Source organism: Culicoides brevitarsis, chromosome 2 (assembly GCF_036172545.1).
Source record: "Culicoides brevitarsis isolate CSIRO-B50_1 chromosome 2, AGI_CSIRO_Cbre_v1, whole genome shotgun sequence".
Lineage (NCBI taxonomy): Eukaryota > Metazoa > Arthropoda > Insecta > Diptera > Ceratopogonidae > Culicoides > Culicoides brevitarsis.
The window spans coordinates 1,155,290-1,227,378 of NC_087086.1; the positions used below are offsets into that span (position 1 = coordinate 1,155,290).

Genomic DNA, 72,089 nt, shown 5'->3' on the forward strand with positions numbered 1-72,089 from the left:
TTTGAATTAAATGTTTTACAATAATAAATGTACAAAATAAATTTCATTTTATAAATAAAAATGTCCGTTCGTTCCCTTTTTTCGTTGTTTTCTCTTATTTTTTTTTCGTTTCGTCGATGCCAACTTACTGAGTAACTTACGGACAAGACAACAAAATATTTGTAAGATAAAGAGGTTTAAGGTGCATTTTTTAAACGATAACCGCTTTCAGAATGAATTACTGCCCATTGATACAGACACACACACAGGGAGTTCGGTGAGACATAAATAAAAAGCCATTAAATGCTCCTCGGTATATCTCAATTAAGAATTCAGGTCTTGATTACATCGTTGTTGGCGATGGCGACGACAAACATAAAAGATGCGTTTTCGATAAATTAAATGATTCGAATAAATAAATAAAAAAAAAAGTTGTAATAAAAATCAGAGGAACGGCAAAAAAGGAAGGGAAAATTAATGTGAAGTTGTTTCGATAATCATTTGAACATTAACGCAATTGCTGTGATAATAGCCGCCTTCGTTCTTTCGTTTCCTTTCAGATTTATTTGCTTGGAGAAATTAATAAATTACGCTGAAAAAAATTAGTTTTTTCGGTCGAACGAGAGAGATGTTCATATTTCATCTCGTTTCCCGAACAAATGAACTAATCGCGCGCTGTCTATCTACTACTGTCTACTGCAAACAACAACTAGATTAATCATCGAGCATTGTCTAATATTTTATATTGTTTTGTTGGACAGCAACTCGTTAAATTATGGAGGCATCGCGCATGGAGATAAATCTCTCGAATGTTGCTACGAATTTCATTTCAAATTTAACTTGTGATGGATTATTTGGCGGATATTCGTTGCTGCGGTACCTTCTGACATGGCATTTACAGGATTTATTTTCATGTGAAATGTGAGTCTAATTGCACGAAGCAAAAGAACAAAAGTTTTTGTGACGAGATTTTGCTAATGAACGTTGAAAATGATGAATTTTTTACGTAGATGGCGCTTTATAAAAAGTTTTTTTACTGAAATTTACATTTTTTGACAATAGATGGCGCTTTATAAAAAGTTTTTTTTAACTGAAATTTACATTTTTAGACAATAGATGGCGCTTTATATAAAATTTTGTACATATTTTTTCTGAAAAATACCTTTAAAGACGTAACAATAAACAAATTTCTTCAGTTAAAAGAAGCAAAAGAATCTTAGAAGAAATTTGTTTTTTTTAAGTCTTAAAAAGTATTTTTTAGTACAAAGACTTAAAATAAAGCGCCATCTAACGTCAAAAATTCATCATTTTCAACGTTCATTTTCAAAATCTCGTCACAAAAACTTTTATTCTTTTGCTTCATGATTGACTCATAATTGTTTTATATAACGAACGTGCATTTTTATAACAAACAACACGTTTTGTGCTGAGTCACTTCTTTTTTATATTAAAAAATTTGTCAAATGATGCCTTTTTAACGCATTTTTTTCGTTCATCAAGCCATTATTGATACTTAAAAATGCATTTTTGCATGTATTTAGATAATTTTCGTGCAGATTGTTTCATAACAACTTTTAAGAACGTCAGTTAGTAACTTACCTTCGCATCATGAAGGCTATAACTTTTTGTTTTGCTCTTCTAACAATTGGAAATTCTGTCAAAAGTCATCAAAATATTGAAATTGAAAAATTAGGAAAATTAGTGCATCACATAAACGACCTTCAAATAAGATTTTCACGAAAAAGCCTCGATCCAAATAACGTAATAGACTCTATTGCTGATGCTTCTCAACAAATTTTCAATGCAATTAAATTTTCGTCGTTCGAAGATGGAGTTTTAGATGTTTCCAAAAATTTGGAGATCCTTTCCGACATTTTTGAAGAATCAAACATCATTTTAGATTTCTCCAAAATTCATTATTTCGTGACAATAGAAGAAGATGAAATTCCCGTGGATCCTGAGCAACCATTAAAAAACCTAATTTCACAAGATTGGTTTGATCTTTTTGAAAAAACGTTGAATAATGGCGTCAAATCTCTCATGCTTCAATTGATGCTTGATGCATTCCTTAACTCGATTGATGAAAATGTGCATCGCGTTGAAAAACATGAACCTTGTATGAAAACTGTGCAAATTTTCCTTCGCAAAATCCAAGATCCATGGAGAAATTTCCAATATAAAGTCGGAAAAGTACTTGAAACTAATCCTTTGGTGTCATATCTCTTGTTCGTTGAAGAGATGATCACTTATGTTTTAGATCGTATTGAGAAAAATTTTGAAGAAGAGTTTGAAGAATGCTCTGAATATGGCACAAAAATGAAAATGTGCTTTATGAACGCTTTGGAAACAGCAATTAACAATTCATATGAAGAAGCAAGAACCAATTTGAACCTCAGAAGTTGGGCATCCATCATTCAAAATGAAGAAAACGACAGCAGTGAAGAAGATTTTTGAGTTTTTTAAAAAAATTAACTTTTGAACTTGAAATCTCTCTAAAAAAAAATAAAAATTTATAAATATTTTAATCAAAAAAAAATTCTTACCATTTTCATTATTTCAGGAATTTCCATTCAAAACTCATCAGCATCAGAAACAAAAACATTATCTGGCAAATTTCCCTGTTCCCGTGCAGAAAATGTTGCAAAACTACAACAAACAAACAAGCATCTGTTAAAAAAATATCATCACAATGTAATCTATCTTCATAAAGTGCCAAGTTGTGTCACGTACCTCCTTCATACATGCGAGCAAATGTCGTTGCTTTGCTGCGACGACGGCGAACGATGCGGATTAAATGGATGAGAGAAAATCTCTTGAGGTCAAAATAGATAACTCATAATGATGATGCGAAAAGATGTTGCTCGTTGTTTGTTGGTTTCACACAAATCACGTCTTCATTTCTTCTCCTCTGCCTTTTTGTGTGTGACAGTGCAGCGACATGCAAGAGAATGACTTCTATTGTTGCTCGCTTGCAATCAGTTACGTAGCTTCTGTTTCTCGCTCTCTCTCTGTGTTTTTTTATGATAAATTAACTACTGTGGTATATTAGATAAGTTGACAGCTTTGGAAAATTTATTACACCATGATTTATTGCCTGCTTGCTTCGTTGTCGTTGTCTGTCTGCCATGCCATGCCATGAGATAGATCTTTTGCATCAATTACATGCGATTCTTTTATTATTATTTTGATGTGCGTTGCACCGCCGCCGCCGCATGCCAATTCAAATCACAGAACGGAGATAGCAGATCTACAACATGCCAATGAAAATAATAATAATAATAATCGTAAAACACTAAGTGACTGTTTGGCAAGTTGATTTGACATTAAATTATTGTCCCGTTCCGTTTCTGTGTGCGCGCCAAATGAATGATCGCTCTTTTACCCTCAATATTCAATAATAATAACCGAACGTTAATTCTCTAATAATAATGCACTTCAATATATTATCTTTGAGACATATTTAAATGATTTTCGGTTTGCCACACAGACAACATTGGAACACAATTCATAAAATAATGAGACTTTAATTCCGTTAGGAAATGAATTATTTGACTTTAATGAGGCTGCTGACCCTTTTCAGTGCGGCGCAGTGACAATCCGGGCGCCAGAAATTAATTGCACTTTCATTTATTGAAATTTGGGAAATTTATATAATGCGATCGTTTAAACGAGATGAGCTTAGGTGCGCAATTAATGAAGTGATTATTATAATAATAACGATAATTTGAAGCAATAACCGACCAAACACTCACACATAATAGGGCATTTGTTGTGTGATAATAATCATTTTCCCATTTTGATTAAAATTATTGTTGTTGGTGTTTATAATAATAATTATACAGAAACAAAAACGGCAAATTAAACAATAAATGCAATGCGAAACAAGTGTCATAAATTTGTCTAAAGTGCTTCGTATTTGTCTAATAATCGTAATAATAAATGTTCGAATTGTGTTTTCCGTTCAGGTGAGGCGCAATTTTCCGGGCTTTTTGTTTGATTGTCAATTATTTTTCCGTTTCGGATGCGCTTTGTGCGTTTTATAAAAAGTTCTGTTGCTAATTTCTGGCAGAGAAACAGTTGGCGTGTGTTGATCCAAATTGGATTTTCGGAAGTCTGAGTTTTGCTTTTGAGTTTAATGAACGACTTTTGACAATTAATTTGAGGTATTATTGATGGTTGGAAGTTGAAAATTAACAATATTTTTTAGATTTTAAGATATCAAAATGATTTAAAATTGTAAAAAATTCTTAATTTAAAAAAAATAAAAATAATCTTTCAGTTTTTCAATTTTTTATCTTCTTAATTATCAATTTTTTTTTTAATTTTTTTTAATTTTTTTTTAAATTTTTTTTAAATTTTTTTTAATTTTTTTTTTTTTAAATTTTTTTTTATTTTTTTTTTTTTTTAATTTATTTTTTATTTTTTTATTTTTTTTTTTATATTGTAGTTTCATTCAAATTTTGAAACCAACGGATGTTTGGCGAAACTTTACGTTTTTGAGCATATGTTTCATAGAGAAAAATGTTAGTTTTGACGTCTTAAAGGTTATGCGCGAATAAAAAAAATCAAAAAAAATTTTCACTCAAATCCTCTATTTTTTTTTTAATTTTTTTTTAATAATTTTTTTTAATAATTTTTTTTATTAATTTTTTTTATTATTTTTTGACTTTTGTTTTCAGGTAAGATCATGTAACTTTCTCACGAGCCATCGAACTACTTGAACTTCTCCATTAACCTTCTCCCTTGCTATAAAAGGATCTCCAAAAGCCGTACAAATGTGTCATCTTGCCATGATTGATTGATCGATGTAAATGCACATTTTATGTAAATTACCCGGTTTTGCTGTCATTTCTGCAGAAAAAAGCCAATCACGCAATATAATGAAGTAGTAAGTGATTGCATTTTATTTATTTATTATTTTTATTTTATTCGTTCGTCTTTTTTTTTGTTCGTTTTTCGTATGTAGGTATGTTTGGTTGAAATTTATGCGCGGTGCGGCTCTCATCATGATGACGATAATGTGCTGGAAATAACTCAAATTGATGAATAGTCGATTGACAGATGCCAATTTAAAAATGTAAATGTGTCGTTTTGTGTTTTGCATTCTTTCAAATTATTTTTCTCGTCGGTTTTTCGCTTGCGAGGATGAATGACAAAATATTTGACGAGAAGACGTCATTCGATGTGCATGCCATATTCGGAACAATGTAAATTAATGAAATGGCGAAACGTTTCAACGCAACTGACCAACAAACAGCGACAACATCGACAAGCAGCGACCATGATAGTCTGTGCACACTCACTTTAAAAATAAATAAAAAATAAAATAAAACAAGAATGAAACATAAATTACTACTGACATATGTTAAATTTAATTATCATAAATTAAATTAACTATGTAAGAAATAATTTTACAAAATTTATCTCTTGTTTTGCTATTTATTTGCACAAATTGAATAGAACAGTTGTTGCGTTGTTGTCTCGTACACAACTCTTGGCAACTCGACATTCGTTCGTTCACTGCAGTGCCATTTTTGACCAAATCAACATACTCTCGTAACACTCTTCGACATACATTCCGCAGTCGTTTGCAGTGTCTCGCATTCTCTCTATCTCATTTGTTGCAACAACAACAACCATCTAAGTTTTCAACTTATAGTAAAAATAGATAAAAACAAGCAGATACGCTCGCTTTACTTCTGAGCATGTAATAGGGGTCTTAAATTATATTTTAAAGTTTTGCAAAAATGATAAATTTTTAATATTATTTCTTCAAAAATATGAAAAAAAAAATTTTTAAGAAATAATTCACTTAATTTTTTATTTTTAAAACCTCTTTCAGAATTTCTTAACATGTACCTAAATTTATAAAAATTGCTCTTTTTTTAATTTCATTTATTTTAACATTTTTTTTTTTTTTTTACACAACAAAAATTGCTCTAAATTAAAATTTATCAGTTAAGTTAGAAAAAATTAATTCTATGAAAAAAATATTAAATTAAATTAAAAACTTTTAATTTTTAACTTTTTTAAATAAATTTTGACGAATTTTTTTAAAAATGTTTTGAATTTTTTTTTTTTAATTTATCAAAAAAATGTTTCGAACTTCAAAAATTTGAAATTTTTTTTTTTAAAATTTTTTTTTTTTTAACATTTTCCGCATCTTCAAGATAAATTTATACTTTTAGTGCAATTTTTACATGAAAAATGATTAAAAAGAGGTCTAAAAATCAAAATTTCGTAAAAAAATTTTTTTTTGATAATTTTAAATGAAAAATTCTAAAAAATATACTTTTAAGACCCCTAACATACAAGTAAATTATGCAAGCAAATTTTTTACTTTCGCTTTTTTTGTGTGTGAGAGAGTCAATGTGTTATGTTGTTTAATTTTTGCCTCGAATGATGAATTTTTATGACATTACAGAACGTACATCGCATCTCATTAATCATTTGGCGGTAATTTTTCAACAAGTCATGTCATTCATTAAATTTGCAATAAATAACCGTCAGTTGGTAATGTTCTTTCTCCTGCGTCGTTCAGCTGCTGTACCAACTAAAATATTTTTTGAACTATTTTTATAGATATTTTCAAGCAATTTTTTAGCTCAAAAAAGCCGCAAGTCGATAAATCGATCAAAATCCGATGTCACGGGTGAAACGGAAGCCGCATGTCAATTGTCTCCCGAAAAATTTTCGTATTTTTAAATTCCATCTTAGTTCTCTTCCGACGAGATGAAAACGACGCAAATTTATTATCATTTAATTGAGAAATGCGTGTGTTGTCCTTTTGTTAACAAGTCGAAGAATTTCGGGCCACAAAATTGGGTATTTTATGTAAATTTTTGCGGTTTCTCTTCAAGTTGGATGATGGCAGTATCAATCACGTCTTCTTTTGCAATGAAATGACGTTTGAATTGATTTTTCTTTAAATAAAATATTTTTTGCGGAATAAAATGGAGAAGAAAAGAGAAACAAACTCGACGAGAATAAAGGAATTTTTTTTCATAACAATTCAAGAGTCTTTGCATATTTATGTGAGATGACTGACAAGATATTGATGGATTGTTGACAATTTTTTTGTTTGTTTCAGTAGCTGCCTTTAAATCAGGGCATTTTGATCGTCTTATCGCATCACATCCCCTCATATAATATTCAAAAACGTCAATTATCGACCTTTTTAACTTTGATTTGTTTGCTTGATTGTCTGTCGTCGAGCAGAAATGCAAATTAGTTCGTTGTTTCGAGTGGATGACGGCGATGGGAGACTTCTGATTCATCTTGCAACCACGCAAAATGGCTTTTTTCGAACAAAAATCGATCAAATTTACGATTTTTCCTGCTTTTTGGAATATTTTTAGGCCTCACCTGCTACAATTCATCATAATTTGCTTGAACGCAAACATCGTTGTCGAAAAAAAAAACAAAATTAATTGTAATAGCGGGCCATAAAGTGACTTTTATGACACAATTCCACTCGAAAGATGGTAAAAAATATACTTTTTATGATATTTAGACAAGACTCTTTGCCGTAAGCTCATTGTAAGCCTCCAACAGCAATAAAGTAATCAAGTAAAGTGCTATAAAATACAATCATATAACATTTTACGACACAGTTCCTAATGCTTTGTGCTAAATTAACGAAATTTTATTATTTTTATATTTTATTTTTCGTTATCTTCCATTCAGAATCGAGTCTTTTATTAATTTATGATTTTATTGGTCTACGAATTTAGGTTTTTGCCGCCCCGCTAAAGTTTTCACACGCCAATCGTTTGTTGTTCTCGACACATCAAAGCGAGAATCAACGCAAAAACAGACATTCCGAGCGTTTCGATGTCGTAACGTCTTGTATCGATGCGAGTTTCGACGACAGGCGGGAAATATTGAGCAAACATTTGCCAAAACGCCAATGAAAGTGCGAAAGGAGATTCATTTGTTGCTCCTACATATGCCAAAGAGCAAGCATTTCCGAGTACAACAATATCCAAGATCCGTTCCGTGCGATAATTGAGACTTGTGTCAGCAAATTGTCGTCCCAAGCCGTAAACCAAGGGAGCGAATCCCGACAAAAGATGCGAATAGAGATAAAAGTCGTCTTCCCCGATGATTTTACAGAAATGTGCATTCAGGAATGGCAGAACGAAGCTCTTTGTCGTTAGTCGAAACCATTCATAAGCATTTAGGAGACGCGGATACATCGGAAGAGACATGTGAGTTTTGATCAAAGCTCCAAACATTCCATGCCCTAACAATCCGCAAGCTGTTGCGAAGACAAAAGGTTCATTTTTCATCGAGATATAAGTTATGGCCTTTGCGGATGTGCCTGCCAAGAAAAGATGCGCAATCGCTGATGGGGTGTTGATATGTTGATAAACTTGAATTGTCAAGTCGAGCGGAAAAGATTCCTCCTCAGCCATTGTCTCTTCGTAAAAAGGGCAGGAAATGAACTCTTCTCACTAAAAAAAAAAAGAAAAAATAGATAAATCGATGAATTGACACCTTTTTAGAGCAAAATTTATTTATTTATTAGCCTACTATGTTTGTTTGGACCGGAAACGTAAAAGCATCCCTAATCCTCTTTCATTTTTTTTTCTTCATTCATTCACTTGTCTCGTCGTTCTTCACACACAATAAAACTTCATTCAAAAAAATAAACAAAATTGGTCCAATAAAGTTCGGTTTCACAAAGCAACAAAAAAAATGTAACGCCTGAGATAAGTTTTCGGGCAAAATTTTAGATCTCTGTTGCGCTCTGAGCCGCTTTATGATGTTTGTTTGTGCATTTCTGATGAAAACATGATTTATTTATGCATTTTTGTGTGCTCTTGCCGAATCATCATCATCCACATTTTTCACATGCTCATATGAAAGCAATAAAAATTTGTCAGGCAAAGCGACGTTTGTCGTCGTTTCTTGTGATTTTTATGAATTATGCGTCGTGTTCAAAAAAAAAAAAAATATTACCGACACAGAAATCTTTTTTAATGAATTTATATTTATTATTTACAAGCAAAGTGTTTTAGGTCTGTGTCAAATTTTGTCGTTAATTTTTTTTTCTTCATTTTAGATGAAAACAAATAAAATTTATTGCCGAACGAGTGTGTGGTTTCGTCGGAGCGAGAGGAATTTGTGACATGACAGATAAATAGACAAAAAGGAAAATACAAATCTGAACTTGTGACATCGAAACTAATTATCGAAATGAGATTCAAAAGACACGCAGAGCAGAAAACTTGTCTAAAAGAGTTGCTGAGAGATCAAATTTTGAATTTTGACTTATGAAGTTAAAAATTTTCAATTAACTTTTTTTTAGACACTTTCTGTAATTTTTGATCAATTTCAAGCTTCAAATCATCAAATGGACTTTCAAAATAAAAATTACGTATTTTTTACGTATTTTTTATTTTTCAATGTTCAAGCTTCAGAACCTTCAAAAAGACTTCCAAAGACACTTTCTGTAATTTTTGATCGATTTGAACCATCAAATGGGCTCTCAAAATGAAAATTACGTATTTTTTACGTATTTTTTATTTTTCAATGTTCAAGCTTCAGAACCTTCAAAAAGACTTCCAAAGACACTTTTTGTAATTTTTGATCAATTTCAAGCTTAAAAATCGTATTTTCTATTTTTCGATGTTCAAGCTTCAGAACCTTCAAAAAGACTTCCAAAGACACTTTCTGTAATTTTTGATCAATTTCAAGCTTAAAAATCATCTGAACCATCTTATGTCTATAAAAAATTCTTGCCGTTTGCTCGAATTGCCTTTCCATCGAATTATCTCCTCTCCGTGAACAAAAACTTGCCTTCGGGTTAAACTGTTTTGATGAAAACCAGATGTTAACTATGACAAAGCACCCGCTAATTGACACTTTACTTAGAAAAACAATAAATTTTTTAACAACACACACGCTGAGACATGTTTTTTTCCGAACTGAAAATATTAAAAACAGACACGTTTGAAGTGTTTTTCGTTGTAATTCAGATTCAAATGTCTCCAAATGCACCGACACAGAAGCAGCTTATGACAAATGAATGCACTTTAGCAAAAAAAAAAAAAAAAGGATTAGCGCCATTCATGTTATCGACAATTTGTTGCCGTCGTCGGAAAGAGATATCTAAATTGTTAAATAAATAAAAATTGGCGTCGTCATCAAAAAGTGCTTCGGCAATGCGGTAGGTTTTTTAATCTACAGGCGGATGTTATTAAGACAACAAACGAGGATTGTTTGTTAAATAATTTCATCAAAAAACAAATTCTTAGACACGACAGTCGACGTCGAGAACCGCACTTGAACAAAAAATCCACAAATTAGGAGCTAATTTTTGGGTGTTTTTTCAAGTGTTTGTTCGGGTCTTGTTTGATTTTGCGATTATCGGACAAGATTACAAGATACTTGACGTGAAGAAAGGGACTTCCTGTGTTACTGACCAACAATTTTGCTCGAGTGCTGCGATAATTGGATCAAGATTTGTTATTTTCATGCTTTTTGATTAGCATCTCTTTCGCTTCAGTTGTAAAATGTTCCATATTTTTGGTTTTTTCTAAAATTAAGAAAAAAAAATTATTTTTTTTTAAATTATTTTTTTTTATATTTTTTATATTATTTTTTTTATTCTTATGTAATTTTTTTATATTTTATTTTTTTTTTGTATATTTTTTTAAATTTTTCGTAGCAAAAATCGAATTTTCTCATTAATTCAAGATATTTTTCTTTGATTATTTTGATCAGGCAAGTAAAACGACGAGCCTTAACACACAAAATTAACGATAACGACTTCTTTTTATGTGATTCAGAAGCAATTTATTGAATGTCTCTTGACCATATTATTATTACGATAAAAAAACGAATGGAAATAAAAAGAAACACTGCTTGTGACACGATTTCTTTCACATTTTCAACCATTTTAGTATTATTACCTTATTGATATTCCACTTTTATGATATTTACCGTGAGCCGTTTCCATTCGTTTCTCCTTCCAAACATTTTATTTTATTGTTAATAATATTGTCATGATCATATGATATGATTATTTTTATTGCCTTCGACTTTTCTTCAACTCACCGATAGTAATTTACCGTTCGGACATGCAACTTGTCTATCGGCACTGCTTAAAATGCAAAAATAGTAAAATCCCTTAATCCCCTTACTCAAAATCCTCTCATAATAATAATTATTGTCGCCACTTCGGTCCCTTTTTCTTCCTTCGTGCTGCAAAAAAAAACATAAATAGTAAATAATGAATTTTAAAGCTTCTTATGAAAAAGTTTTAATGATCTTCTACTGAATTCAGCAAAAAATGATGATTTATGATTGTTTACCGTCGTTTAAATGAAAAATAATTCTAATCGCAAACAAATACTTTTCAAAACGGAGTTCGTGCTAACAATAATCCCGGGATTACGATTATCTTAGGAGGGATTTGTCGGGACACCAAAAGCCTTTTTTTTTAGTACTTTGAAAGAATTGTCGGATTTTGAGACGGGAATTAATGAGAATTTCAATCGCCCCGAGGGATAAACGCAAATCCTTTTAAAGTATCGACCGACATGTCACAGGTAGCGAAGAAACTGTCAAGATTTTGAATGGAAGATGAGATTTTCAGTAAAAAAAAAACTTTAAAGAACTTACGGAGAAGTGTTGAATGCAGAAACATTTTTTTGTGAATGTGATGAAAACGTCTTCAGGGATCTGTTTTTTAACAATTTCTTCCAAAATGAGTTTTCATTAGCAATTTTATCATCCGAAAAGTACAAATTTTTATTTATTTATTTTTTTCTTGAAAATCCTGAATCAAAAGTTAGCTTTTACATCCTTGAAATCCAAGTTTACCTCTGAATTGCCTGAAAATAGAAAAAATCATAAAAAAATCATCTCAATTGTTCAAAATGAATAAAAAATCTTGTTCAAGAATCTTTTAATTTTTAAAAATCTGAAAAAAATTATCGAAAGTTGTCATTATATTTTTTTAATTTTTCAAACAAAAAAAAATATTAAAAAATAAAAAAAAATAGAAAAAATTTTTTTTTTGAAGTTTTCAACTTCTTAAACAATTTTTATATTAAAAAAAAATAAATAAAAAAAATTGTCTTAAAATATTTTTTTCATAAAAAAAATCACTTTTTTATGAATTTAAGCAAAATTTGAGTCAAAAACCTTCAGGGAGATGACAATTCGGAATCTTTTGAGTGATTTTTCAAAGATACCGACGAAAATTTATTTACAAGTAGCTCATTGTCTCATCTTAAAAAAGACTCGTAAACAAATTCTTGACCGCACAACAAACATTTTTTTATGAAATTTCCCTTTTTTTCAATTCCGACGATTCAATTCCCTCTTCCATAAATTCCGCATTTCACACTTATTTATTAATTGTGTTATTATTGTTGTTGTAATTTTTATGACTTTTTTGCAACACATTTCGTACCTTCGTAAAAAAAAAGTAACAAAAAAGGGCAATAAATATTGTTGTTAAAAAAATAATATTTTTTACTTGAGCCAATAAATTTCCGGCAAGTAACAAAAAAAAGTGCATCTCTCTCTCTCCGTAAAAAATAAAAGTTATACCGCCTTTATTGCACTCATATTTCGGAATTATTTATTGCATTTTTTCTCCTTGCATGTCCCTTGCGCGTTGCAAAAGTGCATTGTTGTTGTTTGTCCATCCAAAGCGAGCGAACAGTGAGTCTCATTACATTCGGAATTGTTCTCGGGCTTTTTTTGTCGGGTTGCAAGAATAGGACTTATTATTGCATTGGGTGACAAACAGCATGTTGTTGCTCGTTCGTTTGTTGGTGCAGGTCATAAAGTAAATTACACATCTCGGGCAAAGGCACCCCTTGTGCACGAAAAATTTTGTAAAATATTTATTAGTTTCTGTCGTACTTTAAAATTAATTTTCCTCTCCTCGAGAGTTCTGTGTGTCACAAAAAGTGCATGTTGTCCCCTTGAGAGATATTTTGCCTTTTTAATAAATAGAGACACATGAGGAGAGAACCCATAAAGTAATGGTCCGTGGTTGTACAAGAAGAATGAGACCATAAATAATAAAGACAATGCACATGCTGAGCTCGAAAAGGAGAAAAAAGTCATAAAAGACGGTAATAAATGATGTTAAAGACACGAACACAAAAGGAGATGTTTAAGGATATTATCGTTTTATGTGCGTGAGGAGACCAAAGGAGGATATTTTGGCAGAAAAATGACGCATCATAAAACAATCAAAGGAACTTCGGAACAGTAGGACGCACAACGAAGACAAAACTTTCAATTCGAAGCGGTTTCTTTGACACAAATTTGCCAAAGTTGCTCAATTTCTCCGAATTTTTCGATTTTAGAAATTTTGATGGATTTCCATTCGCAAAGGGATTGAAACAGAGATAAAAAAAAAATATACAAAAACTGATAATAAAAGAAGTTTTTAACTTCAAAAATAGATCTTTTATATTCGTCAAAATAAAAAAATAGAAAAAAAGTGAACTAAAAAGAAATAAACAAGAGCCTTGAGGTAACAAAGTTAAAAAATTTTTGAGAACAAAAACTTGAATAAAAAGGATTTATTTCAGAATTAATATCAAAACTGACGTAGACTGAAATAAATCCTTTATATTTAAGTTTTTGTTCTCAAATATTATAAATAAACCCACAAGGCTCTTGTTTATTCCTTTTTAGTTCGCTTTTTTTTACTATTTTGTATTTTGACGAATATAAAAGTTCTATTTTTGAAGTTGAAAACTTCTTTTATAATCAGGTTTTTTTAATATATTTTTTTAATATATTTTTTTAAATAACTTTTTTTTTTAAATAATTTTTTTTTAATAATTTTTTTATATTTTTTTTATTTTTTTTTTTTATATTTTTTTAATTTTTTTTTTAATATTTTTTTTTAATATATTTTTTAATAATTTTTTTATTATTTTTTTTATATATTTTTTTAATTATATTTTTTTTATCTCTTTTTCAATCCCTTTGCGGAGTGAAATCCATCAAAATCGAAAATCGATAACCGCACGTCGAGACATTCGCTCGCACGTACATCAATAAGTCAATTAGTTTGACATTGAGTAATAAATACAAATCTGATCCCTTTTCAACACACAAAAATTTCTACCCTTGTAACTCGGAATGAATGAATCGCTCGTTCTGATGGAAAAAGTTTGCCCGAGCAAATCTCGCTTTTGTTGCTTTTCAACGCCGTTGGAGCTGCAAAGCTCTGTAACTAATGAAATAACACACAAAACACAACTAACAAGGAGAATAAAGAGACCCCTGTCAAGACAAATCACAATAAATAATACGCACAAAACAATCTGGACTCGAACGAAAAAAAAGGAGATGAAGCAGAAGAAGACATTAATTTGTCAAACAAAAAAAAAGTTGTAAATTTTTTTTTTCTTCAAATTTCATCCTAGATCGCATCAATTGTGTCGATTGTCAGGTAATGATTTATTTTTAATAAATAAAGTTTGCTTTCTACCTGAAACGGTTCGTACGAGAAATACTTGAAAAGCAATCTCATTACTCAATTTTCAATTATTTGTTCGATTTTTAGGGAGAAAAATTGCACTGTGTCACCTTCAGAATGGAACATCATTAATCTTCTTGTTTTTCTGCCGTTTGTTGCTCGCTCGCCCGTAATGCGGAATGTCATGTACGGTTTAATAATGGTTTTTCGATAGAAAATGACTTCAAGCAACAAGCCGAGTGCATGCAGGGGACCTTCAAAAGATGTTTTCTCTTAAAAAATGACATATTTTGTTAAATAAATCACTCATTTAACAATGTAAAGATCACATTTGGAAGTGTAAAAACAAAATATCATCATTATTTTTCATCTCATCATCAACGCTTCCATGCAATTCAATGCAACCCAATGCAAGCAGTCTCATTAATTTTTTTTTTCTTTTTCAGATGCTGCACGAAAAGAGGGAGGGAATCCAATAAATCAACGTCTACCGAAGAAAACTCGAGAAATAATTTTAAAAATTAATTCCTCTCGAGTAACTTTTTTCGCGCGATCAAGATCGAAGTAGTGAAAAAATGTAAATTCATCTCGACATTCAAGCTTGAGAGCAGTAACGTGACACCTCATTTCTGTCATGTTTGGTCGTGTCATCGACGATGCACAAGCGAAATTTATGAATAATTATTGCGGTATGACATTGCATTTCAGCCGGTCGATCGACGACGAGAAGTGACTCTTCAATCAAGCAAAAGTGTCAAAAGAAATACTTGAAAAGAATGGAAGATGACTCAAAAAAAAAGTGAAAATGATTAATGGATTTTGACAATTCTTCTGTGAACGTAGCGAATGTAAGAAGAATCGACGTAATGAATCAAAAATTAGGTTGCAGATGATAGAAAAGGTCATCAATTATGTGTCGAGAAATGATGGTAGTAAATAGAAAAAGGTTTTTTCGACGATGATGATTGCTTTTTTTCCTTTGATTTTACGAGAAATCATCAATTTTTGCCTTTTGCGCACAATTTTTCAACTTTTCTGGGTTTGATTTGAACGTTAAAAGAGTACAAAGTTAATTGTTTGTGCAAATTTGATCGGATTTTTTCTTGAAAAAAGTTTTAAATAATATTTTTTCGTCAAAAATTATCATTAATTTCAATTTTTTCTTTTGAATTTTATTTAAAGAAGCATTTTTAAATTTTAAAATTAAATAAAAAATCTTTAAAAAAAAATTTTAAATGAAATTTTCATAAATGATTTTTTTTTTTTCAACAAATAAATTGAAATTTTCCTTAATTAAAAAAATGTTTTAAAAAGTTTTGATTTTTTTTTTTTTGAAATTTGAAAATTTTTTATTATTTTTTTTAAATTTCGAAAAAAAAATTGAAAGCTATTTTTAAACATATTTTTTTTTTAATTTTTTGAATGACGGAAATATTTAATTTATTTGATGAAATTCATTTCTTTTTCTTAAAATTAACTTTTAAATGTATTAAAATTGATTTTTTTCTCTTTTTGACTTCTTATGAATTTTTTAGAAAAAAAATTTCCATTTTAGACATGAAAACTTTTCAAAAATCCGTAATTTAACATCAAACCATCGCACAATAGGCAAAAACTGCAAGACAAATTGTATATTGACGAGTAATGGTCACCATGAAATTGCTTTTAAATTGTTGGATTTCCGTTTCTTCTCCATTACTCGAACACTGAATGACTTTTTGGAAGATAAAAATATTCTTTGTCATTTTTTTTGTGCAATGTCATGGCGTAACATGGTACACAACAAAACTTACCTTTTTTTTTGAGTATTTAATAAGTTTTTCCTTTGTTATTAGTTTGTTGATGTTACGAAGATTAATGAGATGTGTCAAAGGGGATTATGGCGGCGTTTTTTTGTACTTCATGATGATGATTTCGCTTTGATCTCTCCAAAAACTGCAATTTCTGAGAATGATTCGTCCAAAAAAGTCAAACTCTCTTCTATCATCCGCGTTAATTGATCTCTTCAAACAACTTGAAACATTCCAGCTACTTGTCTTTCTCTCTCTCTTGGCAGTCTCGACTGTAGGTAAGAAAAAAATCATCATCATTATCTTCAAACAATAAAAATATATCATAAAACAAACACTCGTCGTTTTTTTTAAGTTCTTCAAATAATATTATTTAATCATTTACAGCCGACGACGACGACGATCGACGGACCACAAGTAGAGTGTTTGTTAAAATAATACATATTAAAGTTGTCATGTCGGTTGACGTCGAGTAAAAAAAACAACTCAGATAAAAAAAAAAAGAAAGAATGAAAGAAATAAAAAAAACGAACGAGGGTACATAAACCGTAAAAAAATAATAATAATGTTGTTGTCGGAACCGTCAACTAAATGTCTTGTTTTGTATTTAGTAGAGACTTTAACAGACTTCTTCTTCTTCGCCTTCTTAGTAGAAACCGCTCGTTTTCTTGTGTAAAATTAATAAATAAATAAATAAATATTAAGAGAGGAAAAGAAAAAAAAAGAAAGAAAGGAAAGGTAGAGATATTTTTATTTATTTTTAACAACTCGACGTTAAAATTCTATCATAATAATAAAAATAAATAAAAATGCTTTAGAAAACCCAAAAATAAAGTTTAGAAAGAATAGAATGAATGGATGAGAAATTAACGAGATGATGACAAGAAACAAGTGTTCGTTTGTTTGGGTCAAAATCACGATCATCATTCGAAATTTATCACTTTGCTTTTCTTATCTTTATGTGTTTGCTCATCATCAAATCAAGAACATGAATCAGAAGGCTTTGTTTAACATGCAACTAATTTTTATGTGAATTACTTACCTACAACGATGTTCCTCCATCTTCGATTTTTTTAAATTTTTTATAAAAATTTTCTTAAAAATCTTTAATTTTTTTTTAAATTGAAAATTTTTGAAATAAATCTTCAAATAAGGGTGCTCCAAATTTTTTTCTATGTTTTTGTTCCATTACCCATTTTAAAAGTCAAAATGGGGCAAAATAAAAAAAAATAAAATTTTATCGAAATTTACCGTTTTTTGGTTTTTGTGCATATTTTTTAAAGAAATTTTTATTTTTTTTTAATTTTTTCAATTTTCAATAATTTTTGTACTAAAAAACGAAATTTAACATGAATTTTCTTCTGTAAAAAATAAAAAAAAAATATATTTTTCTAATTTTTTTTTATGAAATTTTTTAACTTGAAATACACTGAGATCAATTTTAAATTATTAACTATCAATGTAAATACCATAAAAATAATTAAAATATTCATTAATAACCAAAAATTGTTTAAATTTTGTATGAAAAAAGTATTTTAAAACTTTTTTTTTATTTTGCCCCATTTTGAAAAAAATCTTTTGGGACAAAAACATCGGAAAAAATTTTTTACTCGAAATTGTTGCAAAAAATCTTCTAAAAACTTTTTGAATTTGTTGTTCTTGAAATGTTTTCGTTCACAAGACTTTCAAAAAAGCATCCACGATGACGACTCAAAATCTTTTTTGACAGTCTGACAACATTTTTAAAGTAGAAAAGTTGTTATTTTTTTCACTCGTTCTCTAAAGCACACATTTTTTTCTTGTTTTTCTTTCATCATCGCCTTTTTTATTTTAATAATTTATTTACTTTTGTGATGTGTCAAGTCGAGTGTGTTGAATTTTTTTTCCTCACTCTGGGACTAAATAAATAAACGCTCTCGTCGTCGACGACGACGCTCAACAGAGACAGCTCAAGTGCCATTTTTCGGAGACGATTATGTCAAGAGGATCACCCAATTTGTTCACTTGGCAGCAACGAAACGAAATCTGTAAGGATTTGAGATAAAATATTTAATGAAAGACGAAAAAAAAGAAGAAGAAGCACAGATGTGATGTGTCTTAATAAAAACTCACCGCATACCGTCATGACAGTGCACTGTCAAAAAAAGAAAATGTGTGTTAAAAAGATCAAAAGAAAAGTCAATTAATTTAGCGTAAATATTTCATCTCATTTTTCCTTTGTAGTAGTACTCGTCGACTCGCTTCCAGTTATTATTTTTCGTAGAGTAGTAGCGAAGGCAAGATGATACGATAATTCGATGCACATTATAATGCGATGATGATGATGATGATGTTTTAAATATTATTTTTCGGAACGGAACACATGCGCGCGGCACATAATAACATGATTTATTGAGGCATGAAATTGTAAAAGATGCGGATGAAAGCAAGTTTTAGTTTTAATTTTATGCCGTTTACCACGTTACTTTCTTTCATCGCGTTTCAGCGTGTCACTCAGGTAAATTTTCAAAATTAAATTAGTTGTGGCTTCATACTTTTTCATGGATATCCGGCAACGAAATACGGAAATGATCTTGCAATTTTTACAAAAATCATGAGAATTTTCCCGTTTTTTTTCTTTTCAGAACAAAAGTATGAGTCATCCATCAAAACAAAAAGTGTGAAGCTTCTCATTGACGGTAAATGGAATCTATCGGAGGAGAGATAAAAGTTAATAATTTACTTCTCACATCACATATTTTCGTTATTTGTTATTACTTTCCATCACTTCTATCATGATTAATGACTCCGCATCATAATTTATTATCTCGTTAATCCCTCTCTTTATAGGAAAATGGACAACAATCCTCTGACGCATCGTTTGTAATGACATGACAGAAATAATGAACATCTTTGATGGGCGAGTTGGGTCTCTTTTAATTGAAAGATTTTTCATCCATTCTGGACATACGAGAAACATTTTTTTTTGCTTGGTTTTGATTAATTGCAAGAGCTCATCATTTATCATATTTTATGATGAATTTTTCTGTTTATCCTCTGTGAAAAAATAGGGAGAAAAGTCAAAAGAAGCTTTTTTCTCATTAATTCATCAATCAAGTGTTGGTCTGATAATTAAAAAAAAAAAACTAAAAGGAGAGAAATTGTTTAATTGTCGACACATCATGCAAGAGTTGAGAGCTGTCGTTCATGCCTTGATATGGAGCCAGATATTAATTAGTAACAAGAAATGAGAATGAAAGAATAATAATAAAAGGAGGTGCAACTTATCAATTTTAGGCATCTTGTTGCGTATAGGTGTTCAAGTAGGGTGATTCTGAAGTCTGCCTTCCTTGACTTTTTAAATGGTTCATCGCATCAATCATGTCATGTCTAACCTAATCACCTTCGGTTCGTTCAGTTTTTCGTAGTAAGACATTCATCAAACAACGAACGAGAAAAACGAACACGAGAAACAGTCTGACAAGACAGAGAACAGGAAAAAATCAATCAATTTGGATAAATTAACTCAACATAAACGTGTTTTAAATAAATAATAATAAGACATGAAATCAATGCTAAAATCAATGGATGTGAATGTTTCGTTTTTCGACGTGAATGCTGCATGCATCCAACGACTACTTGACTTTACTCTTTTTTATGTTGCTTGCTTTTTATTGAAATTCAGTTCATTTTATCACGTTTCTTTAAAAAAATTTAAAAATTTTCTTAAAAAATTAAAAATCGTTAATTTTTACATTTTAAAATTTCATATTTTTAAAAATTTAAATGTGAATTTTTTTTTCAAAAATTATTTAACTAAAAAAATCGAATAATTTTTTTTAAGTTAAAATAAAATCATTTTTTAATACATTTGTAAAAATAAATAAAAATTTTTCAAAAAAAAAAAAATTATTTCAAAATTTTAAAAATGTTCTTAAAAGATTAAAAATTTCAAACATTTAAAAAAAAAAACTTATTGAAATTAAATTTAAAAAGAAAAATAAAAATTAATTTTAATTTTTTTTTTTAAAATGATTTTAAAAGATACAAAATTTTAAACATTTAAAAATTTATTATTATTTTAATTTTTTAAAATGCATTTGTAAAAAAATTTTTTTCAAAATTAAAAAAAAAAATAAATTTTTCAAAATTTAAAAATAAAGTTTTTGAACTTAAAATGCATTTTAAACTTTTAAAATGATTTTTTTAAAAATATTTTTTTCATAATATTTTTTTTCTTTACTTTTCAGTACTTTACATAATAAACGTGAAACATGAAAGCAAAGCAACAAGGTTGTCAATTATCATTTTAGACGAAAGAAACGAATGTAATTGTGTGCAATTAACTTTAAAATATTGGTTTTCGTATTTTTTTTTCGTTGACGACGAATACGACGTCAATTGTGTGAATATTGGAGATAATTGCGTTGCACTGACAACGCTCGTTGGCTTGCAGTTTTTTGGAGAGACAGTGATTGATTGTTCAAGGCTTCCTTTTTCCCTCATTGTTTGCCTCTTGTTTGTGTAGTTTGTCAATTTTGTCCGAGAAGACCCGAAAATGGTCAAAAAAATTTATTTCAAGTGATTAAGATTGAAAAATTGGATGCCATATGTAAAGGATTTGTTTTCACTATCGCCAAATGCAAGAAAGAAGAATTCTTGCCTTTTTTTCGTATTTTACCTCCATTAGGTACGAAACATTCAAGACAGACGAGAGACGGGTGACAGTGAAAGATGTGTTTAATATTTTCCATCTTATTCATTTTCACTCTCGACACGTTCGTTGAAGATATTTTTCCGTCGTCTTACGAGGGAGAGCGAAAAAATTCTTCAGAGGCAAGCCATGAAAACATATTTCCTTCCATTTTTTGTGTTTTTTCCGTACGATATTGTCTGTCTATCTGTCGCAACACACACACAGCAAAAGATAAATGATTTGAAATTTATCAGTTAACAAGTTGTAATAAGGATGAAACATGAAAGAGCAATGATAAAGTGTCTTAAATAAAATAAAAGTAAAGTAATATAATACATAACAATGCTCTCTTTTCTTTCTTTTTTCCGTTTTCTGCTCGGTTCTGCAGTAATATGTGCTGCGCTGTGTGTGACGAGATAAATGACTTTTGCAATAAGTGGATCAGTGATGCGATAAAAAATGAGGCAAAATGAAGAATGAGTTTGTACTTTGTTGTTTTTCTCGTCAACTAATGAGGTTACTTGTGGTTTTTTGAACTCCTTCTTTGACACAAATGAGCAAATGCGAGAAAAGGAGTAGCAACGAACAAAACGTGTTCGTTAACATGTTCATTCGCCGTCGCCCGTCGCTCGACGATCTTGATTAAAATAACACACAAACAAGCAACTTACAAAATATATGACGATCGTCATGGGTGGCAAGTGTGAAGAATTTTGTCTCAACTCACTTTTCCAAGTACTATATTCTCACTTCTCGTCGTCGTACACACAAGTAATTTGTCAAAATGAACCAACAGCTGTCTCTGTCTTTCTCACATACGATGCATTCAGTTGCAGTTGTTCCATCTCACTCTACCAACTAAAACAAGATGGAGGGTTCGTATAACGTCGTACACACGTACTGTACAGATTGAGAGAATAAGAGAATCCGAGAGAGAATAACAGCAACATTGCCAACTCACACAAAGACTGAGTTCAGTTTGAGTTGTATCGTCGACCTGTTCGGATCATAAAATAAAAAGCTCGTATTAAAAAAATAAAATAAAAATAAATTCTGTCATCAAATCATCCCCCCATAAAAATCGTGAAGAAAAAAAAATCAGGGGGAAAATAAAATAAAAATTGGATTAAAAAAAAATATTTAAAAAATTAAGTGACACACAATTAATTATTACATGTCGTAAATATTTTAACACGACAAGTAAATAAAATAATTACAAAGGAAAATTAAATAAAAAAAAATATTAAGACACATCACGTGTAAATCGTGAAAAAAAATTAAAAGGAAAAATAATTTAATAAATTAAAATAAAGACACAAATGGTTGTGTTGGATAAATCCGAAATGCTTACCATTGGAAATAATCAATATCTGCAGCCTGATTATTTGGCTCCGAGCAATAGTGTGGTAGGTGTCAAAAAAGTAAATTTTTATTTTCTAAAAAAAAAAAATAATAAAATTGAAAAAAAAAAAATATTTTTTTCAAAAATTAAAAAAAAATAATTTTAAAAATTTTACTAAATATTTTTTTTCCTTTTATTCTACTTACAGATTGACTCAAAAAAGAGTCCTTTGGCACTACTTGCTCAAACATGCAGTCAAATTGGAGCAGATTCAAGCAGCTTAAAACCAATTGTCTTGGATAAAACTAACAAACAACAAAAATCAGAAACTTCTCGTTCGCCGACGGGACTTATCAATAACAACACAATAATTAAAAATGGTGAAAAAACAAATAACAATAATAGTGCATCGCCTGAACTAAAGTTAGCATTTAAGCCCTATGAGGCAAATGTACTTACGAGAAAATTAAGCAATAGTAATACTCAAGATGATGCGTCGAATCGACCATCTTCAAAAAATAGTGCTAATGGAAATAATAACAGTGAACAAGATAATGCTAAAAATCTTTCGACAAAACGTGTGCCATCAAGAAGTAGTTCAGGCTCTCCCGTCAACAGTAAAAATATCGTCGATGTCGTCGAAAATGGAAAATCGACGCCCGGAAGTAGTAACGGGAGTGAACGTAAATCCTCGGGATCGCCAAACGAAAAAGGCGCATCTCCCATCATTCGTTCGGGAATGGAAGTTTTACACGGAAGCCCAAAAGATTACGGAGCATATCAAAAAGCTCTCGGAATGGGAGCTCTTGGCGCTTTATATCCCGGCATGGAAGCAAATCCTGCTTTCCGTAATCCATACGCAGGAATTTCGCATCATCACGCCGCAATGTTAGCCGCAGCTGCGAGTTATTCGGGAGCCGCTGCGCAACAACAATCTGCTCAACAAACGCCATTCATGAGTTATGCTCGTGTCAAAACTCCATCAGGAGGCGAAGCATTAGTTCCCGTATGCAAAGATCCTTATTGCACAGGATGTCAATATTCGGCGCATAATCAACAACTTCTCATGGGACAACCGTGCCCTCAAGGATGTACACAATGCGAACATCAAAAGCTCGGTTTAGCAATGGCAATGTCATCTTTGCCTCCGGGACATCCGTATGCGTCGGCAATGAATCGTCAACCGTATGTGTGCAGTTGGATTATGGGAGGACAATATTGCGGAAAACGTTTCGAAACTTCCGACGAATTGTTCTCACATTTGCGTTCACATTCGCCAAGTCTTGCGGATCCCGCAACAGCTGCGGCAACTTTAGCTGCCCAACAAAATGCCGCACTCATGAATCCATTAAGCAACTTGTATCGTGCTTATGCGAATCCTCCGCTCAGTCCATTGTCAGCAGCAAGATATCATCCGTATGCAAAGCCAGGCGCTTTACCTCCAACATTTACCGCTGGATCGCCATACAGTGCTTTTAACCCCGCAGCTCTTGGACCGTACGCTGCTTATTCGCCATATGCCGCTGCGGCGCTTTACAGTCAAAGAATGGGCGCTGCACATCCATAAATCGATTTAATTTAAATAATTTAGTAAACAAGAAAGAATAGACAGAACTCTGTGATATAAAATGACAAAAAAAAATATTTAGAAATACATTAGCTGACAATGTGCATTGGATAGAATACGAAAAGGCACAACTTCTGTAAATAATACCTTCAATATAAAGATTATTATTATTATTGTGAACGATACCAGTTTTAAATTATTATTCAACAAAATTTATGTTTTTCAATAGAAAACAGTAGCAAACTCTCTGCTCAAGCATATAATTTATTGTTAATGCGCTCTACTGGTAGATAAGTGTACAAACAAACAAGAGAGATAATTGTCCTAAATATTATATTAAAAAAATTCTGTTATTATTTGGAATATTAATCTTCTTGCAATTATTAGATTTTTGAACTACTCTGTATAAAAAAATTATTTAAGTATATTATAAAAAAAAAATCCGAAAAATTACTTAGTAATGAATATAAAAAAATATGGCGAATAAAATAAATCTAACTATAGATTTTTTTATATAAAAAATTAAAATTTTGACTTTTTTTGTTTTCCTCTCAACTTCGTCGAAATGGCATCCTTGAACGAAATTCTCATGTCGCAAGCAAACAAAAGGTTATTTCGATCTATTATTCGCCTTGTTACCTATTCACAAAGAAGAAAAAGAAGCGAGACACATACATCAAATTTCCATTCATTTTTCAATCATCTCGTCTCTACTTGTCTGTCACTCATTCGCATTCATCCATTCAAAAAATCATTCGGTGACAATAGCACATTTGACAAAATAAATTCACTCATCACATAAACAGACACATGACATTTTATGTGCGCGCCGTACATCCATTATAATAATAATAATAAAATAGTAACAACAGCGCGACATACAAGAGAACATTCAACATGTAGTTATTCGTGTGTCAATTCAATGTCTACTTATCTGTTAAAATCGTATCCGTCGTCTCCGTTGTACAACACATGATAAAAGTAGCAACCGGCAGAAAAATGTCACATCACAGAATTTTCTCTCTCTCCATGCCTGCCTGCCTATTTGCTTGCTGCATGTCAGTTTGTATTAACATGCGCGTTGACTGCCTGTCTTGCTTCGGAGCGAAATGAATGCAATAGTAGCGTGGTGTGAGAAAAAAGTAATTTACAGCAGAATGTTCAAGTAGATGACATTTTGTTACAAAACACAGACGACACACGGAAATAGTGTGTGTGTGCGTTGTTACGTGTCGCCATCATCATCTCATCTCATTTGTTATAAAATTTTGTCAGAATTCGTGCGATGCGATGGCAATGTCATGATAAATGTCATAATGCATAAAATGTGCGAGAAAGCGACGTTTGAGTGACGTGTTAGTTGACTCACACAAAAAAAAATAATAAAAAAAAACATAAATTTTATTGTTAATTTTTCGAAATACTTCATAAATTATTTTGCATTAAATTTAAAATTGTTCGAAAACTTATTTCGAAAAAATAGATTAAATTTTTCGTATTTTATAGATTTTCAAAGAAAGAAGATTTTATCAAAAATCTATCTGAAGTTTTGAAAAATTTTAATATTTTTTTTTCAATCCAAAAAAAAGATTTTTCAAAAATCAACGGTTTTAAATCATTTTTCGAAAATTTGTAAACAAAAAAAGTTTTTTTGGAAATTTGAATAAAAAAAATTTTCGAAAATATTCTTTAATATCTCAAAACTGAATATTTTTCAAAAGTCTAAATATGAAAAAATTTTTAATTTTTTTCGAAAATTTGTATATTTTTTTTTTTTCGAAAATCAATTTCAAAATTTTTCTAAAATATTTTTTGTAAACTCGAAAATTTTTAAAATTCGAAAAGTCATTATAATGAAACATAATTTGAAAAGTTGACAGTCAATTTCAACAAAAAGCACAATAAAAAGGGAAAAACTGTAAGATAATTGTCACATAACAAACACACGTGCAGCATCTATTGTTTGTCCTCGCACTAATTTCCCCGCAAACAATATGTTCTTTTGTGGGTTTGTCACATTTTCAAAACAACAATAGAATTCAAAAAAAGCAAAAGTGTTGAAGTAGATCATTTTTCTGACTTTCTTTCATCCAATTTTTGTACATCCCTGAAAAATCTGCCATAAATTGTGACAAAAATTCGGATGGCATGTATCACATTTCAATCATCAACAACGAACGTACCGTCAACCCCTTAAATGTGACACAGAACATCCACTTGACATGACATCCTCCTCTCTTGTTGTCGTATAAAATGTGTGAAAAATAGCATTTTCCCCGGTTCAGGTTTCAAATTGCACACATGACGTTCCCCGAATGAATATGAAAAAAAAAACGGAAAATGTGGCAGGAAAAGAAATTGAGTTGTCTTCGTTGCAAGGACTTTTTACACTGCGGAAAAACACGTCATGCAATAAATGCCAAAGAACAAGAGAGATGGACAACAGAATGAGTCGATGGATGGATGGTCAAATGAAATGCGGATAAATTAAGGTGTAAGAAGACACAATAATGAATGGTTTGAACGTTTTTTCAGCAAGAATTCTTGTCGCGGTGCATGAAATGTGCCAATTAAGCATGACATAAGTTTTTTGTGTTCTCGGCAATTCTCTCTCTACCGAAAATGCGACGACGACGACGACGCTTGATGTAAATAACAAACGACATGATGTACAATTAATCCTTCATTTGAGTTGTCGTGCATGGCATTCACCGTGTTTCATGTTTTAAAATATAATCAACATCCTGTCAAGTAGTCAACAAGCCTGTTGTTTGCGTTAAAATGCTCCGTTTACGAGTGCTTTCGAGAGTGCGGAGCAAAACGAGACACCCTCACGTAAAATGTAAAACTTTTTGATGTTGACGTTTTGAACCCGATGCAAGGCACTTTGTTAATTATTTTCCATTCTCTCTCCGTTCTTCTTGAAACAATTATTATATTATATTTGCTAAACTAATTTTCACGCATGCAACGACGAGTGAAACGACGTCGACATCATCAAGTCATGCCAAGACAAGTCAAGACAAGGCACATGTCTAAATAATAAATGAATAAAGGATGCAATATTTTCGCGTTACACGCTGCTTGCTCGTGTGTGTTTTTTGTTGCTCGTTGCATTCGATGAAATTATTTCACTTTTGCATGCGAATTGAGCAGGACAGGCAACGAAACGAAGCAGGCAAGCATGATTTGACAGCAATTATTATTTTTCCGTGTTTTGAATGGTAAACGGAGATGACCTGAACAATGGAAAAATCGCCAGAGAGTCGAAAATTCAACCAAAATGCTTCTTTTGACCTGAAAAAATTTAATTTAAAAAATTGAAGAAAAATTTTAAAAATTCAAAATTTTAATTTAAATTTTGGTAAATAAAAATAATTTTTGTATGAAATTTTAACGAAAAGCAAAATTTGAAATAAAAAAATAAATTCAAAAAATTAAAAGTTGAAGAAAAAATTTTTAAAAATTCAAATTTGGTTTCAAAAAAAAAAAATTGAAAAATATATTTAAATCAAAAATTTAAAAAAATCAAAAAATTGAAATTTTAGGTTTAAAAATGAAAAAATTAAAAATTATTAAAATAAAAAAAAAAAAATAATTCATCAAAAATTACTTTTTATACAAAAATTGAAGAAAAATTTTTAAAATGAACACAAAAATATTTTTTCTGAAGCAAAAATTTATAAATTTCTATCAAAAAATGTTAAAAATATGTATTTTAAAAACATTTTTTACTTAAAAAAAATTAAAATTTAAATGCAAATGGTAATCAAAAAAGTGACGTTATTCAACCATGGACATTGTATCGAAGTCTCAAATCTTAATCTCCTTTAATACCCGCATCGTAAATCAATCAAATGTATGTCACATTGATAAACACAAAAATTTTTTCGTACATACAAATCGATTCTTATCATCATCGACTGACGTTCGTACGTTTCACACAGTATCTGGGTCGATATTCGATTTTAACTTTCATTCATATGTCAGTTTTGATTTATTTGTCAATTTACATCGATCATACTCGATTTTGTCAATATATTTATCATGTAAGTACATTATCAGGTCGTGTATCTGTTGAAAAATTTTTTTGAATTTTATTTTATATCAATATCGGGCGACTTAACGTCGATTTTAACACTAAAGTGTACTTTTTAACATGCCCTTGAGTTTTATGCAGTTCTATTTTCTGATGAAATGATAAGTTTTACATGAACTCAGGTGATTTTGAAATTAAATTAACAAGATTTTTCGACTTTAATCCCGACTGAATGAAACTTGAAGTACTTGGTTCTCATAAATAAATAAACATTTTAAAGTAGAGGAAACTCTCTCACAGTACGGGTTTTGTCATGCCATTGAAGAACGGCACTCAACTTACACATGAGAGAACTTGATTTTTTTGTGCTTAATTTTATCCTCTCGAAAAGTGTACTTGGGTAATTTTTATAAACGCATCGTTGAACGCATCATCCTTTATGGCTTTATTTCGTACGGCAACTGAATCGAAAGAGATTTATTACGGAGTAATTATTCTGTGCTGCTTCTGAAAAGAAACGAGAGAGAGAGATGACAGGCAAGGATAAAAACACTTAAAAAATTACAGTTAACGATATGTTGAAAAAGGATTTTTTTCATCATTCCATGGGGTTATGAGAGGATTTTTCTTGCCACTTGTTACAAGTGTTTCTACTTCTGATGACGGTTCAGTATGGGTAAGTTTTTGAGGTCGACCATTTACAGCTTGGCTAAGCAATTTTCAGAATCGTCCTTGAGAAATGCACAGAAGCATTTGAAATCGATCCACAAACAAATGTCGAGCGAGAGAGAACCAGATTTGTAAAGTTTTTTCTGTGAAAAAGATAAATAAATTAGATAAATTATCGTTTTTTATGGTGCCTAATAAATTTTATCGCTATTATTCTTTTTATTTCATTCAATTTTATTTCTATGGCACATTCAAATATCATTTTTATACCTTTTCTTTCGTTCGTTATATTTGCCATCAATTCTATGCGGCTCTCTATTTATCATACAAATACAATATACAGATGTTAAAAAAAGGCGAGAAACGTAAAGAAAAGAAATAAAAGAAAAATAATAATCATATAAAAAGCGAAGACTTTTCGACACAAACACAAGAAGAACACAATTGGAAACAATTTTGCTGCTTCTTCGACGAACGTCGTCGTCTTCGTTGCAAACGAGAGCTACTCGCTTGACACAATAGAGGCAAACATGATAAATCAACAAGCCGAAATAAATGTTTATTTTATTATTTATCGCAGATTGTTTGTAGTTTTTTGCTGTTTTTTTCTGTATTATTATTTGGCATTCCTGAGGAACGGCATCGGTGTGAAAGGTAATTTCGTGAAACTGAATTTGGTAAGAATTTGAAAGTTAATCTTAAAATTATTTTTTATTTGATTTTTTTTAAATTAATTTTAAAAATTTATTATGAAAAAAATATTTTTTTTTAATTTTAAAAATTTAACTTTTTTAAATAAAATCTTTATTATTTTTTAAAATTAAAAAAAAATATTTTTTAAAATTTTAAAAATAATTTTTATAAATTTTTAAGATTTTAAAATAATTTTTTTTTTTTTGGGTTTTAAAAATTTAACTTTAAAATGAAGTTTGAGGAAAAATTTTTTCATTAAATTTAAAACTAAAATGGGCTTCTTATGTAAAAATTTTGCCTGAAATATATTTTTTAAATTTTTTATGAAATGTTTGAGTATCTGATACCAAACAGAATCCTCAAAAGAACAACCACATTCAATAAATCTAACCTTTTAATCCACATCCATGCATGTAATCGAAACCGTTTACATATATTTTACTTTACGATCAAGAAATCATCGTCGTTTTTATTATTAATTTTATTATAACAACACAAAACGTCGATAATAACAAAAACAGCCACCTAAAAAAAAAGTCGAAGCGAGAAAAAATTGACACAAAGGCAGAGAAGAGAGAAGTCAAGAAGGAAAAAATAAATAAATAAAATCCACAAGAGGCGTCAACCATGTCCATACAAATCATGTACAAGTCAGAAAAGATTCGGCCCAACAATACAAAAAAAAAAACTGAAGAAATATTATTGCCTTTGATTGTGAGTTTTGTACGACGATGAAAGAAAAAATATTATTATTATTACTAACAAATACCTTTTTTTCCTCTGCTTCGATTTTTTTTGTGTGTTTGGTCTCGTGTGAAGAGACGATGTATTGTTCGAAATCATGATCAGATCATAACATAAATTGATGATGTTATAATGATTGTTCTGACAGTTTATCTAATATTTTAATTTAATTTATGGGAGAAGATTGATTTTTTTGTAGGCAGGAACGTTTGAACTTCAAATTTCTCATGAAATTTTAAATTTATGAAAAGATCTGAAATTGAAAAGTTTTTGAAATTATTTTTATTTATTTAATTTTAATTTATAAATCTTTGAAAATCAAATTTTGTGTGAAAAAAATTATTTTAAAATATTAAAAATATTTTTTTTACTTTTAAATTAATTTTAAGAAGAATAAAATTTTATTAACTAAAAAAAATTAAAAAATAATTTTTATTTTTAAAAATAATTTTTTACGTTAAAATTAGTTTTTGGATTAAAAAAGTTAAATTTTAAAAATTAAAAAAATATATATTTTAAGAAAATAAAATTTCAAAATAATTTTTAATGAATTAATTTTTTGTTCTAAATTATTTTTTAATATCAGAACTTAAATTTTTGAAAATTAAGATAGAAATCAATTAAAAAAAATATTTTAAAAACATAAAATTTTTAAATAATTTTATAAATTAATTTTTTTTTAAAAAAATTTTAATATAAAAGAAGTTATATTTTTGAAACCAAAAAAAAATTGGAAAAAATAATTTTTTAAATTAATTTAAATATTTTTGAAAATAAAAAAAACCAATTTAAAAATTTCTTTATGAAATCAAATTTGAGATTAAAAAAAATATTTCTTTGTTTTTCAAAAAATAATCTTCTTTTTCAGACTATCTAATAAAAAAAATATTACGAAATAATAAAAAAAATAAACGCAGATAATTATAATTGACATTTAATGATGAGATGGGAGTCGAAAGCAAGTAGTTGTCGCGACGACGTCGTCAACGTCAATGTCAGCACAAAATAAATAAAATAATTAACCACAAAACGTCGTTGTTGCCTGTCTACTTCTTGCCCATCCGCGATCGATCACTCACTTGATTGATTGTCAGTTTTTTCGTCATTAATTTCCTACCGAAGGATTCTGTGCGAAAAAAAAATAAATATTAATTACATCCATTACTCGTTCGTATGTGCCGCAATTTGACACATTTTATTCTCGCAATTCTCGTTTCGCGTAAATTTATCACACACACACACACACGAGCATATCGAGGAAAATCCAATTTAACAGTCGATACACGAGTATTTTGTTGTGATTTATTTTATGTGGGTTACCGCGAAAATTTGTTATTGTGGCGAAAATGTGTGTGTTGTGTCAAGCTGCTACGTGCCATGTACTTACCTGCAAAATTTGATTGAAATCGATTGAAAATGCAAAGTTTATTTTTAAGCATCTCGCACTCTCCGTGATTGATTGGTCTCGTATTTCTCGTGCGCAACGAACGACTTCTGGATGAAAAATCACCTTAATGTCTTCCAAAAGTTTTCATCTTCCATCATCGGTACACGCACACACAGAAAAAGCCAAAAATCCAATTTTTGACAGCACATGACTGTGATAGATGGTGCAAAATAAATTTCACGTTCGTCGTGCACGGGAACGAGTCTCGTTGTAAGAAGAGAGTCAGTCGTCACACAACAGACATAAAAATGAGATGATTGATGACGCACAATACAAATCTTCATAATGACAGTGATTTAAAGTGAAAATGATTTATTTCGGGTGTTTGTTGTTGTTTTCGAGGATGGAACAAGATGGAAGATTTTTCAAGTGTAACGCAACGTAATTGACTTTTCAAAAGGTTAGTTTTCAATTATCTCTCGCCATTTTATTAAAATTTAACTAATAATCGAACTTTTTTACTCCCTTTTTGTGTAGCAAGGCGTGCCGCTTAAATGCATCGACGCCCGAAATCGTGATGAAGGACCAAAAATCTCTTTCATGCAAAAGTTCGTGGGAATGGACGAAATAAGGGGCGAAAACGAAGATTTATTACTACTTCTTCATTTACCGTTCGGTAAAAAAAACACATAACAGTACAAAGATTGTCACGCCATTACGGTCAAATTTTTTCATGTATTCAAATTTCCCTTGAATGTCTTGATTTGAACAAAAAACGAAAAAAAATAAATCAAGACGAGTTCCCAAAAAAGAGAAATATTTCAAGACACACACAAAAAAAGTGTCACAGATAATTAATTGTCTGGTCTATGAACTGACTACTGGTCTACGACGGGTGAAACAAAAATAACAAATGGAAGATTTCGTAAAATGATGGGGATTTATGATAAGAAATGTCGGTACAAAGTTTTCAAGTCAAATGGTTGTTAATGTTTGTAGATAAACACACACAGGGCACAGCGCACGATGGAAAAAAGGTGACATATATTAAGTTCGTTTGGACAAATGTGTGAATTTTAGTTCATTAATTATTTGCCGCTTGCTGTGTGTTTGTTGAAACGAGAGATTAGTTCAGGTAGTGGCTTACTGATAACAAGACAAGATGATTTAGAGACAGGAAATGGGTGAGGATTACCTTAATGATGATCGTGTTTTGTGTCGGAGAAGGCGATTTAGATTACATGCAACGAATAACCGAGCGATGGTAGCTGAAAATGGGTAAGAAATAATTTTTTATTAAAAATTTTTAATTTTTTTCTTTCTTTTTAGGTATTTTTGAAGCATTTAAAACATAATATTTAATCCAAACCAAGCATTTAAAAAAATTAAATTGATAACAAATTCACTCGGAAAATTAATTCTAAAAGTCAAACAAAAAAGTTCGATCAAGAAACCACATAAATTACTCCCAAAGAAAATAATTAACTTCCAATCCAATCCAACTTGTTCGCATCACGATTCACGTTACAGCTGCAAGTCGTCTCGTTTTGCACAAAGCGAAATAAAAATTCAGTGTTATAAAACAAGATTTACGGACTTTTAAATTGAACAAATAAATTCACATATAACACAACAAATAATGAACGAGACAATAAATTAAATGAAGCAATTACAGAACATACTCTCGAGTTCGACTTTTATGTTTAAACACACACACAGGCACACACGACAAGTGCACGCAAGTGAATTGAGATTCTAGTTTTGTTGTTTTTGTGTGTTCGAATTGCTGTTTTGTTGTTGCTGCTGCTGCTCCTGCTTTGAATGCACACAATTGAATTATTATGGAATGAATAAATAAATAAAATTTGCCGCAAAATCTACACACATTCGCAAAATATTGCAGAAAATGTTTCGAATAGGATGCCCAAAGTCGAGATGCACACACATCAAAGTGAAGTAATGAAGTCACACAAGCACACAAAATTTTCGAAAACAAAACGACCGTCACACAGATTTCATAAAATAATCATAAATAATATTTTAAAATTGTCACACATAAAATACGACACATGCACAACAACTCGATGGTGACTGACAAAAATTTATACAGCAGAAACATTTTATTTCATATTTTATTATAAATAACATTTATTCTGAACTGCATGATGATGATGATGCTGGCGCGCAGAGAGAAATATCAGAGTCAGTTGTTTATTGTTATTATTATTAAAATTATTAAAACTTTTTAAATTGATTTAAAACATTCGAGTATTTGACATGAAACAACTTAATAAATAAAATAAAATCTATGAAGTCATTAAAAACATTTATTTTTTGAGTGTATGTGACAAAAAAGGGTGAGACAGCTCAAAACAACAACATATGACTGTGAGAAATAATAAAAAATATTAATCAAGCCAATAAAATTGTCATAATTTTCAATTGAATTGAAAACTTTCGTTATTTATTCTCAGGTCTCATGCAAGCGAACGGAGAAGTGTTGTGACGTAAATCGAATTAAATTGAGACATATTATGATTTTATTTGGCAAATTTGTTCCGTTTGGTGACTCAATGGAAATTATTTTGGATTTTCTTGATTTATTTTCAGAATTTCTTCGAAAAATCTCATTCGTGTCATATTTCCTCTTTATTTAAAAAAAAAATTGTCTCGTTAACGAAGGTAATTAAGGATTAAAAATTAACAATTAAAATTGATGCTCATCGTAAATGTCGAATTAAAACCCGTTTCACACTTTTATTTTCTTTCTTCATTCAAGTCCTGACTAACAAAAAATAATAAAACAGGATATGGTTCTCAAGACCTCTTGAATGGTGTCAAATCACACAAGAGACAGACAAGACAGGCAAAACCCTTGGCACAAAAGAGGGAAACAGGGGATTTAAATGAGCTCACACACAAACAAAATAAAAGAATGAAAAAAAATAAATAAATCCTCATTCAATTACTTATTCAATTATCATCCAAAACAGACATGCCTTTTAATATCTTTTCAATTCTTGTTTTTTTTTTGTGTTGAATGAAAGAAAAAAATATTTAAATAAATAAAAGGAGACAATTATTATTACAACCACGATATATGAGTGCATGTCCCATTTAATTTCTTTTCTTACCTCAAAAAGTTTAAAAACAGGAACGGGAAAAAATTTGTCAGTCAAAAAAGGTCATAATATAATGGCAAGCCAATAAATGTGTTTTGCTTGTTTGTCTTTCATTAGCAGTAATAACATAACACACAAGCGAGGCAGGCAATGAAACTTTCATGTGACACAGCTGCTGTTGCTCTTTTGTGTTTTACGATTTTTTTTTTGTTTGTGTAAAATTTTTTATCGTAAATTTTTGCTTGGCTTTTGTTCTTTGGTTTGATTTACGAACTACTTTTAGATCACTTTTGGGAGATAAATTACGTCTTCAGCACGTTGAAAAGGCCCAAATGTGTGTTCTTATGGTTTCTCATATTTCACGTTTTATGTTGTTTGTCGTTCTTGGTAAGACATGTGATTTAGAGATGGTCAATTCTCATTAATAACACAGAGATGTTGTATTGAAAATTTATTTTTTGTTGATAATTTTCATAGATTTTTCTGAAAAAATAAAATTGATATGAAAATACGAAAATTTTGATGGATGTCAAACTTAAATTTTAAATTTAATAAAAAATTAATTTTTTTTTAAATTTTTAAAAATTTTAAATTTTTGGTAATTTATAAAAATTTTAAAAATTTTTTTAAAATTTTAAAAATTATTTTTTTTTTTAATTTAAAAAAATTTTAAATTTTTTTTTAAATTAAAAAAAAAACGTAAAAAAAACATAAAAATTTTTGGCCTTCTTTAGCAAAAAATTATTGTCAAATATCGACCCAATATGAACAGAAATCACTTTTAGAATGAATATTCATTTAATTTTAGGCATAAAATTGGTTAAAAAATGACTTGCAAAAAAATCATTTTTAAAAATTTAATTTTTTTTAATTTTTAAAAATTTTAATAATAATTTTTGTAAAATTTTAATTTCTGATAAAATGATATGAAAATGCATTTTTTTTTGCTACTTTGTTAAAATTTTAACGGAACATGAATAATTTTTTCATTAAATGTGAATTTAGAAACCATGATTCGATTGAAATGTTGATAAAAATCGTTCACATGGTCAGTAAAGTCCCTGAAAACCCATTAAAATCTCTTATTTGTTAAATAAATACTCTAATTCCATAATACCTATTGTTGAAAATAATATCCATTCATCCGAATTACGCATCTAAGAATATTAACATATCTTGTCCTTTCCTTCTTCTTTGTATTCCATGTACTTTAAACTTTTTTTTTTCATGTGAGTCTCTCACACACGATCTCCTCTCTTGTAACTCGAGATTATTATGATTTTCAAATGAAAACGAATTCAATTGTCCAATAAAGTAAAAAAAAATGAAAACCTAAAGATTTATGACATAGATTGTGTAACAAAAGCCACGTTAATAAAGCGCAACAGGAACAAGACATTTTGACACTCCAAGCAAAAATTTTAAACGGTTCGTCCTTTTTTTGTGAAATTTGAAGCAGCTTGTTCCTTTTCAATTCATTTTTTTTCTTATGGTGAATCTTTGTTATCCATTCTCCTTTGTCTGTCACAATTGTCCTCCTCTTTTTTACGATTTATTATTCTTGAGGCAATTTTAGATCATTTCAATTCAATTTGAGGCACAAAAAATGTTTTTAATGACAGAGATTTGTATCTGTGATAGGCGAAAAATTTACTCTTGACATGTTTTTTTGATTGGAACGGGAAGTTGACAAATGTGATTGGAGTTATGGTGAACATTTTTTTTTTCAATTTTGAAGAAATTTTAAATGAGGTAAAATTTTTAAAATTTATTTTAAGTTATATTTTTTTTTTTTTAATTTTAATTTTTTAATTATAATTTTTATTAAATTAATTTTAATTTTATTTTTCAAAATTTTAATGAAGATCGGAAAAAAAATTACAGAATTTGTGTTTAACAAATCCAAAGACAAAAATTTTGTCAATTTCGAAGACATCACAAAGGGCCAAAATTTAAGGTAAGTTAAAATTTTAATTAAATTTATTCTAATTTAATTTTTTTTCAGAATTTCAATGAAGATCGAAAAAATGACATAATTTGTGATTCTCAATAGCTTGTAAGGGTTTCTGCTATAAAAACTCAAATTCAAGAATTTCTTACAACAAAAAATGGACACGCTAATAATCCCACAGGGGCTTAAAAACATCTTTCAACCGTTTTCATTCAAATGGAAATAATTTTTGCTTTCATCTCCTTTTCAAACACTCAAAGAACGAAGAAAAAAAGCGATCTTAATTCATTCATTCAATCATCCTCTCCCGTGTTTTGCTTTCAAACATCACTATTATTATAATTATTAATTTCATACAAATCAAGGAGATGAAAAAAAAGTGATGATGATGAATTGTAACAAATAAACACGTTTATTCTTTCATAATGTGACACGACAAGACTGACAAGCAGCGTATACAAGAAGGCACATACTGAAGAGTTTATATCGAGAGAGAGAGAGCAAAAGAAGAAGAAAAATGCCAAGCTGTCAAAAAGATAAAGGATGAAAAAAGATGACAGTAATCAACGTACATGATTGAAGCAGTCGCAGCTAATTTGAATGCCTTGATTTCTTCTTCTTCTTGTTTTTTTTGTGTGTGTTATGTGAGCAACCACAAGATACATCAATCAACGACATATGAGACCCCTTCTTCACATCACTAAACTTTTATAATTGCTTAGCTGGTTGTTTGTCTGAAGAGATTCGGCAGTAATAATAGTCATTCAGACAAACATTTTACGGGAGAGAGAGACACATTACCGCATAAATCACACACAAAAAGACCCCTTTCTTCGTGTTATTTATTTGCGATGACAATCTGATGTGATAAATTGAATAAATAATAAGAGATATTTTTTTTGTCTCTTCATGCCATGCCATATCGTCGGAAGAAGAAATACAACACCCTTTATTTATACAAGTTTTTTTTTTGTATTCATTCCGATGTGACATGCTGAGCAGCTGAGTCGAAAGAGTCTCATAAACGATAAAAAATGAATTAAATGGTGAGATATGTCAAATTTTGAGGATCTTCTCAAGTATGTCACATATTTTATTGATATGTTATTAAATAGTGCGTTGCACTTTCCTAATGGGACAAACCCTTGTCATGTAGTTATGTCAATTGTGTCACGTGAGACGAGAAAAATGATGAATCTCTCACAATTGGGTTTTTTTTTGGCATACATACCTTGACCCATTAAGTCGTTAATAACTCAAAAATAATCTTTGACTGAATTTAGACCATTAACGATTTATTGAAAAAATTTTTTTTGATAAGACGAAAAATATTTAATTTAAATCGCTGTCTCGTTACTGATAATTTTGACATATTTACGCCAAATGACGAAAAGATTACATTTTAAATACAGTCACGGACAACAACAGATCATCGCTCATAAATCATTTTCATTAATGTCTTTTTTTTTTTTTTTTAAAGACATTTTCAGTAAAAAGAGGATTTTTAAATGTTTCATTGTGTCTGTGGAGTTAATTTTTGCAGAATCGATGGAATAGTTTCTCTAATGAGTATTTCTCGTGCATTCTGCTCTTCATTGATGCAATAATAATTTCCTGTATATTCTGCTTTGTAAATACGTTGTCGATGTTCATATTGACCCTTCGAATGAAAATCCGACCAACTACCAATATAATTATTTTCAATATTGTTTTTGCTCAAGAAGTTGTAAACTTCTACTGCTCTCGTACAACTCCAATCAAGATCATCGAACAGTGTGTACTTGAGTTTCGGCATCTCGACGTACATTTCCTCAATTTCCAACGACAACAAAGGATTGCTAAAGACCTCCAAACTCTGTACGGAAGTCAAACCTTCGAATATTTCAGCGGGCAAGCGTGAAAGACGATTAACACTAACATCAATTTTCTGCAAAGAACGTAAACCTTTGAAGAGTTCTTTTGGGATCTCCGTTAAATTGTTGCTGTTCAAGTAGATGTACTCCATCAATGTGTTTTTTTGGAACAAATTTGCCGGCAGTTCCTTGAGCCAATTGTCCTGCAGCCAAATTTCACGAAGTTTTGTACATCCATCGAGAGCTCCTTCGACAATTTGGTGCATTTTGGCGACACGAATGTCCAAAATTTGCAAATTGGGGAATTTGTCACATAACGAAGAAGTTAAAGTTGGCATGACACAATGTTTGCAAGTAACTTTTGTCACGATTTGGTCATTGCGCGATTTGGGAAGGAAAATTCCCGAATCCGGAAAGACTTGATGATCAAAAAGACACTCGTTTGGAGTCGATGCACTTTGACGACACGTAAAAGCTTCTATTGGAGGATCTCCGTAAATTTTCGGAAGGAATAACGCTACCAACAGAAATATTTTCATTTTTTCAACTGATTTGAATCGAAATGAAACTTGAACTGAAGTTACTTCGTACAAAATCGCACTTTTATATGATAAAAATATTTGACTTCGGAGAAATTTAGAATTGTTTTTCATTGAAATCAAGCAACTTCCGTGTAACATGCGTCAATATTTTTTATGAATTAACGAGAAAATATGGATAAAATGAATTTAAACCAAGTTTACCTTGAAAATTATTCTAAACAACACAAATCTCTTCTGAAAATGCACTTTAGTATCTCGTTTCTTCCCAAATTGACGAATTTTCTCTTGTCTATCATCAATGACGAGACGTTCCTAAAACAAAACAAAAATTGCAAAATAAAAAACAATAATAACAGCGATTACCTATCACACAGCCTCATTGAATGCCTGCGTTCGAGACAGTTTGTTTGATGTGTAAATCACTCACTGACTGATTTGGCGTCAAAATAAAATAATAAATCACAACACACAATGGTTTTGTATATGCGGCGAAGTGTGATGATGAATTTGTCTTGAAATATATCGTCTGATGTGATTGATTTGGTACGTTCCATGTAAAAATTTTCTTGGAAAAATCTCTCTCGATGTAACGTTATTTAACGACAGTAACATATGTGCGTCGATTTTTCACGCACAACCCTCAAACGGTACAAGATAAAAAAAAAATCAAAATTACCAACGATAAATCATATCAAATTACGTTCCATAAATAAATTTATTTCCTCGAGGAGTGCTAAAAATTTGTCCAAACTCACTTTTTTTTTATTATTTCTCTTTTTTTTTTGGTTCATTTTCGTTTGGGGTCCATTCAGACAATATTAGTGATTAAGTGCAATAAATAACGAGAGAAAAAGTGTAAAAACTCATAATTCTTGTTCGTTACTTTTTTTTTTGCGACATCATGCAATAATTTTTTATCTGTCACCGAAATCATAATTTATATGAAATTTTTTATTCGAGGGGGTGAAACAACATCGCCATCTCTCTCTCGAGAGGATATCGTGAAATAATTATCTGTCGAAATTAATCTCAAAGTCATTAGATACTTTTTAATGTTTAATCTTCACAAGTGCGCTCGGAAGGCGGCGGAATAACGTAATGGTGTTCCCTTTCAAAAAAAAAAAGTTGAAAAAAAAATAAAAATGGAAAATGTGACACCGAGAACAATATTTATTTATTAATGGCGTGGCAGGGTGAACGAAATATTACTTCCAACCCAAAAAATGACATGAAAAAGAAGTGATAATAATCGTTACGTCGTAATGTGGCGAGAAAGAGAGAAGGAAAGACGACACGTTAATAATTTATGACACTTGTGTCAGCTTAAATATGTCAAATATCATAACATGATAATGATTATTATTAATACGGTACGAGTGTCAAATGTCGTCGTCTCTATTTTGTTTTCTATCAATTTTCTATAGTGTTTCGTTTGATTTTTCATTAAGTGTTGTTTTGCGAGATATTTGGATTTTTTTAACATTTTTCCTTCTTTTATTTTATTTTTTTTACTTTATTAAAGTTTTTTTTATTTTTTTAAAAAATATTTTATTTAAAAGATACAAAAATTTTGTTTTTAATTTAAAATAACAAAAAAAAAAAAAAAAAATAATGAATTAATTTGTTAAAATAAATAAAATTAATTTATGAAAGATTTTTTTTATTTTATCGACCTAAATAATTTAATAAAATTTAAAATAAATTATAATATTTTCAAATAATTTTTTTTATTTATTTTTATTAAAATATAAAAAAATAGAAAAAGTAGTCGTCTAAAGAACGACATACTATACCGCATTTCGATATTACATACATATCTTTATTGTTGTCCTCACTTTACAATTTCATACTCCTCATTTCAATTTTCCGAACTTTTTATCAACTACAGACTTTCCATTGAAATGCATATATTTCATAATTTTGTACCCCTAATTTCACATTTTCGTACTCCTCGAAAAAGAAGAAAAACGGTCATGAAATTTTTCAAGTCAAGTTTTAATCAACTTTCGATGGATTTCAAAGCTAAAATTGAATAAATATTCATTCTAAAGTTCATTTCTGTTCATATTCGGTCGATATTTGATGAAACAAAAAAATCAGCGTTTGGAAGTAAAAACGCTGATTTTTTTACATGTCATTTTTTGATCACTTTTAAGCCTAAAATTGAATAAATATTCATTCTAAAGTTCATTTCTGTTCATATTGGGTCGATATTTGACGAAACAAAAAAATCAGCGTTTGGAAGTAAAAACGCTGATTTTTTTACAAGTCATTTTTTGATCACTTTTAAGCCTAAAATTGAATAAATATTCATTCTAAAGTTCATTTCTGTTCATATTCGGTCGATATTTGATGAAACAAAAAAATCAGCGTTTGGAAGTAAAAACGCTGATTTTTTTACATGTCATTTTTTGATCACTTTTAAGCCTAAAATTGAATAAATATTCATTCTAAAGTTCATTTCTGTTCATATTGGGTCGATATTTGACGTAACAAAAAAATCAGAGTTTGGAGGTTCAAACTCTGATTTTTTTGCAAGTCATTTTTTGATCACTTTTAAGCCTAAAATTGAATAAATATTCATTCTAAAGTTCATTTCTGTTCATATTCGGTCGATATTTGATGAAACAAAAAAATCAGCGTTTGGAAGTAAAAACGCTGATTTTTTTACATGTCATTTTTTGATCACTTTTAAGCCTAAAATTGAATAAATATTCATTCTAAAGTTCATTTCTGTTCATATTGGGTCGATATTTGACGAAACAAAAAAATCAGCGTTTGGAAGTAAAAACGCTGATTTTTTTACAAGTCATTTTTTGATCACTTTTAAGCCTAAAATTGAATAAATATTCATTCTAAAGTTCATTTCTGTTCATATTGGGTCGATATTTGACGTAACAAAAAAATCAGAGTTTGGAGGTTCAAACTCTGATTTTTTTGCAAGTCATTTTTTGATCACTTTTAAGCCTAAAATTGAATAAATATTCATTCTAAAGTTCATTTCTGTTCATATTCGGTCGATATTTGATGAAACAAAAAAATCAGCGTTTGGAAGTAAAAACGCTGATTTTTTTACATGTCATTTTTTGATCACTTTTAAGCCTAAAATTGAATAAATATTCATTCTAAAGTTCATTTCTGTTCATATTGGGTCGATATTTGACGTAACAAAAAAATCAGAGTTTGGAGGTTCAAACTCTGATTTTTTTGCAAGTCATTTTTTGATCACTTTTAAGCCTAAAATTGAATAAATATTCATTCTAAAGTTCATTTCTGTTCATATTCGGTCGATATTTGATGAAACAAAAAAATCAGCGTTTGGAAGTAAAAACGCTGATTTTTTTACATGTCATTTTTTGATCACTTTTAAGCCTAAAATTGAATAAATATTCATTCTAAAGTTCATTTCTGTTCATATTGGGTCGATATTTGATGAAACAAAAAAAATCAGCGTTTGGAAGTAAAAACGCTGATTTTTTTACAAGTCATTTTTTGATCACTTTTAAGCCTAAAATTGAATAAATAATAAAATATTCATTCAAACAAAAGTTCAGAGTTTTCTGATTTTTTTGCAAGTCATCACTTTTAAGCCTAAAATTGAATAAATATTCATTCTAAAGATCATTTTTGTTCATATTGGGTCGTAACAAAAAAATCAGAGTTTGGAGGTAAAAACTCTGATTTTTTTGCAAGTCATTTTTTGATCACTTTTAAGCCTAAAATTGAATAAATATTCATTCTAAAGTTCATTTCTGTTCATATTGGGTCGATATTTGACGAAACAAAAAAATCAGCGTTTGGAAGTAAAAACGCTGATTTTTTTACATGTCATTTTTTGATCACTTTTAAGCCTAAAATTGAATAAATATTCATTCTAAAGTTCATGTTCATATTTTTGAAACAAAAAAATCATATTGGGATCACTTTTAAGCCTAAAATTGAATAAATATTCATTCTAAATTTGATTTCTGTTCATATTGGGTCGATATTTGACGAAACAAAAAAATCAGCGTTTGGAGGTTCAAACTCTGATTTTTTTACAAGTCATTTTTTGATCACTTTTAAGCCTAAAATTGAATAAATATTCATTCTAAAGTTCATTTCTGTTCATATTGGGTCGATATTTGACGTAACAAAAAAATCAGAGTTTGGAGGTTCAAACTCTGATTTTTTTGCAAGTCATTTTTTGATCACTTTTAAGCCTAAAATTGAATAAATATTCATTCTAAAGTTCATTTCTGTTCATATTCGGTCGATATTTGATGAAACAAAAAAATCAGCGTTTGGAAGTAAAAACGCTGATTTTTTTACATGTCATTTTTTGATCACTTTTAAGCCTAAAATTGAATAAATATTCATTCTAAAGTTCATTTCTGTTCATATTGGGTCTATATTTGACATAACAAAAAAATCAGAGTTTGGAGGTTCAAACTCTGATTTTTTTTGCAAGTCATTTTTTGATCACTTTTAAGCCTAAAATTGAATAAATATTCATTCTAAAGTTCATTTCTGTTCATTGGGTCGATATTTGACGTAACAAAAAAATCAGCGTTTGGAAGTAAAAACGCTGATTTTTTTACATGTCATTTTTTGATCACTTTTAAGCCTAAAATTGAATAAATATTCATTCTAAAGTTCATTTCTGTTCATATTGGGTCGATATTTGACGAAACAAAAAAATCAGCGTTTGGAAGTAAAAACGCTGATTTTTTTACAAGTCATTTTTTGATCACTTTTAAGCCTAAAATTGAATAAATATTCTAAAGAATAAATACGAAACAAAAAAATCATGGAAGTTCATTCAAGTTTGGAGTTCAAACTCTGATTTTTTTGCAAGTCATTTTTTGATCACTTTTAAGCCTAAAATTGAATAAATATTCATTCTAAAGTTCATTTCTGTTCATATTGGGTCGATATTTGACGTAACAAAAAAATCAGCGTTTGGAGGTAAAAACGCTGATTTTTTTACAAGTCATTTTTTGATCACTTTTAAGCCTAAAATTGAATAAATATTCATTCTAAAGATCCAAGTCATTTTTTGATCACTTTTAAGCCTAAAATTGAATAAATATTCATTCTAAAGTTCATTTCTGTTCATATTGGGTCGATATTTGACGTAACAAAAAAATCAGAGTTTGGAGGTTCAAACTCTGATTTTTTTACAAGTCATTTTTTGATCACTTTTAAGCCTAAAATTGAATAAATATTCATTCTAAAGTTCATTTCTGTTCATATTGGGTCGATATTTGATGAAACAAAAAAATCAGCGTTTGGAAGTAAAAACGCTGATTTTTTTACATGTCATTTTTTGATCACTTTTAAGCCTAAAATTGAATAAATATTCATTCTAAAGTTCATTTCTGTTCATATTGGGTCGATATTTGACGAATCAAAAAAATCAGCGTTTGGAAGTAAAAACGCTGATTTTTTTACATGTCATTTTTTGATCACTTTTAAGCCTAAAATTGAATAAATATTCATTTGACGTAACAAAAAAATCAGAGTTTGGAGGTTCAAACTCTGATTTTTTTTGCAAGTCATTTTTTGATCACTTTTAAGCTAAGATTTTTTTTTCGATCGAAATTTCCTTGATTTTTGAAAAAATAAAAAAAAATTCATGACCGTTTTTTGGAAAAAAAATTAAAAACGGTCATGAAATTTTTCAAGTCAAGTTGAAGTAAACTTTTGATGGATTTCAAAGCTAATTCAATTTCAAAGCAAATTGAATAAATATTCATTCTAAAGATGATTTCCATCAAAATCTCCATGATTTTTAAATAAATAAAAAAAATTTTTTTTGGGGCACAGCGTTACTGACACACACACACACACACACACACACAGACGACAAGTCGAATTTAATACCGCATTTTTTCTTCGAAATGCGGTAAAAAATATGCATATAATTATTAAATTATTTTATTTTATAATTATAAATATTATAATTTTTCTTTAATTTTTAAAAATAATAAATTCTTTTAGAAATCAAAAAATTCAAATAAAATTAAATTTCATTCAAAAATCTTATATTTTTTTCTAAAATAATAAAAAATTTCTTTTCAACTCAAAAATTATAATTTTTATATAAAATTTTATTTAAAAAAATATTTTGAATGTAAGATAAAAAATGATTTTAATATTTTTCTCACATAGCGAAATTTCAATTATAATTTTTTGTCACTTCATTATCAATTCAATAACCCCAAATCGAAAAATCCAAACAAATTTTATCACGCGAAAAGTGTTTCGACGTTATTTACTGCCAAAGTGATCGGAAACAATAACTCTCCGCACTCCATCAAACTTTGCTACTTGAATAATAAACACACAAAAAGACCACACAAGCGATTTTCACAACTTTTCGGTCATTATTATTGCCATAAACTCATGACTTTATTTATAAATACATTTTTTTTCAACATTGAACGTCACTCGACAATGCCTACAGAGCAATATAATTATATCTATTATTCATCAAGTCAATCAATAAATGTCCGGCAAATTAATATTCAACGGTTGATGTTCGCTTTGTGTGTCTCTCTTGATATCTCGCATTGCTCTGTACTGCGAGTGTGATTGATGGATTGACAGATTGATCGATGGGGTTGATGTTGACGACGAACTTTGAATATTTTTTTCGTGTCTTTGGCTTCAAACACACACAAAAAAGGAAAGAATTGACCAAACAATAAAACTGAGGAGACCTCAAACGAAGTTTTTTAACTTGTCAAAACGGATTATTGTTAAAAGGAGCAAAGAGACTGTGTGCACAATAATAATAAAAACATTAACGCAACACGCAAGATCCCTAAATATTCGAATTATTTGAATGGAATTGAATGATGATGATGGAAGTTCCTGCTGTTCGATCCCTTCTTCAAGTGCGATTCCCTAAAAATAAATAAAATTTGAAAAATGAGTCTCCGTGTTAAATGAGCTAATAATAACTCGTGAGGTTTTTTTCGTGTTTATATAAAAAAAAAATTAAACGAAGGGAGGAATCAGTGTCAATAATTGGGAAATATCAATTACCGATTAACAGCAAGGCACCGTGAACGTTTTAAAATTTTGCAGAAGGAGACGAGTGACGTTTTTCGACGAAAATTGGGCCTTTGAAAAATTTGTAAGTAAAAAAAAAAATTAATAAAAAATAATTTTTAATAATTAAAAAAAAAAAATAATTTTAATTAAAAAAAAAAATTTTTTATAAATTTTTAACATTTTTTCAAATATTTTAAAATTTATCAAAATTCAAAAATATTTAATAAATAATTTAAAAAAAAAATTAAATAAATTAAAAAATTTAACATTTTTAGTCAAATAATGTTTTTCATATTCAAAAAATCTAAAAATAAATATTCTGAAATTAATTTTCAGATTAAAAAAAAAATAAAATAAAATCGATTTTAAAGCAATTTTTATGAATTTCTTGCCTTGTAACTTTAATTTCAAAGAAAAACATTACTTTTGAAAAAAAATTACCGCCAACTTTTCAAATGACTTCACAATCTAAAATACTTTTTTTTACAATAATAATTTTTTCCCTGATTCCGTTTAATGTTTTTTTTTAAAAGGATCCCGAAAAAATATTTTTCTTGCTTAATCATTCGACAAAATAAACATGTCAATATTTTATGGCAGCAAATTTATTTTGACACAACACAATGCTACTGCGATCTTTTTGTAGTTGTTGTTGTAAAAAAAAATAGAATTTGCACAAAAAATGTTTTGTTAGTCTTTAGAGAAGAAAATTAAAGTTAAACCACACACAAAACAACTTTTTTTCGGTTTTGTTGTTATTTATTCAGGTAATGACTGAAATGTGATGCTTCATTACTTCACTTTGTGTGTGCCAAAAGCCAAAAAGAAGGCAAAAAAACATTTCAAAAGTCATTCATGCATAAGTTGAATACGTATTATAATCCTTGTTGTCAATCAAATTAAATTAGTTTTGATTGTTGTGTGGCACAGATTTAAGAATTTCGAGAAATTGCTACCTGAAGTACGTTCCGAGGTCGAGAACGAAGCTCGAGCGATGATAAATGAGTGTCGTTAATTAAAACAACGAGCAGCGATTGTGTGCCAAAGTAATGACAAATATTTCTCTTGACTTTTCCGGCGACATTCGAGACGAACGAACAAAAAAAAGACAAATTGTTATTGTCTTCGTTGGCTGTGTGAATAATTTTAAGTACATTTTTCAAAGTAATTATGATAAAATGCCCCCATTATTTGTAGTGAAGTGTCTTCGCGCACAGAGTACAATGGAAACGAAGAAAAATGAACGCAAAAAAGATGAAAAATGTGTTGCGAGCAAATGTTCAACGGAAATAATGTCTCCCATCGAGGTACTTGATAACCTTTCAATATCAATTATTTTTTTGCTAAACAACAGAATTCTTCAATCAAGAAATTTCCTACGGCGGCATTTAATCCCCGCAGTCGTCGACACACGCAAAAAAATAACAGAACTGACACAAACACGTCAGAAAAAAAAATCATCACAAATCATCTGAATAACAACCATCATTCATCCGAGTCTCTTTATATGCAAATATCTCTCGTATAAGCTGACAAAACGGAATAGAAGTGAAAAAAAAACCGAAAAAAAAATAAATTAAATTTCAATTTTCTACTGACAACATGAATGTTTACATAATAAAAGTGGCTGTCAATCAAAAGTTCTTTATGTGTATTTGAACAAACACAGAACATCAGTCTGGCGCTGCGTCAAATATATTTTAGATGGAAGGAAAGTGTCTATCGACAGAGCTGTGTAGTTCTACAGAAAAAAAAGAGGAGAAGCGCCAATCATTTAATTGACAACAAAATAATAACAACAATCATGACATTTTTCTTTATTGACAGCTGAGTGTAAATTGGCAGTAAATGAAGAGTGAGCGTTCTACTTTTTTTCGGTTTGTGACGAGGTGTCGATATTTTGATTGGTAGGAAGGTAATTTTAATTTGAATGCTAAAAATGGTTGAAGGTATTCATTTTTTGTTCTAAAAATTTCTCATAAAGAATTTTTGAAGTTCATATTAGTACTAAAAAATTGAATGAGCTTTGAAGTTCACTTCTGTACTAAAAATTTTTCAATAATAAATTTTTAAGTTCATGAAGATGAAATTTGAAGTTCATTTTTGTACTAAAATCTTAACAAAAAAAAATTTTTCAGAAGAAATTTGTTCATTTTAGTACTAAAAATTTCAAAATGAAAAATTTAAATAAAAAAATAAAAAATTTAAATTAAAAATTTGAAGCTCAGTACTAAAAATTTTTTTAGAATGAATTTTTAAACTTTAAGTGAGTACTAAAAACATCTTAAAATAAATTTGAAGTTCACTTCTGTACTAAAAAATTTTTTAAAATTCATTCAAGTACTAAAAAATTTTCAGCATGAACTTTTGAAGTTCATTATGGAATAAAAAAAAATAAAATAAAAAAAATTAAAAATTTGAAGCTCAGTACTAAAAATTTTTTAGCATGAATTTTCGAAGTTTAAGTAAGTACCAAAAACATATCAAAAAAAAACGTGTACTAAACTTATGTACTAAAAAATTTTTTAAAGTTCATTTAAGTACTAAAAAATTTTCAGCATGAACTTTGAAGTTCATTTTCGCATCAAAATCTTCTCAAAAAGAACTTAAAATAAACATAAAATATTTTTTTCTTGTACTAAAAACCGATTTTCATCGCCTTCGCTATCTCATTAAATCTTCCAATCATCAACCCACAAAATTTTAATCTTGACTTTGTCTCCCTCAGCTTCCAAAAACAACCTTTTTGTCACGTATTTCGAACAAACAACGAACGACAACCGGACACCAATTCATCTTATTTACTCTATTTTGTCACTTTTAACGAGCAGATGTACCGTGTCATGACATATTGATTAAGAACTTTTTGACATTTACAAATTGCTGTCATGATGCTTTGGTTGGAGATCTATGAGAACGATAATGATTATTATTAGTTTTTAAATTTCTACCTACTTATTATTTACCTTTCAAAACACTCAAATCCGGGTCTTAACATCAAAAATCATCACCTTAAACAAGAATTCTGAAATAGCACAAAAAAATTTGTGTGTTTGTTAAGCTTCCTTTTTTATCTCGTCAAACAAATCTCTTTTGAAAATTCACTCATGTATTAATGATCTTGTTATTTTTCTATCACTCTCTCTTGATCTTAATCTGGTTTTGACCTCCCATGTCTTTTGTTCATTCGTCGTTCCTTGTGTACCTATCTGCATGGAAACGATGCGATTATGAGTTTTTTTTTATTTATTTACTCGAAAAAAATTAAATTAATTTTCGAAACCATCAACAATGACAACTCTGAACGAATTTTTCTAAATCTCTTTTTCAATGCTTCTGCACCGACGACACGACGAAACGATGGCAGGCAAACAAGAGAGCGAACATGCAACAATAGAATTATTTCTCAACTACTGAAAACAAAATACCACATAATCCTATTTTGAGTGAGCAGTTGTTATGTTATTTGTTATGTGTCATCATGTGTGTTGTTAGTGTGCTCAACTTTTGTCGTTCGTCGTCATTTGTTGCTACTGTGGCAATGTTCAGGGCTTTTCAGCTTTTATTTTTTGTACCTGAAATGACATCTTGTGAGAGGCTTGACATGGATTTATTATATGCTTTTTATATGATTTTCGAAAATTGTTCGAAAAAATTCCAAATTTTCGAAAATTTTCGAAATGCTTAAAACAATCTTTCGAAATATTTTTCGAAAATCCTTTGAAGTACTTTTCAAATTTTTACAGTTTTGCGAAATTGTTATCGAAAAATTTTTATTCTTTCGAAAATCGTTAGAAATATTTTTCAAATTTTCGAAAATCCTTCGAAATAATTTTCAAAAGTTTGAAATTTGAAAATTTTTTAAATAAAATTTAAAGAAATAAAATTAAAAACAAAGTAACATTTTTGTTTTGTCCTTCTAAATCTAAAAAAACTTTAATTTATTTTTCTACTCAAACTTTTTTTTTCAAAACCTTTTAACTTTTTTTTCTAATTTCAGCACTTTTGTCGTGTTACTGCGGGCAATCCCATTAACGCAATGCAAAAAACAGTCCAATTAATCATCGGATACTTTGTTGTTTTGATATTAAATTTGGCAGACAAATATTTAAGAGGCATGCTTTTGGCTGTTTAAGAATTAAAATGTTTGTTGGCTGTCACAGAAATCTCGAAAAATTATTATCAAGCAATTATTTATTTACTTAACTCGTTCGCTCTCGTACGGGCATGGCGACGACGTCAACAGTAGCGCATGACACAACAACAACAACAAAAACAACGTCGACGATGATGATGAAGGAAAAATGTACCACACAGCTGTCGACTATTTATTTTCTGTTTTGACATGAACACGACGCGCATGTGTTGACGGGTTAAAAGAGCATGATTCTTCATATTATATTATTTTATTAGCCGTCTCATCTTCACTCTTCTTTTTTCTTCGCTTTCTGTCTTTCGTTCGTTCTTTGGTCGAGTTATGAAATTTTCGTGCTAAATTCGCTGATAAATTATCTTGTTTCACAGAAATCTCTTGCAGCAGCAGCGAACAGCGACGACGACGACGAGAAGAAGAAGAGGCGCGCTTTTATGTTTTAGTCAACGCAGTCATGAAATGCATGAAAATAAGACAATAAATCATTGAGCCACAGTCGAGTCGAGAGTCGAGAGCATATTGCAAGTAGTTGGTACGGCGAAAGAGTGCGCGGCACAAAAATTTATTGCATGCATTAAAATGTTCACGTATTTGTAAATTATTACTGTAAAAACATTACACTATCTTGTATAATCAGCATAAAGTATCTCTCTTTTATTTTCCATTTGTTTTCGTGTGTCTGTCGTTTGAACTTGCACGGCGCAGAATGATCTTGTACAACAAACACAACGTAGGCGAGAGATGATCATCAGCAGCAACACGACGCGACACACACTGAAGAAAACCGCATCGTGCAAAATATCTTGTAAAAGAAGAAAAGAAATAGTCTCTTGCACGTTGCATTACTTCGTTAGGCAGGAAGATGCAATTTTTCATCATTTTCTGACCTGAAATTTATAAAAATAAATATTAAGGATTTGAATTTTCATAAAAATTTTATATATTAAAATTGTATATTAATTATTTTCTTAAAATTCACAAAAATTTAATAAAAAATTTAAAAATTTAATTTTAATTAAAAAAAAAATATATTGAAAAATAATAAAATTATAAGATTCATTCAAAAACTAACAAAAAAAAAACTTAAAATATTTTTATATTAAAAAAATATTAAAAATTAATGAATACCTATTTTTAAAAAAATTTAATAATTTTTAATTTTTTAATAATTAATTATTTGAATAATTATAAAAAAAAATAAAATGAATTTTAATTTCAAAAATTTCTTTTCAAAAAAAAAAATATTTTTTAATTAATATTTAAAAAAATATTAAAATTTTAATTAATTCAATTAAATAAAAATTAATTTTTTAATCAAAAAAAAAAAATAATTTTTTTTAAAAAATAATAATTAAATTAATTATTTAAAAAAATTAAATAAAAATAAAATAAATTTTAATAAATAAAATTTATTAAATTAGCGAAATCAATTTGTTGATAAAATTTTAAATTTTATAAAATTTAATAAAATCTTCAAAAAAATTCTAAAATGAAATTCGAATATTTTGAAAAAGAAGAAAAAAATTGAGTAAAAAAATAACTTCTCACTATTTCCATCTAATGCCCATTGTCTTCGCCATATCTCCATACAATTTATTAAAATCACATCTACCGTCGTCGTATATTTAGGCATCGCGCATTTCTTCTTGCATTCGCAATGCCATGCCACGCAGTGTCATTTCACTAAAGAGACAATAAAATAAACGGTCCTACCTCTGTGTTTTGTTACTTTGCTCGCCTGTTTCGCTACTTTGCTCGCTTGCATATTTTGTTTGCAAATTATTTCATCGTGTAAATATTTACTGCTTGCGTTACATTACTGCTGTTATTTGTGTTCCTTGTTTGTATCATTTACCTTTTTTTTCTTCTTGGTTTCTCTCCGTGGTTTTTTTTTTGTCGTCGTCGATGTTGGTGCTACTTGCAGTGAAAAAACTTTCGAATGCAAAAAGAAAAAAAGAGTTTTTATGTTAAAATGTTTGTTTGCGCCCTGCTTGTTGTATTTAATGATAATTTGTTAGATAAATCGATGATGATGACGGTTGATCCCGCATGCAGTAAATTTGTTCGGGAATTAGCTACCTGAGGAGTGCAGTAAAAATGTTGTTTATTTAAATAATTATTGCAGGTAAAACAAGAGTGAACTTTGACTTGCCATGATTTTTTTCATGTTTTTTTTCTCGTCGTCGTCGTCGTTGTCCAACCCTTTTCTCCTGCCAACAACGACAAAGTAACGAAACAAGCCCATAATCATTTCCTGACAGAACGTGACACATGCATGGGCGTCGCAGATGTTGCCCTTCGTCAATTTGCCTCAGATACTTACTGCATTACACGAGACTTGTCAAATGATAATTACATCCATAAGTCATTCGATGAGTGACTCAATAGATAACTAAGTGATACTTTGTGCATCAATACACACATAAAAAGAGACCACAAACGAGCCTTTATTAATATTTTATGTCGCTTTATTGTGGGGAACCAACTCGCTGTTGTCTCTGTAATTTAATTGAAGGTCTCCTGCTGTTCCATTGGTAGGTTGGCGCGATGATTCTTAAAAAAAAACGAAAAAAAAATTTATTAGACAGGACTTTCAAAATTTCTTTGAATTAACTCATTCTTCTTTCTCGTCGAAAACCAAAACTATCTAACAAAATCTCCCGTGGCTTTTGTCAGCATCAGCAGCTATTCAATACCACACCGCCTAATCATTATTTCTCTCCATCTCTATTTAATTTTGTTTTTTTTTTCGAATGCGTCGTTGTATTAATTTATGACATTTTAACACAAAATAATGACAAAACATAAATAAACAATTTTTGAATAAATTTTTAGTTAGACCCATAAATATTAATCGAAATTTATTAACTAAAACGTTAAAATGGGGGACTCGAAAAAAAAATTAGTTACGTTTCTCTCGAGAAAATGTATTCTGAGGTAATTATTTATTTATTTACGGAAAGTTGTGTGAAACAAATTTTTATTACAGCCAAATATTTTTTGGTGATAAATTTGGCAGGAAATGACAAGAAATTTTATTTTATTAGACAAGCTCGTGAAATGTGTTGAAAAATATTAAAAAATATTATGTTTATGTGAGATATTCTTAACAGACAGGAACGCATTAAATCAAAAATTAATTTGGCATATCAAGTTTTCTGTGCGCTGAAGAAAAAACACGAAGCACAAAGGGGACTTGTTGAAAGGTTGGTTGATCGATGACGATCGAGATCATTAATTTAAATATAAATTTTTATGCTTTTAGTTATTTTGAATAAAGATATTAACTCAAAAATGAAAAAAAAAAAAAATAAACAAATAATTTATGGTTTAAGTCAAAAAAATTAAATAAAATTTTTAATTAAAATATTAAAAAAAAAAAAAAATTTTAATTAAATTTAAAAAAAAATGAATAAATTAAAAAATTAATTTAAAAAAATTATAAAAAATTGAAAAAATTTAAAAAAATATATAAACTGTTAAAAAATATTTAAAAAAATTAAAAAAAAATTATTAAAAAATATTTTTAAAAAAAATATTAAAATATATTAAAATTTGTTTTTAATAAAAATTAAATTAAAATTAAATTAAAATTAAAAATAAATTTAAAAAAATATTAAAATTTTTTAAAAATTATTAAAATTATTAATTTAAAAAAAATTTAAATAAAAAAAATAAAAGAAATTAATTAATTTCAAATAAAAATAATTAAAAAAAAATATTTAAAAAAATTAAAAATTAAATTAAAATAAATTAAAAATTAATTTAATGTTAATTTAAAAAAAAATTTAAAAAAAATAAAGAAAAAAAAATTAAAAAAATTTTTTAAAATCTTTTTTTTTTTTTTTTTTTCGAAATTTAATTTTTTAAAAATATTTTGATCCTCTCATGATTTCCATTTCCATTGCGATCATTGATTAAAATTTTTACATCAATTTTTCACATCATTTAATACATTTTTTATATTCATCGCTATGAAATTATTAACAAATAAACAAAAACGATCCGCTGTGTCGTCGTTTTTCATTGATTTAAATCAAATAACATTTCAAAAGCAACTCATTAACATTGTAAAATGACAATTTTATTGGATTGGAACAGCAGTAGTGCGCATATTAAATAAATTTATCGTTTTTTTCTTCCATATGTGAGAGTCTGTGCGCAAGTTATCTTTCGCAGCTATCTCAATCGAGGCAAATAATAACTGAGAGCTGTCACTTGCTCAATTTTATTACAATATAAAATAAAATAACTAAATGGATTTACGTGTCGCGTTGTGTGATGCGCGTACGGAGTGCGGAGGAAACAGAATATTTATATAAATAAAGAGGCGATTTTTATCATCATCATCATCATTTTTATTTTCAACTCGTTGTCGTACTTTGTGGCGATGGAAACACAGTCGTTCTCGCAGGCAAAGAGTTGTCACCTCCCGCCCGCTGTGCTGAAATGATGACACATTTTAAATACAATACATAATAAAAAGTGCCTCTGATGTACTCTGCGCTCGGCAATGCATGACACTCTGTCTCTTTTTCTGATATCATAATAATAATAACGTCGCTCGTGGTAAGAACGCACAGAAAAATCTATGTAATTGATGTGTCACATGATGATGATGATATGTAAGGTTTTACGGAACAGTTTTACTCTATTTTATGCCATTTCTTTCTTTTTCTTTTTTTTTAAGGCAGCACAACGCCATGTGAAAATGAAAAATTACACTGCGGGAGAGAAAAACAAATGTTTTCTCATATTTATTAATAATGTTTTGTGTGTGCGCGTGAATTTTTCACAGAATTTTTTTAGGAACTTTATCCTCCAACACACACACACGCGAAGCAATAACAACAAAAATGAAATATTTTGAGCCATATTTCATTTCATATTTTTTTTTTCGGTAAATTATGTGCGTTATTTATTATCGAGAGTACTTTTTCATTGCTGTCGTGTGCGAATAATGACACCGCGGATTTTTTTCCTCTACTTGTTAAAGCCAGAATTGACGTCTTTGTCGATTGGTCAATTGCTTAACTATAACTACAACCCTCACTTCCGGCATAAATTTCAGTTACAAAAAAAAATCCCGTAATAAACATAAAAAGGTATATTAAACAAATTCCATGCAACGACGTCGTTCACAACGTTAATGGCATAATTAAACAACATAAATAATTTTAATTATCCATTTAATATTTTATTATTGTTGTTATTAGTGTAAATTATTATATCAATATCCGACGACGACGACGACGAAATGACTTCTCAAATAAACATTTTGCTGTTCATAAAGCCAAGTACAAAAATGCTAAGAAGAAAGAAAAAAAAACGGCAACGTTGGCAATAAATATTCTTCTACACAATTTTTTTAGACTCTTATTCATTCAATTTTATTCATTTACTCGTGTCTTGGAGTTGCTGTTGTTGTACTTTGGCTGGCATGGCCCCATTAAACTGCGTGATAAAATAGCATTTATATTAATTATAAGAAAATTTATGTTTCAATAATAAATTTTGAGAGTGTGTTTTGCTTGAGTATCTCTCTCTTTTTCGCTCTCACTGTCGTTTGAAGACATAATATATCGGGGATGGATGAAGTGCATAAGGAGTTTGAAGAATTTTCTTCATTAAGATAAAAAGTTTCAAGATAAAAGCGCTTTTTGTATTGAAATTTTATTTTTTTAACCGAAATTTGTCAAAAAATGAACTTAACTTGTCAGAATTTTTAAGAGTGATTGAAAAAAAAATTTTTAATAATTTTTCATTTAATTTTTAATAAATAATAATAACATAAATAATTTATTCTAAGAAATAAAATTTTTATATTGATAAAAAAAAATTCGACAAATATTTTTATAATTTTTTTCAAAAACAATTTTTTATAGTTAATTTATTTTTCATAAAAAATCTTGATAATTTTTTTTTTTTAAATATTTTTTTTAAAAAATTTATTTTAAAAAATTAAGAAAAAAATAAAAAAAAAAAATTAATAATAAAAAATTTAATTTAATTTAATTTAAATTTTATTTTAATTTTTTTAAAATAAGACTTCATTTTTTTAAATGTAAATTAAATTTTTTTTTGAAAATAAAATTTAATAAATTTATTTTATTTAAAAAAAATAAATTTAAATTTTTGTTTTAAAAATTTAATTTTAAAATTTTTAAAATTCAATTAATAAAAAATTAACTTTTTTTTGTATTTTTTTTATTTTAATATTTAATTTTTAATTAATGATTTTCAAAGAAAAAATATTAAATTGATTATAAAATAATAAGAATTTGCAGATCTTCAAAAAATCAAAAATTCTCCAAAAAATTAATTTTCTTATCTCTTAAATTAACATCCTTAATCTTCCTGACATTCTTCCTTGACAACCAACAAAACGAATAAGAAAAAAAAAATAAAAGTCATAAAGTGCAAAACATCCATATTTCCGATCACACATGAATTCGCCATAAATTGCGAGCATGTACGAGGGTAAAAGCGCACAAACAATGTTCATAAGTGAAAATTATATACGGGCAATTACTCGAGTCTATTTAACAAATTACTGAAGCCACATATGCGCAAATATATTTTGTTACATGTGGCAGCAAATGGTGACTTTGGGAAGAAATTATTTGCAAAGAGATATTTTTTCTTCGTTTTTTTCCTTTCTTTCACAGGGTAACAATGTCATAAATAACTTTGATGGTTTTACATATTGTTTTCTTGGGTGCTACGATCTACGAGGATCTTGGATGCGAAACGGAGCGAAAGGGGATGCGCTCGGGCACACAGTTGTTGGAAAAACATTAAAAAGAAATTTATCGAGTAAATATGGTGAAAGACTTAATACTTATGAGCTGTTTCATCGTTTCGCTTTATCTTTCGCACAGTGCACGACGAAACGAGATGTGAGTATATGAAAAATTATTACTCTATTTTTTCCTTTGGAAAAAGCAATATAATAAAAATTATTTAATGTTCTGCAATGGCTGCTTGGTTTGGCTTGAAGAAGTAGACGAAGTACAAGACGAAGAATCCTTGCTTTCAAACAATAAAAATAATAAAAGTAAAAGCTTCAGAAGAAAAACTCCAATAAATATTGTCGTGTCGTCGCTATTGTAGGACTTTTGTTCTTTTTTTATGTGCTCGAAAAGTGATCACGATTTATGAGAAAGAGCGTTCGTTGCTGCGATGCGATGCAATATGACTGCAAGACGGAGAATGGAATGTTGGAGCGGAGAAATCTTCACACACACAGATTTATTTTTACAGAAAAGGAGAATTTATTGTCTACCGTGGCAGTAAATATTTTTCAATTTTAAAATAATCGATGCTAATTTCGACCAAAATTATTACTTTGTGAGTCTTTTGTTGAACATTGCAACATTATTTTTGAAAAAAATTTATATTTTTCAGCAGAAGCATCAAAAGTTCGTTCTTTTTTGGATCAAAAGGTAAGAAATTTATTAAAATTTAATGAAAAAAAATTTTTTTTTCAGAAAATCTTATCCAATTAATTCAAACCAAGCACTTTAAAATTAATCTTCGAGTTACAAAACTAATTACCAGTTTTAAATGGCTTTTTAAAGTCATAATAATCATAATTCTCACTGAATGTCATTCATTTTATGTTTATTACGTCGAATTGCGTCGCGTTGCATTTAAAAACATAAAATTAACATTACATCGCATTTTGGAAAGTTTCACCTGTATCTTGTCTCGTTTGGCATTGTCGCGATATTTTATTAATGAATTTTTCCTTCGCCGCGTAAGTCGTTATCGTGTTTCTCCGCGTTATTAAACACTTTCAAAAAATGAGGACAAATCAATAAAATTAATTAAATAATATTATTCATATCGCCATTAATATTAATTTTCAATCACAAATGACTCGACGATAAATATTAGGCTTATCATCATTTTCATCAATATTTACGACCTTTTCTGTGTTTCTCCTTTCCTTTTACTTTGGCCACACAACTCTTTTCAATTTTCGAGGTATCATATCACATTTCCATATACGCATTCACGATTCACAAGAAATGAACGTAAAATAAATAAAATAAATTGACGCATTTTATGAACCTTTTTGAAAACGCGTTTAAATTACATGAATTTATTAACGCGACGCGACGTACGAACAGCAACGAGAGTAAGCCTGTCTTAATAATAATGTTTAAAATATCAATTAAAATGTTCACAGAGTTAATTATTGTCTGTGTTGTTTGTACGTGTCTCTCACCTCTGTTTCATTTTTTTTTTGTTGCTGTTTGTTGTTGTCTCGCCTTTTGCTTGGAATTGTAAATGAATGACAGAAAAAAATGACAGCAGAAATAATTGAACCTGACTCTTTTGGCTTGTTCGTTGTCTACGAGCGCGGGCTTAAGAGACAACACAGCGCTACAAATATAAATAATTATAATAATAAAAATTTTGTGTGTGGATTTTAAACGCCGAGTTCACGCTGTGAGTAAAAAGTTAATCAAAATACAGACAGATAGGGATCAGTAATTAGTTGTGAACACGAAAAAAAATGAACGAGACACTCGAAAAGGGATTTTTTATTATTTATTTAAATTTGGTTTTAATTATTTCAGTGTGTCTGTCTCTCTCTCCGTGATGTTTGTTTTGATCGTAGATTGTCATGCGGCGATAAGGAAGTTGTCAAAGTATTTTGGGTGCATTGCCACAGTAGGCGGTTTTCCCCAAGCAACTCGAATTTCAATTAAAATTGCAACATTTTGTGTCTATTTCTTGTCTTTCTGTCGAATTTCCATTCATTGTGAAAAGCCAAAAACCGCAATTCTGTGTGTGTGTGTGTGTATGTGCAAACAACAACATGTCATCCTTCCTCAAAAACTGAAACACAACAATTTACAGGCAATATTTAATCCATTTATAACGAAACACAAAATGCCACTTCACATCATCGTCATCATTTTCATCAATAATGCGAGTACATATATGCGAGACAACGACGAACGACGCACAGCACATAAATCGATATGTCAAAACACAAAATTAATATGAAATTGATCTAGATTGAAAATTTAAATTGATTTGTTTTGCTTCGTCACGATGATACATGCGAGAGTGAGTGATGCACATGCATAAACAGTTAGAGGGCTGGCTGGTTCTGTCTCTGTATTTGTTCTGTCATTCAAAAAACTATCGACGATAAAATGATATTCACACTGATGCGCAATGCCAAACGGCAAAAAAGGAACGAGAGATACGAGATGAGATGTATTTAAATTAAAATGAATGATGTTGGCAGATAAATCAGCTCAACTCGAATGACTGACTGACACATATCTGAACGAATTTTCCGAAAAAAAAAAAATCAAAAATTATGATTGGAGTTGATTGGAAAAGCGGGCAATTGAAAAACTGAAATAAACAATCGAGAGGAATTAATGAAAAATCATCAAAAAAAAAGCAGAAAATTGAATTTTTGATTAAATTTTATTCAAAAAATTAAAAAAAAAAGTTTTTTAATAAAAAAATTATGTATAAAAAATTCATAAAAAAAAAAAAACCTAAAAAAAGTGTTTAAAAAATTTTTAAATTTTAAAAAAAAATTTATTTTGATATAAATTTGAACGTTTATTTTTTTGAAAATAAAAAAAGATAAAAATATTTAAAAAAAATTTGCAAAAAAAAAATAAATTTATAAAAAATTTTGTATATTTAATTGAAAAAAAGTAAAAAAAATTTTAAAAATTAAAATTATAATTTAAAAAAAAATTTAAAAAAAAAATAAAATATAAAAAAAATTTTAAATTAAAAAAATTTTTTTAAAAAATTAATTTTTTTTTAATTTAAATTTTAGAAAAAAAATCGTAAAAGTTTCAATCTGTCAAAAAATTAAAATTTTTAAAAATTAAAAAAAAAAAAAAATTAATATTTTTAAAAAAATTATGTAATAATTTATTATAAAATATTTTAAAAAAATGAAAAGTAGTAAAAAAAAATTATAAAAATTTAATTTTTTTAAAAAAGAAATGTTGAAATAAAGATTTTCTATTAAAATTCATATAAAATAAATGTATTGTTAACTTGAAAAAAATTAGGTAGGTAAAAAATTTTAGCAAATTCGCGGAAACTTCATATTAAAATCAAAAATAAATTTTAAAATAAAAAAAATTAATATCTTAAAACATTGTAAAATTTAAAAAAAAATAATTTTTAAATTTAATTTTAAATTAATTAAATTTTTGATTTTTTTTTTAATTTTGTAATTTAAAAAAAAAATTAAAATTAACAAAATTCAATTTTTAATGAAAATTTCAAATAAATTTTTTTTTTCATTTTCTCATTTCAGGTATATGCAAATGATCTAATTTCAACAAAAACCTTTTCCAACAAGGACCCTCTTAAGTCATCTTGCATGTTTCGCCATCGTAAATATCCGCAACTGCGAAAAAGGGGTAACAGCAACGCACACACAATCATTCATAAATAGGCAATAATAATAATATCTTATAATTGATTGTTATTTATAATTTATTGTGGTTATTTTGCGTCGCAATCCTCGTCGTCATCATCGAACGTATACATGCTGTTTTTCCATAAATTGTGAGTAATTCATTACCGTGTGATATGGATAAATATTAGTTTCATGCCATTCACCGACGACGACACGAGACGATGACTACTCGATATGACGATAAATAAAATATAATAGTTTAGAGTCACGAATAAATTTTCTCAAGAGTAAAGTAAATAATGTATGGCGCGGGAAACACAGTCGTCGTTGTATGTCATAAATATTACAAAAATATAGTTTCAGTTAATAATAAAGTGATAAATTTATTGCTTTATTATGAATTGCCAAAGTAACACATATTTCATTTTTTGCGGTATATACGATGAATTTAATATTGAAAGGTTGCACACATGTAAAAAGGGATCGAATTAAAAACACGAAGGGCAACTACCTTTGAATGTTTTTTTTTTTGAATTTGATAGAAATTAAGACATGCACTTCCTTTCGCTGCGCCAAGAAAACTCATTTCGTGTCATTTTGCTTTTTTTGCAGCAAGTCAACTCTTTATCATGATATTATTTCATTATATTATGACACCGCTTGACAGTTAGACAAGTCTTTAACGTCTGATTCCCACAAACAACTGCATGCCCGAGTCAAGTCATGCATCGAGCCCCAACGAGCAACGTGAAGGTAACATTAATAATAATTTCATTTAACAATCAAAAACAAAATAAAAAATGATAGACAGCAACGACAGACACTCCGAGACAGCGAATAAACGTTCAAATACGAAAAAAAAACTGTTTGTCGTGCATTTCGTTCATGATTATCGTCGATTGCTTCTCTACCTAGCAACTCGTCAACTTTATAAATTTTATTTTTTGACAGACATATTTCATATTATTATTATATTGTCACAATTTTTTATAATAATTTCCATTCCAGATACGATCAACTTGAGGTTTTATCCGTTGAGGCACTTGAAAAAACGGCTTGCAATTCGTCCCTCTCTACAGTTTAAAATATTTAATATCTAGATAGAAACAAAACTCATTATAATGAATTATGATGGATGAATGATTGATTATATTTTATGGCATCTATCAGACGACGGAGACGACGACAGAGAGTGACGTGAGCACAAATAAATGGCAGGGAAGTTGTTTACTATTTTCTTCGTTCACTCAACGAAAAAAAAAATGAGGTAAATATTTGCTTTTTTTGAAATTTTGTGCAGAAAAGTGACAGATACGGGATACATGCCTTCCAAACTTTTGATGAGCTCACAGAAATCACAGATCAAGGGTGAAATGGTAGCAAAGCAAACGAAAAAAGGGGTGAGCGTTATGATGATCGATGTATTTTGAAAACAAACTCAATTTAGGTATTTCCATTAACACATTTCGCATCGCATTCAATCCCCCATCATGCAACTTTTTTGTTTGACATATTTTTTGGCAGTGATTTTGGTTCGTTGCTCAAAGCCGCGAGACATGCAAAACCGACCAAAAGAAATTGAATCGAATAAATTACGAGTTCTTTGCGTGCCCTGCGGATCTTCGTTTTGGTTTCAATTTCGCTCGTATGTCATCATCATCGTCGGCAATGTTAGGGATGGCAAATATGGTTTTTTTTGAAGTTTTGGATCTAAAATGAAGAATTTTTCATTTTCATTAAGTTAGTAATACATAGAATTATTTTGAGAAAAATCAAACAAATTTTTTTTTAAAATATAATTTTTTCAAAAAATTCAATTTTGGTTACTTAAAAATATTTTTTATCTGAATTTAAATTTTTTAGGATTTTTTATTTTGTTCAACAAAATTTAAAAAAAATGTTAAAATTTTTTTTTTTATTAATTTTTTTTAATTTCTTAAAACTTTTTAAATTAATTCAAAACAAGCACATAAAAATTATTTTTAAAAAATAATTTATAAATTAATTATTATTTTTGATTTTAGATGAAGAAAGAAATTTTTCATAAAAATAATAAAATTTTTTTTAATTATTTTTTTTAAATTAAAAAAATAGAAATAATTTTATTAATTAATTTTTAATTACTTTATTATTTTTATTTTTTCTTTTTTTATTTTTTTAATTAAAAAAAATTAAAAAAAATTTTTAAATTATTTTAATGAAAAATTTCTTCCTTTCAAAAAAAATTCTCTTACCCAACGTGAAACAGTAGCTGCTTGTCGATGTCATTATATTAGCTTTCTATTATTTTCATTTTATTTGCATTCTTTTTGTTGTCGTCTCTCGTCTGTCGCCGTCATCAAAAACGTCGTTTCTCGTCGATTGGAGGAAAAGGACCGAGAAACCGAATGACGATGATTTGTTTTAATATCCCGTCGAGTTGCTGTTTTTCATTGCCTCTTGCATCGCATGTCGTCATGACGAACGACGACAGCCTTGTCAATAGCACAATAAAAAATGTTTTGACAGAAAATAATAATTCACGTCACATGTCGATTTTGACTCTTTTTTTTTGCATCCAACCAACTTCTGTTCAGAATGACGAAAGATTGCCTAACGCAAGAGAAAAAGAGAGGATTAATGAAAATTCTGCTTATTGAGAAAGTAGCTTTAGGCGTTTGTTTTTTTTATTTTGCGTTCTATGTCGAAATTGAATTTCTCTGTTGAGGGAAATTAATCCGAATATTCACGGGGTGAGTTCGCTAAAAGAAAGAAAAAAAAACAATTTTCAACCAATTTCAACAATAACAAATTGTCATATCATTTATTTTGTATGCAATCAAGCGAAGAATGGGCGAAAAAAAATGAATTGTAATGGAATGCCATAATAAAAATTGCATTATATCGGTTATTTGCCTCTGGACTGCCATTTACAATAAATAAAATTACCAAAGATTTTTAATAAAGATAACAATAAATACATTTTTGTTGTTCTTGCACTCGATTTTTGTGCACTTCGTTGATTATTATTACTTACCATACACGAGAAACTCTCGGCACAGGCAAGAATATTAAATTTCCTTTTGCGCATAAAAATTAATTGGTTTCAATTCAACCCGGTTGAAATCACTGAAATCGATCTGATCCGAAGGCAAGCTTGAAAAAAAAAATCATAAATGTCACAAAAAAAAGTATTAACAACTTTAAGACATTTTTTGTGCCCATAACTGCGGAGAGACACACATCATCATCATGAGTAGGGCACCCCATGTGACATTTATTACACTTACGTGTGGTTGAATTTCAGTACATAATTCATATTTTTCATTTTTTGCTGCTAACTTGGCCTCCGTTATAGTTTTTTTTTGCCTTTTTCTTACGTCTTTCGCTCGCTACGAGCTTGAATTATGACATTTTTTGTATGGGAGTGTGACAAACGTTCAAGAAAATTGGCAAATATATCATTTCTCGCTGTTCCGCTGGTTTCTCATACATTCTCCGACACACAGGAAGCCTTGTAGTAGAAGGAAGTTCAGATGTTGAAAGGGATCAGTTTTTATGGAGGAAAGATTTTGCTGCGAGATTGCGACACAAAAAATATTCAAATTGCTCGAAATAGCAACGAAAAAAGCAAAAACATATGATTCCGATACATTTGTTGTTCTAACGAGAAGAAAAAACTCACAACGAGGATTTTTTTTTTGATGAAAGGTTACAAAAATGAAAATTATCCGTGAAGCGGCCCGAAAAAAATGTAAATTTCTTTTTTGTCACAAGACATTAAATCACTCGTTTTATGATCTTTTTATTAATTTATGACGTCATTATCGCCATTAGGACCCCTTTCGACTCTTTTCTCCTCATTATGCAACGTTTATGTGAGCAACAAACATAAATTATCATAATGCAAATGTTCTCATGAAAATATTTTCTTATAAATTGTCATACAAAACAGACGACAAACAACACGAAATACGAAAAAAATAATAACAATAGAATAAAAATGCAATCCATTCACATATAAAATACGAAGTCGCTTACTCCGAAGCATGATCGTAACTGAGAAAGGAGCTACTTTGTGAGAAATTGTCATTTCTCATAAAGAATAGTTTAAAATTTTTTTTTGACATATTTTTTAATATTTTTATTTTTTAAATAATTTTATATTTTAAAAATATATTTTTTGTATTTTTTAAAAATAAAATTTTTTATATTTTTAATAAAAGTTTTTTTCAAATATTTTTTTAATAATTGCATTTTATTTTTAAATATTTTTTTAATTTTTTTTTATATTTTTAGATAAAACAATTAAATTTTTTAAATATTTTTTTTTTAATATTTTTTAAATAGTTTTTTTTAATATTTTTAAACTATTTTTTAAAAATATTTTTATTTTTTAATTCATTTTTTAAAAATATATTTTTTAAAATATTTTTTTATACTTTTTAAAATATTTTTTATGATATCTTTTAATTTTATTTTGAATATTTTTTTAAAATTTTTATTTTTTTCTTAATATTATTGTTTTTTTTATACGTCTTAAATTTATTTAAAAATTTTTTTTTTTTATTTTTTAGAAACTCAAAAAGTCAAAACCTATTAAATAGAAAATAATTAATCTGTCATTTTTTTAATATTTTTTTTTTTTTTTTAAATTTATTAATTTTTTTTATATTTTTTAATATTTTTTTAAAAAAATATTTTATTTAATGAAAGTTTTGAACTGCGAAACACAAAATTTTTACTTTTTTAATAGAAACTCAAAGCGCACACCAAAACAGAGGCAATATATTTTTGTTATATTAAGTACATCGTTTGTTATATTTCGTTTCTGTGTGTTTTGGTCTCTTGCTTTCTTGGACTTTCAGAGCGAAATGACAAACGACGACGACATAATAATAATAGTGTTGTGTGGAAAAAAATTGGGGATTGTCTCGAAACTTGTCTTCGTTTTTTAAAGAAGAAAAAAGAAGAAACCAAGTCTACAAAGCGAAGCAAAAATAAAAATTCACATAAAAAAAGTATGAAATAAAAAGAAAAAGGGTTTTTATTTGATTTACAACAGTTGCTGTTAAACCGTGCTTAAATATTTTATTGTTATTTTTTCGGGAATTCTAAAGAGAACTTATTATTACAACACACTCTTTGCGTTTTCTCTGTGAGCATGAGAGGTAAATGCCATAGGGACCGCCAAAGTGATTTATTTGAATTGGAATTTATTTGCTTTTTTTTCGTTTCAGCTCCATTTGTTGGTTTATCGAAATACAAGAGACAGAGAACGAGAGGAAATCAACACATAAAAAATTGTCTAGACCCGTTCGTTACGAAGCTAATTTTCGAAAATTATGCGACATCAATGTAATTACCTCAGCTGTCTCATTGGCAACTGTCTCATTCCGCAAAATTCGTCGGGAAAATGCAAATTGACAAGTGCTCTCATATTAATTCCGCCCGATATTAACTCGTTTATGTTATCATTTCAATGAATTTCGGTGATTGTGTGATTCGGATTATTATTAGCTAAACAAACACTTTTCGATTATTACCCCAGAATTATAATCAGTTTTATAAATTCATATTTCATTGAACACTAATTCGGGTCTCAATTACCAACCTGCTCAATAATGGTCATCGATTATCATAGTTTATCGCACTATTTGCGTTATTGAATGAACGTGCAAAACGTTTTCCTGTTTATTGAAATTTTTTCATCTTATCTCTTTGCTTTTGATAAGATAAAAAATAGATAAGCCATAAAAATCTGTACTTAGTTCAGTTCATTCATAACCTCAGTATAATGCGCGCTCCTGTTTTGATTTTATTACTTTTTATTTCATCAAATTTCGGCTTTCCTTCTACCGAAAATGATAAATGGCATCCCGATCTCAAACCTTTTGAAATTGCAAAACAACTCGAAAAAGAGTTAGATCCAAATTATTGGCGGGAAAATGCTCAAAAAACCGTCAAAACTCATTCGGAGCAAAAATCCAACAAAAAAATTGCGAAAAATATAATTTTCTTCATGGGAGATGGAATGTCAGTAACAACAATTTCCGCAGCTCGTTCATATCTCGACACAACAATGGCTTCCTCATTAACTTTCGAAGACTTTCCTTACACGGGAATGGCGAAAAATTATTGTGTCAATAAACAAACCGCAGATTCAGCTTGCACAGCAACCGCTTATTTCACAGGAGTCAAAACCAACTATGATATGATCGGAGTAACAGCGAATGTTGAGTTCAAAGATTGCGAAGCAGGTCAAGTGAAGGAGAATCAAACGCCATCTATCGCTAAATGGGCATTAGATGCGGGAAAAGGAGTTGGTTTTGTCACAACTTCGCCTGTAACGGATGCATCTCCCGTTGGATTGTACGGACATACGAGCAATAGAAATTGGGAGTGTGACGTTGATGTAACGAAAGATGGATGTGATCCTTCTAAAACGCCCGATATTGCGAAACAACTCATCAGAGGGGATGTTGGATCACAATTGAAAGTCATTATGGGAGGAGGAAGAAAGGAATTTCGACCAAATACGACGGAAGATGAAGAAGAAAAGGAGTCTTATGGACGACGACAAGACGGTTTGGATCTAATTGAGGAATGGAAAAAGGCAAAAGGAGACAAAGGAACGTTCGTTTGGAACAAAAAACAACTTCAAAACGTTGATCCGACAAAAACTGACTTCGTTTTAGGATTATTCGAGTACGGGCGCATGAAATATAACTTGGAGAACGTTGCTGAAGGAGATTTACTTCACGAACCTTCGTTATCTGACATGACATCAGCTGCTCTCGACATTCTCAATAACGGAAAAGACGAAGGTTTCTTCCTTTTCGTTGAAGGAGGTTTGATTGACGATGCTCATCATGCCGCTCATGCCAATATTGCACTTGATGAAACCACGGAATTATCAAAAGCAGTAAAAGTAGCACTCTCTAAAGTCAATTTGGATGAAACTTTGATAGTTGTAACAGCAGATCATGCTCATACAATGTCATTTTCGGGATATCCAACGCGAACGGCAAATATTTTAGGTACACTTGGTACAAAAGCGGATGATGGTTTCGATCAGATGATATTGAATTATGCAAACGGGAAAGGATATGAACTTCATTACGATGAAAAAACGGGAAAGAGAGTCGATCCAAGCACTTTTACGCATCATTTCAAACTTCCGTATCCAACGACAGTTCATCGGAGCTCAGAAACGCATGGCGGAGAAGATGTTTCTGTTTACGCGATGGGACCATGGGCACATCTCTTCAGCGGAAATTATGAACAAAATGCGATCGCACATTTTATGGCTCATGCTGCTTGTATTGGGCCCGGAACATGGACTTGTATGAACGAAGAAGATTAGAAATTTCAGTTTTTATGCTTGGTTTGAATTAATTGGTAAAGATTTTTAGCTTCATTGATTCTCCAAAGCCTGAAAAATAGAAAAAAAATTAATTATTGTATCAACAAAAGATCAAAAAATACCTTTTTAAAAAATTTAGATGTTACATGTTTTTTTTCTGTTCACTCGTTGACTAATTTATCTCGACAAAATGATTTATGTCGAAAAATTATCATTTAAATGATCGTCATCTATTTAGTTTTAGTTACTTTTTTGTCTCGTTCGCTGCCATTCACTTCGAGTGACCATCGAATTCCTCACGAAACGGAGATAAAAATCGCCATTAATGGTCATCCTAATGAGATGAAACGCACGAAAGACACCAAACGAGATCAAGATCGTGATAAAAATTGATATATTATCAAAACAAAAATGTTCAGGTAGGAGTCTTCTTTAAAAAAAAATACACAAAAAATTGTATCATGAATAAAATAAAAATTATAATAAAAAACAAGAGAAGAAGCAATCGAAAAAAAAATGAATATTTATAAGCGTTAAACATTATTTATAAGATAATCAACACAACATAATATTATTAAGTATTTCATACGGGAAGGCATGTCATGGCACGTTGAAAACAAAAATTATTTTTTTTTTTTAAAGATTTTCAAGGAGGTGTACGAACAAGACAAGCAAAATTATTAATGAAAAATTGGGGTGAATGATGATGATGTCTGTTGCTGTTTGTGATCGTGCAAGAAAAAAAATTCACGAACGAAGCAAAAAAGAATGAAATAATATTTAATGTCTCCTCCCTTTCCCACATCCATCCATATTTTTCATTAATAATTGCCTTTTAGCTAAACATAATCCGTGTCCGTATGCAAGAGACGGCTACGAATGTGCCGAGTAACTCCTTTTATTTACACGTTTATTATGTGCTGATAACAAATTGCTTGCACAAATATATTAAATGAACGCTATTTATTATCAAAACATAATAAATAATAATAAAGATGCTCTCGCTTTTGGTTATTATTTATGGGCAGATGCGGGATTAATGAACGGAGGAAGATTGAGACGCAGGCAAGAAGGAATTTGCAGGTAAGAAATACAGCTGTAAGTTGAAAATTTGCTAAAAAGTGAAAAATAAGAAATATAAAAAAATTTTTGAAGTTATTTTTAGATTTTTTTTCTATTTTGTGAATTTTTTTTAGTTTTATATTTTAGATTAAATTTTTTTTTTGCAATTTTTGATTTTTTTTAATTTTTTTTTTTAATTATTTTTTTTTAATTTTTTTTTTAATTTTAATTATATTTTCATATTGTAAAAATTTTTTTAAAGTAATATTTAGATTTAAAAAAAAATTATTGCAAGAAATTAATTTTTTTTTTTGCAAGAATTTAAATTTTTTTGTTCTCAAGTATCTATTTTTTTAAATTTTAATTATTATTTATTAATTAAATATTATTTTTTTTAACATTTTTATTTTTCACGAAAATTTCATTTTTCATTCATTTTTATTTATTATTTTTTTCTGATTTTTTTATTCATAAGTTCAAATTATTAATTTTATTCTTAAAATTATTCAGATTTTTTTTTAAATATTAATAATTTTTTTTCTTTTTTTTAAGTGTACCTACAATTTGAATTAGCTGAAAATGATGAAAAATTATAAAAAATATTATTTATTAAAAAAAAAAATTGAAAATTTATGCGAATTTATTTGCTGATTTTAAATATAAATTATTTTTTTAAATTTTAATTTCTTTCAGGTTTAAAAAAATCGTTTGATCTTATTTGCTCAAATAAAATAAAAGGTAACAGACACCCTTTTACAATTTCCCACAAAATCTACAAAGAAATGCATTAAAAAAATATCAAATCGCATTCTGTGCAACGCAACAATAGACACTGACAAAAGGAACACACAATAAAATGGTTTTAAATAAAATGCCTTTGAGCAAGTATTAAAAATTAATTTTCCTACATGAGTTATGAGAGATGCCTCGGAACAATAAAAACGTTGCATGGCAATGGATGGCAGTTCAATAAATTACAGGTTAGTTAGCATCAGCGAAAAAAGGGATGATTATCCAATATTTCTCTTTCTTTGCTGCGTTGTATTTTTATTATGATTTGTTATGGATGGATGATTACAAAGTCACTCTACAATTCAATCGATGAACAATAATGATATATTGGCTGCTTGTTTAAAGCCATTAATTTTGAAAAAACTACAAGAAAATTGCCTCAGGATACTTTCTTTCTCTCTTTTTTTTGCCTGTCTCGAGAAAGAGAGATTGAGAGACCACGTTAGGTAAATGATTCGGGCAGACATTGATTACCGCGTGGATGGATGGCGGTTCGGTTTCATGCAATGAAGTTGAAAATGATGATGATCTTGTAAATTGACTTGGTAAATTGTTATGTCGTGCTGTGTCTATTAACGAACCGCAGCTTAGTCTTCAGTAAAGTAGAGGCGAAATGTTGTTTATAGCAGGCAAGAAATTTAATTTGAGTGTTTTTATAGAGTTATTAGAGGCGATGAAGGTTTCTCAACTTGATTGGTTTCTCAAAGGGGCACCGGAAACGATCGCACGTTAGATTTTTTACCGTTTAATTCTATGAAATTGAGTAATTTACGGGAAAAAATTCCTTCAGAAACGAGTTTTATGAGAAATTTTTAATTTTTTCATCTAAATTAACAAAATTTTTAATTTTGCTAAATTTTTTTTTCTTTTAGAATTTTATGAATTCCCCGAATTAATTTAAAATTGAGCCATTTTTGTTAGATTTCTATCAGTATGAAGTTAATTTCTTGTCAAAAATCTTATGAGGGTCGTCTTAACTGTCTTTCAATCTTGATAAGATAAGAAATATCGAGCCTTAATCCATAAAATTTCGTGTTTTTTTTCGTAAATTATTTGTTAAAACATGACAACGGTAAAAAAAAGAGTGGTAATAAAAAGAAAGGTTCAAAAGTGTCTTTGCTGTGTGTACGAAATACTTAAATAAATATCTCCCCTCGTAATCTCAGCTTGTTTAATTTTTTTTCAACGGACAATAATAATCGACAAACACAAAAAAAGAGTAGTTAAAGATATAAAATGTCTTATAAAACAGTCACATTAACAAAATTTATTGCTCAATATAATTAAAAACCACTTCTTTTCAGTTTCGTTCTCCTTTTATATTTATTTATTTTTATTTTTCTCTACGTCTCACAGGACAATGGCGACAACGTGTAACGGGCAATAAAAAGAAATTTATTTTTAAATGGTGAAAATGTGTCGGAAACAGGACAAGCAATATGTGTGGCATTAATCACTCTCTTATTAAGATAGATGTCATCGAGACTCGTTTTCTCTCTTTTTCAACTGAAACGAGTTAATTTATTCACTTCAAGTAAGTAAATTTCTTGTCTTGCATACTACCCCTGATTCATCAAAACGAAACTTTTTTTTCGGGTCGATTTGGCGTGAAAACGTGAAACGACAACAATGACTGTCTATTTTGAGTGCAAATTTAATTAATTGCATTTCAACTTCAGTCATCCAATCTATTTTCAATGGTTTTTACTCTCATTCATTCACTCACTCATGGCATAGCGAGACATGGCAGAGACAGCGAAGATGTGTAGCTGAGACAGGAACGGAATGACAACACGAACGACGAGTCATTTTATTTGCGCGCAAAGCAAAGGCAGCAAGCAATCTATTAGTTTGAAGTAAAAATAAATAAAAATAGACTTGGAGAGTGCAGAGGACTTGTATGTTGTTTGTCGTTGGCGCTGTTGTGAGATTTATGTATTGTATATATTGAATTTCGTGTCACTTTTTAAATTTTTTCTTGCTTCTTTTTTAGTTGGCGTGTCGTTTGGGAAAGGTTACGAAGGAGTGCAGAATGGAATTTGCAGAAAAATTACTTTTCGAGTAAAAAAAATAATAAAAAATTAAAATTTTTATCTTAAAATTGGTAAATTAAAAAATTTTATAATTTTTTTTATAACAAATTTTCATATTTTTTTTTTTTATAACAAATTTTTATAATTTTTTTTTTATAACAAATTTTTATAATTTTTTTTTATAACAAATTTTTATATTTTTTTTTATAACAAATTTTTATTTTTTTTTTTATAACAAATTTTTATATATTTTTTTTTTATTACAAATTTTCATAATTTTTTTTTTATAACAAATTTTTATAATTTTTTTTATAACAAATTTTTTCAAAACGATTTGATTTTCAGCCCCAACCTCACAATTCTCGACAATTTTTTTCTCTTCTAAACTATCTGTCAGAACCAAGCACAAAGTACCAAACCCATATA

At 29.0% G+C, this 72,089-nt stretch overlaps 2 protein-coding genes across 3 annotated transcripts; both read left to right on the forward strand.

The window, feature by feature from the left end:
- Positions 1–21,904: 21,904 nt before the first annotated feature.
- On the forward strand, positions 21,905–24,295 carry LOC134830088 (zinc finger protein Noc). 2 transcript variants are annotated; one of them, XM_063843452.1, is made up of 2 exons: positions 21,905–22,329; positions 22,459–24,295. In XM_063843452.1, exons 1-2 carry the CDS (start codon positions 22,228–22,230, stop codon positions 23,815–23,817), a joined length of 1,461 nt encoding a protein of 486 aa, XP_063699522.1. In that variant the 5' UTR covers positions 21,905–22,227; the 3' UTR covers positions 23,818–24,295. The 2 variants fall into 2 exon arrangements, with proteins under 2 accessions (XP_063699522.1, XP_063699523.1); XM_063843453.1 differs by having other exon boundaries at positions 21,905–22,314.
- A 41,912-nt stretch (positions 24,296–66,207) lies between these two features.
- Positions 66,208–68,274, forward strand: LOC134832531 (membrane-bound alkaline phosphatase-like). Its single transcript, XM_063846593.1, has one exon. It carries the CDS (start codon positions 66,208–66,210, stop codon positions 67,774–67,776), a length of 1,569 nt encoding a protein of 522 aa, XP_063702663.1. The 3' UTR covers positions 67,777–68,274.
- The last annotated feature ends 3,815 nt before the right edge of the window (positions 68,275–72,089 follow it).

What these genes read in the sequence shown, in the direction of transcription:
- LOC134830088 (XM_063843452.1), top strand. Translation starts at nt 22,228, where the DNA reads ATGGTTGTGTTGGATAAATCCGAAATGCTTACCATTGGAAATAATCAA. An exon ending in GTGTGGTAGGTGTCAAAAAA is followed by an intron (nt 22,330 to 22,458) that starts GTAAATTTTTAT and finishes TTCTACTTACAG; the next exon opens with ATTGACTCAAAAAAGAGTCC.
- LOC134832531 (XM_063846593.1), top strand. Translation starts at nt 66,208, where the DNA reads ATGCGCGCTCCTGTTTTGATTTTATTACTTTTTATTTCATCAAATTTC.